At 49.7% G+C, this 69,940-nt stretch overlaps 2 protein-coding genes across 6 annotated transcripts; one reads left to right on the forward strand and one right to left on the reverse strand.

The window, feature by feature from the left end:
- Positions 1-1,612: 1,612 nt before the first annotated feature.
- Positions 1,613-16,660, reverse strand: MMAB (metabolism of cobalamin associated B). The gene is made up of 9 exons (XM_021008053.2): positions 16,498-16,660; positions 12,107-12,168; positions 10,030-10,123; positions 9,773-9,830; positions 6,278-6,350; positions 5,926-6,023; positions 5,605-5,669; positions 3,395-3,454; positions 1,613-2,182 (listed from the first exon to the last, which is right to left on the reverse strand). The coding sequence occupies exons 1-9, from the start codon at positions 16,629-16,631 to the stop codon at positions 2,095-2,097; spliced, it is 732 nt and encodes a 243-aa protein (XP_020863712.1). The 5' UTR covers positions 16,632-16,660; the 3' UTR covers positions 1,613-2,094.
- A 137-nt stretch (positions 16,661-16,797) lies between these two features.
- Positions 16,798-43,021, forward strand: MVK (mevalonate kinase). Of its 5 annotated transcripts, none has more exons than XM_021008048.2 (11): positions 16,831-17,216; positions 18,383-18,474; positions 19,085-19,232; positions 22,724-22,868; positions 23,387-23,542; positions 28,452-28,555; positions 29,392-29,437; positions 34,878-34,968; positions 36,059-36,175; positions 40,164-40,317; positions 41,539-43,021. In XM_021008048.2, the coding sequence occupies exons 1-11, from the start codon at positions 17,186-17,188 to the stop codon at positions 41,688-41,690; spliced, it is 1,236 nt and encodes a 411-aa protein (XP_020863707.1). In that variant the 5' UTR covers positions 16,831-17,185; the 3' UTR covers positions 41,691-43,021. The 5 variants fall into 5 exon arrangements, with proteins under 5 accessions (XP_020863711.1, XP_020863707.1, XP_020863708.1 ...); XM_021008049.2 differs by having other exon boundaries at positions 16,832-17,151; XM_021008050.2 differs by lacking the exon at positions 16,831-17,216 and adding an exon at positions 17,230-17,496.
- Positions 43,022-69,940: the final 26,919 nt, after the last annotated feature.

The raw sequence follows: 69,940 nt of genomic DNA on the forward strand, positions 1-69,940 counted from the left end.
TCACTTAACCCCTGAGCCTCCATTTCCTGGTCTATAAAATGGGAACCACAATACTTGTGGTACTTAATTCATCAAGCTTCTAAGTGTCTAATTTGATGCCTGGGACACCTTGCTGGGGACTGAAGATACAAAGGCAATGACCAAATCGTTGTTGCCTGCATGGAGCTCACATTCTACTGGAGGGGCACAACACGTACACAGATAAATAAGTCAATACAAAGTAAAACAAGATGATTTCAGGAGAGAGAAAACTGAGAGGGAAGAGGGAGTAGCATGGAATCTAGGAAGGCTTCACCACATGGGTGGTGGCACCACAGCTATGATGGAGAGAAAGCAGGGGATTCCAAGAGGAGGATGTAATGAGGGAGGGCGTTCCAGGCAGGGGGCACAGCCTGGGCAAAGGTCCCGAGGTAGGCATTGGAGTGGTATGTGTGTGGAACAGCCGGTAGGCCAATCTGACTAGCACAGATGAGGGAGTAGAGGGGAATGATGACTCGAAGACTGGAAAGGTGGAGGAGGAGGGTTTCAAAGGCCAGGGGAGAAGTTTGTGTGTTATCTGAAGGTCCACGTGGAGCCACTGTAGGTTTTGGGTTGGTCGGTAATGGACAGGACGGCCTCCTCCTGGGGCTGCTGCAGGGGTCCCACGAGACAACGTTGGCTGAGTGCCTGGCGTGTCCACTGCTGCTGTTACAACAAAGCAGAAAACTGAGACCCCCGACCTCATACAGGCGGCACATGAGCCAGGATTTGAACTCGGGCCCTCTGGAATCAGCTGCATTCCCTCCTCTGCCTCAGCACATGATGTCCCTCCCCGATGTGTAGAGAGGCGTCAAGGCTAACAAAGGGCTTGACCCATGTGACTGTGGTCCTCCCCACAACCAGTAAGGTCAGTAGTGAAGGTGCTGTCCTCACCCCCGTTTTACATGGCAGGAGACTGAGGCTGAGAAGCCAGGCTCACCTAGGGACACACAGCCAGCAGGTGTCAGAGGTGGGATCTGAACCCAGGTCTCAACTCCCTGGCCTCGTCTTCCTGGGCCTGCACCACAATGCTTGTTTTCTCCCTTATTAACAGCTGACGGCTCATTTCCTCCTAATCTCCCTTGACCAAAGCTGTGAACGGCTGTCAGTAATTCTGGAAATCCACTGATTTCTGACAGACCTGACCACTCATTTCTCTCTCACACTGGGTCAGGAAGGCAGCAAAGGATGAGAAGTGCAAGGGGGGGGGGGGGGGGGAAGACAGAGACACCGACCCAACCTCATCCAGGGCTTTTTGGGAGGTGGGGCTGACTGCAATTTAAATACATCACAACTGTGGGGGCTGACCTGAGGCATTAGCTAGCTCAGGGGCACTCCCATTTTCTGAAGGTTCTGCCTCAAAAGAAGGCCTGATGCAAGTGGGAGTATTCATTTGTGCGAGCAGTCCCGGCAGTGTCTGCCGGGGCATCCGTGGGGCCAGGGCAGAACCGTGAGCTTCCCCCTCCCTCCTCCACCCTGACGTGTGGACCGAAGGGGACCAGTATTTGTTAGCAGCCCTGGCCTGTAAATCTGCTCGGGCCTCTCCTCACGCTTGGTGGGTGACGGATGGCTCGGAGGTGACTACAATACCAAATCCTGCTGGCTTTTCCTTTATAAATGTGACATTTAAGGCCCCTCTGGCACAGGTAAATCACATTTACGTTGTGGATGTGCTCAAGCGCTCTGCTGAATCCCTGAAGTTCGAGGAAGGCTGGCCACGGGAGGGCTTCAGGAACTTTACACACGCACACACGTATGCACACACACACATACACACTGGACTCAGGCATTCCTTTTATCCTTTGGTCACCTTTGGCATCTGGCCTCCAAGTGTCCAACAGTTTTGTTTTCAGAGGCCCAGTCCTCGGGAGCACTGGCTGCTCAGAGTTGACGAGAGTCCGGGATGAAGCTGTGGGGGGATGTGATGTGAGCGGGGGTGAGGGGGTTCAGACTTTTCATCAGGACAGTCCTGGGTCCGCACGCTCCACATGCTAACTCTTGCCCCCACCTTGCTGGGATGGGGGGAGGAGGGCACTGGCCTCTCTCTTTACAGGATTTTCCCAGCACGCCTCAGCCTTAGGGGTCCTGTCTTCGGTATATTTTTTCTTCCTTCCCCTCTTTCATGGCTGTGTATCGGGCCAAAGTGAAGAGATAGTCACTGAGTCTGGAGGGGGAAAGAGAAAGAGAGAGAGAGTCAAACAACATCTCCAAAGGAGAGAGAAATGCCGATCCCCAAATTAATGTGAAAGGCAGACGTTTAAATGGCCAATTGGTCCCCAGCAGAACTTAATGGTAGTGGTGGGTCCTTGGCCAACCGCAGTTTGATGAATTGGGCATGTGGTGAACTGTCGTTGGAGCCCGAGGCTGCGGCCGGTGCCAGGGCTCCTTGCCCGACAGGCTTCCTGGCCAACAGCAGCATCCCGACTGCCCGGCAGGAAGGCCCCTGGCACATGGAGCAGGGCCAGGAGTCTAATGGACAGGCCAATTCTGGGCACTGCCACCGCCAGACCCGTGAGTCAGCGGCCCTCTTGTTCAGCCCACACCTGAACAACATCCCAGACAAGCAGCGGTCCAGCCCCTGCTAGAGGGACTTCCAGGAGAGCCTGCCCCTACAACCTGTGCCCTTACTCCTAACCTACCAGCTCCCCACAGAGATGACTCATTACCTTGGCAGGTAATGAGGAGGAGGCAGAACTGAGCACAGAAAAGAGCCTGGACTGAGGGTCAGTAGCCTGGGTCCTTGTCTGGGCTCACCCTATCACTGCTTTGACCCTGGACGAGTCAGCTCCCTCTCTGGGACTCACCCACGAACTGGGGATACCAGCCCCTGCCCTCCACTCTCATACTGCTGTGAGCACCAGGTGAGATCACGGATGGGACAGGGCTTCACGACCCTAGAGCAACCTCGACGACAGCTTGTCACAGTCCCACATCAGCGTCTCCAGTTTTCTTTTATTCATGAAACATCGAGAAAGAACCTACTGTGTGCAGGACCCGGTGTGCCTTCCCTCACAAAACCACCATGTGTTCATTTTGCACATGTTTAGTAGATGGTCTGTGTGTCCTTGTTGGAATGGAAGCTTCCTGAAGGCTGACGCCGTCTCCCATAGTAGGTGCTTTGTAACTGCTGAATAAGGCCCAGCTGCTGCCTTCAATGGCGCCAGATGGCAGAGGCAACACGACCTTGCCTGTGTATGTGCCCTCTAACTGGCCAAACTGCTGTGACACCCAGTACTTACTGATCTGTCCTCTTCAAGGCTGGAGGGTTGGAGCGAACAGGGCCCTCATTTCCAGACATCGTGAAGATAAAATGCTGAGCTTGGCTTCAAAGGGAGAGCCATTTGGGGAATGGGATTCTTTCCACTGGTTTTATTACCTGTTCAAGAATTTGGCCACGTTTGCATCCGTCTGCCCAGCCTGGACTAGCGGAACCACACTAGAAGGGGGGGAAACAAGCAGAGATTACTGGTCTCTGCGGCCTGGGAACAGTGAGTGACCTCCAGCGCCACTCCCCTCACCTCCCTGCTCAGGGCTGTCTTCTGGGCCGCCCTCAGCTCCGTCGAGGCCAGTCTTTGACCCCATCTGACTCACGATGCTATGAATGGGCACAGTGTGCACACACATGAGAGCATGAAAACTGACAGCAAGGGTGTTTAGACGACGCCCAGGAAGGGAGCTAGAAGGAGGACCCAGATGAGCTGCTACCCCCTTACCACCCTCCCCAGCCAAGCCGTGGAGCATGCTCCAGGTCTTGGCCACAGCCCCACTTTCTTGAACTCACTCACACATCCTTCTCCTCCCACCCTCCTTCATGTCTTCACACCCTGGTCCTTTGGGGAGATTGCTGGTGAACTGTGGAGAGCCAGCTGGGCTGGCCTGACCAGGGCAACTCTCGCTCAGTCACAGAATGTTACAGAGGGAGAGGAGGGGGCTAAAGGACCAGCTGGGTCAACCCTCCTACTTTACGGATGAGAAAATGGAGTGCCAAAGAGGGCTTATGACTCATCCAAGGTCACTGTGCAGCAGGCAGAGTGCTGGACTTGGGAGTCAGGAAGACAGGAAACTGAACCATGCCTCAGGCACCAACTGGCTGCATGATCCTGGGAAGGTCTCTAACTGCTGCCTGACTCAGCTTCCTCATCAGCAAAAAGGAGCGCTAATAGTACCTGCTTCCCAGGGTCGCTGTAAGGATCAGATGAGATGATATCGTAAAGTGCTTTGCAAATCTTAGAGCGCTATACAAACGTCAGCTGTTTTTTGTTACTGTGATGTTAACTACTGTTATTACTGTCTTGGTTAGTGGCAGAGCTGGAGCTAGAAACAAACAGGGTCTCCTGGCCCAGGCCAGCCTCCTCTGCACTCTGCCCATTCAGCAGGCCATCAGCTGGCCTGCACGCCCACAGGAGGCTGTGAGGCCGGCCTGGGCTGGCTTTTGTTTGCAGGGACAGGCTGAGGAGATCCCCAAGCACTTAAGGCCATAGGATATGCCTTCATATACAGGAGAGACTTTATCTCCTGGTCCCTCCTCAAATCAGGGCTTTATTTCCCTCCCCATGCAGGGGTGCACGGCCGGCGCCACTAAGCCAGAGGCGTCTTCGTGTGGATTTATTCCTCTTCAAACGTTTAATGTGATGTCCCTGGAAAAGTGACGTTTTGCTTTAGTTCTCCCCTCTCCTGTGACATGGCTCTAGACTCTGGGGGGGCCTAGGGGGTACCCCCGATAGCTTACTCACGGGCTCACAAATGTTGCCTGAATGAAGCTGTTCTATCCCATATGCACCTTCTTCCTATGGCTCTGGCCATGAGCATGGGCATAGAGGCATCCTGGGGCCCTGGCCGTGAGCCTCTGGCTCAGATTCACAGAAGGATAAATTCTCCATTGTATGGATGAGGAAACTGAGGCCCAGACAGGGTGACTGGCCTAAATGCACAGCGATTAAGTAGCAGCACACCTGGAACCACAACCTGGGTTTTCTGATTTCTTCTCCTTCTAGAAAGGATGAACCTGAGGCCCAAAGGATGTGACATGCTCAAGGTCACAGGGACTGAGTAGAAATCTCAGGACTAGAATCCAGGTCTCCTGACTCCCAATGTCCTTTTCTCTCTGCCAGGCTGCTACTCATTCACTCCTTCATTCATTCACTGCTTCATTCAGTCATTCACTCACCTAGTCATTCATTTGTTCATTCATTCATTCACCCATTCATTCCTTTAATAATTCATTTATTCATTCATCTACTCCTTCATTTGCCCACTTATTTATTCACGTATTCAATCCCTCCCTCATTCATTCATTCACTCATTCACTCTCATTCATTTAACCACTCATTTGCTCATTCACTCAATCACTCATTCATTCACTCACACATTCACCCATTTGCTCAATCACTCACTCATTTATTCATTCACTTGCACATTCACTCATTCATTCACTCTCACATTCACTCATTTGCTCATTCACTCACTCATGGATTCATGCATCCACTCATGATTAAAGCCTGGGCTGGCTGCTGGGGGCAGACACAAAGATGAGGAAGACACATCTGCACTCAGGCCGTCCCTCCCTCCCGTCCTTCAGCCTCTCACCATCTCTCAGCTCTGCGGCACACAGCCCGGCATAAGTGGAGCGCCGCACTGCTCTTGCCTCCTGACTGAAACAGAAAACAAGACATTGACTCTGATAGGCTGTGGTGCCGTATTTAGTGGAGAGAAGGCCTGGGAAGAGCCACAGCTCCTCCCCACGTCCAAAGGCCACAGAGATGAGACGACAGGAGCTCCCGCTTTTTTCAGCACAAGCGCACACACATGTGCACGTGCGCATGCTCACACACACACACACACACACACACACACACACACCCATGGGTTTGGCCAAAGCCCAAGTGATTCAGTAACTCCAATACCTACAGGCAGAATGAAAGCCGTGAGGGCAGGGAGCTGGCTCGTGTATGCGTCTATCCAGCGCTCCAGGTCTAGGATGGCATCCTCACTGAACGCCGTGCGCTCTGCAGAGGGACAGAGGAAGCCCAAGGAAACCCTCGTGAGGCCAATGCTCATCGCAGAGCCTCGGGCAGAACGCCCTCGCCCTTCCCCAGAATGGACACAGCTTCTCCCCTCCCTCTGGGGGCTTCCCCGCCATCCCACGGCTGCGTTCTTGGCCCGTCCAGAGATAACAGTGGGCCCAGGCTGAGGGAGGGCACGCCCAGGATGCTCAAAGGGAACTGCTACCTCTGTAAGGGTCAGATAAAGAGAGAATTACTCAAGTGAGCCTCCCTGGCCGAAGACAGCGGCGTCGCGATGGCCGAGCCGGCATCCTGTAGCCTGCACTGGATCTGGGGAGAGCAGCAGAAGGTGAGGAGCAGAGGTGCCTTGTAACAGTCCCGCAAAGCACTGAGGCGGCAGTTTGGTGGGGACAGTCAGAACCTTTAATCAGTGGACATTAAACCCTCCATGTGAAGGCCCTCCCGGAAACCTCGCCCTCCTTGCAGGAAGGGGTTTGCTGGGCTGTTCCTGGGGCCGCAGGAGGACAAGGGCCCCCTCAATGATGGCTACAGTCTGCACGCAGATGGTTCAAAACCCAACAGCAGAGGCGCCAATCCCACATCACACGCGCACACACGCGCGCACACACACACACACACACACACACACACACACACACACACGGAGACTACTCATCTTTTGTAAAGCTGACATCCTTGGTTTGTCTAGCACCAACAAGCCAAAAAAACCAAACTTTATCTGTGTTTTCTAAATGGCTGGGGTCTACAAAGTGTATCTGAGCCTCATCTCTCCTTCCGATTCCCTAGTAAGCTCACACTGGGCCCTCTGTGGAGGAGGAAGAGGAGGAGGAGGAGGGGGAGAGGGAGGAGGAAGAATACGACTAAGGGAGTACTAAGCGTGACTGCCCTTATTATGGTCACAAAGTAAGTGAAAGAGACACACTGGTCTTAGACCTCCAGACTGAAATCTCTACCACAATCACCGACCAGCTACCACACGAAGGAAACCTGTAAACCTGGAGCCTGATTTCAGAAGTTTCAAGACAGATGGCGGTGCAGTGGATGGAGCCCTGGGTCAGGAATCAGGAAGACCTGAGCTCAAATCTATACTTACTAGCTGTGCGACCCTGGGCAAGTCATTTCACTGCTGTCTGCCTCAGTTTCTCTAACTGTAAAATGAGGATGATAATAGCATCTACCTCCCAGGGTTGTTGTGAAGATTGAATGTGGTTATAATGATAAATTCCCCAGCACAGTGCCTGGAACATAGTAGGTACTTATTATTATTATTATTTTTTAAATAGCTTTTGGATATGAGTGGATAACAGGGAAAAAACCCTAGGTCTGAAGGCTGAAGAACTGGCTTTTTCTAACTCTCTGGCCCAGTGTGGCCACTTTTGGCTGTTGTGACTTGGGATAAATCACTCCCTTCCCATCCTGCCAACCCTCAGTTTTTTCCTCTGTAAAATGTGTGTTAGATGAGATAACGCCAGCATCCCTTCCAGCTCCGATCACCTCCATCACATGGCCTCGCAAGGTACCTTCATGCCACTAGCTTAAGCTCGTGAGCCTCAAACGAAAGTGCAAACAGATGTTCTGTCCTTCCCTTGGCCTCGTGTTTACTGGTGCTCCCGTTTCCAATCTGCTCAGGAACACTGGCCAGGCCCCCTCCCAAGGAGGGGCTGTCCTTATTAACAGTCTCAGAGATGGAAGGGAACTCGGTGGCCATGTAGGCCGACTTGTACCAGAATCTCTGCTAGGATACTTCCCCCTGGCAGGCGTCTGGCTTCTGGCTGGAGAATTCCATTGACAGGGAATCCATGTTCCACTCTGGGAGAGCTGGGGTGGGGAGTTTTTCCTTCCAGAAAGCTGGAATCCGCCTTTCTACAGCTTTCTCACCGCTCTCCTTGTCCTGCCCCCTAGGACTAAGCCAAAGAAGTCTGATCCCTCTTCCACATTACAGCTATCGAAGCACCTGGAGGCGGCAATCCCGTCCCCTCAGCAAGGGGCTCCCATCGGCAACAGCAGGATTAAACCGAAGCATCATCGGGGCAAATTTATGGCATTAAATGTCAAAATCAATAAGGAAGGGAGCAAGGAGCTTACTGAGTTGAGTCTGCACTTGTAACCAAGACAACAGTAAAGATTAATGAGTGAAAACCAAAACGGGAAATGATAAAAAAACCCAACAAACTCCAGAGCTGTTTTTTAGGAGATTAACAAAACTAATAAGCAAAGAGGGAAAAAATGAAAGAGAATAAGCTCAAATCAGAAATGACAAAGCAGGGGCGGCGAGGGGGTGCAGGGGACAGAGCGCCAGCCCTGGAGTCAGGAGGACCCGAGTTCAAATCCGGCCTCAGACCAGACACTTACTAGCTGTGTGACCCCGGGCAAGTCACTTAACCCCCAACTGCCTAAAAAAAAAAAAAGACAAAGTGAAGGCAAAATATTTCAAAAAATCAGATGACCATACCCAAATCTATGCTAATAATCTAAGAACCTCAAAGAAATGACTGCTTATTCACACAATATCAAAAGTAACATGTAGAGAATCTGATCTAAATAGACTAGAAATATCTGCATGAAAGTACCAAGTCCACATAGATTCATAAGCAAATCTGACCCAACTTTTAAAGAAAAAGTAATTTCTCTGCTCCACAGACTGATTCTACAAAGAGAGAAAGACGGTACATGGTTTTGATCCCTAAACCAGGAAAAGATAAGGCTGAGAAAGAAAAGTGTAGGCCAAGATCATTAATGCATTCTGATGCATAATTTTAAATAGGATAATAGATTCAGGGATGAAAGGGGCTTTAGAGGTCATCAAGGTCAAATCTCCCACCTTACTGAGTCCTAAAACACTGAGTCATGGAGAGCTTAAGTGACTTGCCTAGGATGATGTAGTTAATAATACTCAGGAACAGAACAGAGCAGCACTACAAAAATGATATTGATTATGACCAAGTGTGACTTATAACTGGAATGCAGGGATGGCTAAGATCAGGATAACAATCAATCTGGTAAATCTTTTCAACACAAGAAAAAAAAAGTAAAGATTACATAATTATGCCATTAGGAGAGAAAGCCTTTGATAAAATATGGCACTTAGTGATGTTCAAAACACTAAAAAATAAAGGAAAGGAAGGATTTTTTTTTCTTCATATGATAAAAGGTATATATTTGAAACCATGAGCTAACAGATGTTCTTTGCCGGGATCAGACAGCGGGCCCATCGTATTTATCAAGCAGCCACAGCTCTGATACAAAGGGATGCTCCTTGAGCTGTCCCCAAACCAAGCTTAGGGGAAGTCAGGTATAGTACTGAAGAATCACCTCTGGCCTTAGCAGGGTAACTACAACAAAAATCCCCCCCAATGGAACCCCAAATGAAGTTGGTTTCTCTATACTGGGTGTATTGCCAACCAAGGCTTCTTCCCCTGGCTGGTCTCAGCTCAGGCAGCAACAGGAACCGGGGACTACACTTCAGAGAAAGCAGGAAGTCAGACTAGGATTGACCTACATAGTGAATACAGGCCAAACCAGATGTTTTACACCAAAAAAGCCAGGTTGACTGACAGCTCACAACATAGGTCAGTTCATGGGCCTCATGGTCCCTTCCAGGAGAATGCCCCCCAGAGCGCTTCCCAATGTTTGGCAGGGAGGAAGGCAGGCCAGCTGCCCCTGCAGGCAGCTGAGATGTGTGCCCACCGCCCGGGTCATTCACCAAGGGAGAAGGGGTTGGCGTTACTCACTTTCTCAAGTTCATCTATGAACGTGTGGCCTTTTTCTGTCATGACTTCTATGGCAAACCTAAGGGAACCAGAAAAAGTCGCTCCTTAGGTGTGGGCTCAGCGGACTTCTCAGCTATTCTGGGCCGCCGAGGTGATCTAGAAAGTGGGATGAGAAGCCCCTCTCCCCCTCCCCCAGACGGGGCACGCGGTGACTACAGTTGTTGCTACAGATGTACCAAAGGCAAAGACAACCCGGGTCCCAATCACAGCTCAGTTACCCAAGAGCTGAACTTAATTCATCCGTTGTTCCCAAGGCTTCAAACACTTGGTCGTCCTTGGGTCTTCTTTCCCCAGTGAAAGTGCTGGAAAAACCTGTGGGAAAAGAGGGACAGAGGTCAGGAGTTGGCTCTGAGTTAGCCATGGTGGGGGAGAGACAGGGCCCTGGGGGCTTCTCTTTGAGGGCTTTCCCTATAAACCCTTCTGTCTGTTACTGCTGCCGACTAGACAGAGCACCTGTCAGTGTTACTCTAAATATGGGGGTACTTTTAAGGCCGATGAGACACTTTCCTTAGAACAGAGAATACCAGAGCTGGGAGGGGCCTTAGAACAGGGATGTCAGGGCTGGGAGGGGGCCTTAGAACAGGAAGTATCAGAACTGGGAGGGACCTTAGAACAGGGGATGTCAGGGCTGGGAAGGGCCTCAGAACAGGGATGTCAGGGCTGGGAAGGGCCTCAGAACAGGGATGTCAGGGCTGGGAGGGGCCTTAGAACAGGAAGTACCAGAACTGGGAGGGACCTTAGAACAGGGGATGTCAGGGCTGGGAGGGGACCTGGAAATCTAGTTTCATCTCCACATTTTCCAGAAAAGAAACTGAGACTACAGAAAGGGGGACCTTTGTGAAACTCCTAAGGTACCACACCTTTTAGTGACAGATCTAGGCCCATAATCCAAGTCGCCTGATTTTAAGGGGTAAGGACAAAACAAAACAGATACCTAGATAAACAATAATAGCTAACACCCACAGAGCACTCCACGGTTTACAAAGTGCTGTAGAAACATTCTCACTTGAGGCTTACGATCACCCTGGGAAGTAATGGCATTATTATTCCCATTTTACAGATGAGAAAACTGAAGCAGACAGATGTTTGGTGCCTTGCCCAGGGCCCCACGGCTAGGAAGTGTCTGAGGCTGGGCTCGAACTCGGGTCTTACTGCCCTGACCACTCTGCCAACCATCCCTAACTTGCCTATAACACCGATGACACTTAAAGCCAAACCGTCACAACAGCAGAGTCAGACAAACAAAACACGTCCTGCCCATTACGCAAAGAGGGGGCCCAGCGTGAAAGAGTCAACACAGACCGCCAGTGGAGCAGAGAGGGCCGGGCTCAGGGCCTTCAAGCTCCCCCGCCGTTGGGGGCCCAGAGGTCAGCCAGGCAGGGGTCATGGACCTCCCCGTGAGTGACATAGCCGGACGCCAGGCCTGGGGTGCCGGCGGTGGCGGGGATGCTACCCTGGGGCGCCCGCTCTCCCCCAGGCCGTCATCCCGACTGGCCTCTTCCTTACTCGGACGTTTTTTTCCTAGGCGGGACACAGTCCAACCTCTTTGGGGAGTACTTATTTACACCTCTTTTTTTAAATTGTCTGGGGCTCAGTGTATTTCAGCAGCCACGGCTGAGAGTCTCAACCCAGGGAGAATATCTGTGTTGGGAGACACCTTTCCTGCGTTCCTCTGACTCAATCATGGGGCTAAAGCCAACTGTAGGCTAGAGGGGCTCAGATAACCCCTCTAAAGGAGCCCGGCAGGAAGCACCAGTGGACCCCTCAGCTCCACACTGACCCCGCATCCACTCATCACCTCCTGACTTGGACGTGTCCACACCTGCGAGGCTAATACATGCCTTGTAATTAAGAAATAATTACTCAGAGACAGGGCTGTGAAAAGTCTGCGTGTGGATGGAACGCAGTCTTTTTGTGCGCTGAGAAGGATGAATGTGAGGCCCAAAGATGAATGGGAAGATGGATTTGAACGGATGCAGGGAGAACTGGGCAGGACCCAGAAAGCAATGTGAGAGGGAGGGGGGTGGCCCCAAACCGTCACGGCTGAGTGTGCCTAGACCCCTCGGTCTCCTCTTTGCAGAGGGCCGGGGGATGGGTGTGGATCCTGACTCTCTTGATGGCCAGGGTTCACTTTTCAAATGTTTTTCGTTATGAGGAAAGGCCTGGTGGGTAGAGAAGGGGAATCTGTTTGGAAATAGCAGAGATGTTACACAGCAGAGCTATCCGTGGAAGGAGAGAAAAGTCGGGTCGTGCCAGGTTCTGGTGCTTCCCCGTCCGCCAGGTCTCCCCAGCTACCTTGGTCTCCTGTTTTGGTGTAGATCTTGGGCAGCCTTCTCGTCTCTGATGCAGACTGTGGCCTAGGGAGGAACAGACCCCGAGTCAGTCACCTACTTAGCAGTATTTGTTCTGTGTGGGGCCCCTTGCAGGGAGCCGGCGACCCCCAAGGACACCAGAGACACGCTTCCTGCCCTCTACGGTCTTAAAGACTGGGAACCACGGACCGTGAAGATGAGAGGTCAGAGGACACCTGGAACCTCGATGAGCTGGGAGAGGTCTGCTTTTTTACCAGACCAGCCAATGCGCATGCAGCGCTGGGTAGACCTGGGCAAGCCACTTAACCTGAGACTCCTCTTCCTCCTCTGAAATGGGAAAGGATGATAGCGCCCACTGAACATGTAAGGCTGAGTGAGATCACGTCCTCGCGTGAGCCGCAGCCGTTGGGAAGGCGTGAACAAAGGGGTGTGTGTGTGTGTAGAAAGGAGAGGGGCTGGCCAGATGGAAGGCCGTGTGCTCCCCTGTGATGCATCACAGGAAACTGAGGAAGGCCCTCGCGGCTCTCCGTGTGCCTCCTCTTCCCCTCTGGGGTCCGGCCACGCGGGCCCCTCTGTCCCTTGCTCGCTGGCCACCGGCCAGCTCTGGGATGAGCCTCTCTAGTTCTGAGGAGAGTCCCTCCTATCCTCAGGGAGCAGCTCTTCCCAATCGTCCCGACAGCGAGGCACCCATACACTAAACTATTTTGTATTGGCTTGAGCTAATTCTCTTCATGCTCATTCTGAATAGACTTAAGTATGTCCTTGTCCTCTCCCTTGTTGGAATGTCAGCTCCCAGGGATCAGGGACTGGTCCCTTCACTGTTTTTGTATGCTCAGCGCCGGGCACACAGTAGGTGCTTAGTAAATGCTTGTGGACTGAGTGATTAAAGCCCTTCACCTCTTGCCTCCAGCCCATCGTTTCAAGCCTCACTATACACGGGACTCTGGTCTGGTCAGTCTGGCCTTGGCTACTTCCTCTTCAACCTTCCTGCCTCTGGACCTGCAGTACACGGCCCCTTCCCCTCTGCCTCCACCTTCTCAGTGGCCTTTAATAAACGCTCAGTGACTGACTGCGCTCCCCATCCCCACTCTCGGCATCCTCACCAGCTAGCAACAGCAGGGGCTTTACAAAGGCTTGCCGAGAGGAGGTAAGTCTGGGCTTGGTTTTCTTTGGCCAATAGGACTTGGGGAGAAGAGGGGAGGGGTGGCTGTCACGAAGGCTGGGAGCCTGGGGGAATTCTGGGCATCTGGTCCTGGCAGGGCTGGCCCAGGGGACTGAGAGCTGAAAGGGGCTTTAGGGAGGATCTACTTTACAGGTCAAGAAACTGAGGTTAGTAAAATCCAGGTTCCCTGACTCCAAATCCCTGAAGGATTCTTTTAACTTTTTGGAATATTTTTAGGGGTATTAAGTGGGTTTTTTTTTCTCCCCATTAAAAGTAGATCTGACTTTTGGAAACAGCCCCAAGTCATCTGAGTGTGATGCCAGAGCTGGAAAATCCTATTGTGGGTCCCAAAGAAGGTGTGGCCCTAGAGTTAACAGACGCATTAGGTGTCCTCGTGGCTTGTAATCTGGCTCTGACAGCAAGTCCAAAAGGGTGGGCATGGGCATGTTCTGACTGGCGGCTTGCCCAGAGGAATGAATGTCTGGAGTCAGACTGGTTTAGAAGGTTCAGGAGAGTCTATAGATTTTAATGTTTATTAAAAACACCCACAGAGAAAGAACATGACTTCATAAATGCATCACACTTCACAGAATCCCCGAATACTAGGCTACAGGCAGGGTCAGCACCACAAGACTGGGGGTCTGGTCTGGCAACACTATTACTTGTGGTTCTAAGGTCAGCCTGTGTATTGTCCTACTAGGCAAGGGACCAGCCTGCCCTAGGAATGGATTCAGTGGATTTAGAGCGGGAGGGACCTTCGAGGCCATCTAGTCCAACCCCCCCATTTTACAGATGAAGAAACTGAGGCCCAGACAGGGGAGAGGCAGAGAGCTAGGGTTATCACCCGGGTCCTCAGATTCCAAATCCAGCCTCCAGATGGGCACTGCTGGCCTCAGGCGGAAGTGAAGGCCCCAAAGGCCGAATCTGAGGAGGGCAGCAATGAGTGAAGGTCACAGAGGCGACCTGGGCCTGACAGGAGGAAAAACCTGGCTTCTGAGAAGCCCTGCTGGAGAGAGAAGTGGGCTGCCTCACAGGTGCTACAATCTCCAAACAAAGACGGGGCTTGTCTGAGGCAGGATCAGGGGTCAGGGAGGCCGCTCCTACTAAGCTATGGGCGGGGACCAGGGCAGGTCTCTGAGCTCTGCGCCTTCCAACTCCGGAATCTGCAGTCCAAACAACCAAAGTCTGGGTTCCAACTCAGCTCTGCTACTGACTCGGTGTGACCTGGTTTTCTGGGACTCAGTTTCCCATTTGCAAACCGAGGTAACTGCACTAGATGCAAGCTCCCCGACCTATCATCACTGGTGGGCGCGCCGCGACACCCGCATCTTCAGTCTCCGGGCTTCGAGGTCCTCCCTCTCCAAACCATCCTCCACACGGCTGCCAGCGGCATCCATCATTCCCAAAGCCTTCTGCTCAAAAGAAGGTCTGGCACCTCTCTATCACTGCCAGGACGAAGTACGAAACCCCTCTGGCACGTAAAGACAGCCAAGCTCCGGCCTCCTGGCTCAGTACATGACACTCCTTTTCCTTCGCCATTCTAGCCAAACTGGCCAGTCTGCTCATACACAGTGTTCTATTTCCCACCGCCAGGCCTTTGTCCGAGCTGCGCACCATATTTCTCCAGCTTCCCTTTTACCTGAAGCCTTTGCTGATTCCTCAGCTGCTAATGCCCTACCAATTACCTTGTATTTACGCACACACACTATATACGTGTATATGATACTTTATATGCATATCTTTTATTCTCTAGAAGAACAGCTAACATTTATATAGCACTTTAAGGTTTATGAAAGACCGGACATATGCCCTCTTCTCTTCTCTTCTCCCTCTATTCTACTTCACTCGTCGATCTCAACAACTCCCATGGATTTAATTACCATCTCTACGCTGACGATTCTCAAATCTACCCATTCTGCCCCAACGTCTCCACTGACCTCCAGTCCCACATCTCTCCTTGTCTCTCAGACATCTCAGGTTGGATGTCCCATTGACATCCTCAACTCAACAAGCCCCAAACAGAACTCACTTGGACCTTCCCTATTTGGTGCCCTGTTGAGGGCACCACCACCCTCCTAGTCCCCCAGGCTCCCACCCTAGGAGTCATCCTGGACTCCTCACTGTCTCTCACCCCGTAGATCCAAGATGGTGCCAGGTCCATCGATTTCAACTCTTCACCTCTCCAACATGCCCCCTTGTCTCCTCGGACACTGCCCCCACCCTGGTGCAGACCCTCATCTTCTCACACCTGGACTACTGCCGTAGCTGCTGGGGGGTCTGCCTGCCTCAGGACCCTCCCCACTCTGATCCAGTCTTCCTGGAGCTGCCAAACAGATCACCCTAAAGTGAAAGTCTGACAACGTTATTCCACCCCCATTCCGTGAACTTCCTTTCTCCTCCAGGATCAAACATAAAACGCTCTGCTGGGTGTTCAAAGCCCCCCTCCCAACCCATCCCACTCCTATGTTCCAGCCTTCTCCCACCTGACTCTCTGACACATACCCTTTGACCCAAAGACACCGGCCTCCAACACGTTCCATCTCTCAGCTCTGGGCATTTTCTCTGACTGTTCCCCATGCCTAGAACACTCATCTTCCTCCCCTCACACTACTGACCTCCCTGGCTTTCTTCAAGTCTTAAATAAAATCCCATCTTCCACAGGAACCCTTCCCCAACCCCCTTAATCTCAGTACCTCCTTTCCTACTAATCCTGTATACATCTTGCTTCGTATCTATTTGTTTGTACATGTCTCCTCCCGTTAGATTATAAGCTCCTTGAGGGCAGGGACTGTCCTGCGCCTCTTTGTGTATTTAGCACATTTTGTATTTAGTGTTTGAGGCAGTGCCTGGCACACAGTAGGTGCTTAATAAATGCTTGTTGGGTGACTGGTCAAGATGGAGAGGGTTTGCAAGTGCCTTGCCCAGAGTTAAATGGTGGCAGAGCAGGATTGGAACCTGGGTCTCCGGCTCCTCACCCCGGCTCTGTCCCACTGAGGCACGTGGAGGAAAGGGGGGGGATGGAAATGCCGGCTTTCTGTCGCCATAACGACGCCATAAGCGTTGCCATGGTGACACCGGAAGGAGACGACGTCGTCGCCGCGCTGACGTCACGACGACGACGCGGCGTTACCAAGGCCATGCCCCGGCGAGGGCTGCTCACCCCCGTGGGTCGCTGCCACCCCGGCCTGCTGGCAGAAGAGCCCGGCACTCACCTTTCAGCGCTTTCCCCTTGCTGGGATTCGCGGCTCTGCCTGCGGGAACACCGCAACTCCCGCGCGCAGACCAGACGGGCCAGACCCATGTCGAGGCCCAGGCCCATTCGGCCGCCCTTGCTCCATAGAGCCATCGCGTTGAGCCTGACCCTGCTCGGTTCCCGTACAGCCCCCCCACCCCCCGCTGTCACGCCACCAACCGCACCACCAAGTGTTGTCGTTGTCCGATTGGTCAATGCTCTGCCGAGGGCTGACCTGACCCTGAGACGCATTTCCGATTGGTTTCAGACGCCCAGCGGGGGCGGTGATTGGGCCATGTGATGCACGTTCCTCCGTCCTATTGGGTTCACTGATTAGCCAATCAGCAAGGGGCTCTGCAGGTCGACGCTCTGATTGGCCGGTCTTGGGGGCGGAGCCTCCCCGGCTGTCAGGGATAGCAGTGTATGGAAGCGGTCCCCGTTTGGGCACTGAGGAGTGGCAGCGACTATCGGTGGGACTGCCGTCCGGGGACGGGGAAGGGCCTGAGGCTGCCGTCCCGCTGACCGTGAGCAACTTCGGCCTGCCGGGAGCCCGGGGCGCAGGTCCGGAGCCGGGAGGCCCTGACCCTTGAACTCTGACTTGGCCCCTGGGTGAAAGTGACCAGTACTACCAACAGTAAGGATCACGGCCGGCGCCCCGGTAGCGCTTTATGGTTTGCCAGGAGCTTCACTTACGTGGAGGTATTATGGCCGTCGCCAACTCACGGACGGAGAAACTGAAGCCGGAGAGGGGCGTCCGCGGGCAAGGGAGCTGCGGTGCAGCGGGATTCGAACCCGGCACCCCTTTCCCCTGCTTGGTGCCGCGGGGGCCCGGGGAGAGCCGCTGGCCCCGCAGCGTCTCCTAGGACCGTAGACTTAGGGCTGTCCCTCGTGGTTGTTCGCTTGTAGTGGATGTGCGAGTGTCCTGAACGTGCCCGTTTCCGTGTTACATGGTACTTGTTACCTGCCCCCAGTGCAGAGTGTAAGCCCCGGCAAGCTTCCCCTCCTCTGTCGTTTGTCTCCTCCTTCCTGCCATGGCACGAACGTTTGCTGATGGGTTATCGATTGAACTTGTGACCCTCCTGCATTTTACAGATGAGGAAACGGGCCTCAGCAGGGGCTTGCCCAGCTTTACCTAGATTGAGAGGGTGTCCTCAGGCTCCCAAATCAAGCCTGTTTTCCAGGCCTTTCAGACTTAATTTCTTCTGCAAAATGAAGGGCTCGGATAACGTCTAGGATCTGTGCTGTTTCTGAATTCTGTGACCCTTTAATCCAGGCTTGGACTGGGGACAGAAAGCCAAGGGTTCTAGGGTCAAAGATTCATAGACAGATGAAGCCTCTATTTATTAAATGCTTAGTATGCACCAGTAGTTGCTGGGGATACAGAAAGCAGGCAAACAGGACAGTCTCAGCTTTTCAAGAATCTCACATGCTAAGGTGGCGAGATAACAAATAAAGGGGAATCGTGAAGAGGCGCAGCCAGAGAAAGTGGGTATGGAGAAGCCCTCCAGAGAGACAGCTCTGGAACGAAGCGGGCGGCTGGGGCCCCTCAGCAGAGTAGGGCCTTAGCTTCCCCTTCTTTCTTTCTCTGTAGAGGCCTAGGTTTCTACAGGTCTTTTCCCCTTTTGTGAAACTCAGGTTACAGATGGTGAATGTCATTGCTTGCCTGTTGTCTCCCCATTAGAATAGGAGCTCCTTGAGAGCAGAGACTATCTTCGCCTCTTTCTGTGTCCCCTGCACACATAAGTGTGTGGTAAGAGCTTACTGATGCACTGACTCCCTGTCCTCAGGGACGCAGTCCATGATTCTTCAGTTCCCTAGAGTCTCTTGGCTCTCTCCCCTCAGGACCACTTTGTTTTTCTTTTCAGGATACAGGCTCAACATGTTGCCCGAAGCTTTGCTGGTGTCGGCGCCTGGGAAAGTCATCCTTCATGGGGAGCATGCCGTGGTCCATGGCAAGGTGAATGACTCGGCCCCAGGATGCTTCTGCCTCACCTCTCTACTGCATTTTTCTTCCGAGAGGCTAAACGTTGATTCTCTAAGTGGAGATGGGGGACGTTGAAATCTGGTCCAGCCTGCTCAGAGCCATAAACTGTTGGTTAAGGTAGAAAAGGTGGAAAGAGGGCTGCGTTTGGTCCCTCTGGGATCTTGGGGCTGAATCCCAAGTCTGCCAGTCCCTCTGCTTTGGAAAGTCACGCGATCCCTTTGAAGGCCCTTCCGTCTTGGAATCTGTGATTGGAATGTAGCATTTGGTGGCAGAGGGAAGCAGACTCTGCCAGGGGAGCAGAGGGTGCCTGTTCTTCAGCTAGGCAGGCAGAAGACAGATGCCAGCTATTTCCGCTAGCAGAGCCAAGGGGAGGCTCCGGGATGAGGCCATTTTCCTCCTCCTTTCCCTGTAGGCTCTAAAGAAACGAACAGAGTATTCTTGTCTGGAGCTGTCAGACCCCAAGAGCATCTCTTCCTGGGCCATTCTTCAGTGACTTCAGTGCCTTCTAGGTGCAGATGCGAAGGAGGGCCCGAGCGCCTCGATCCAGGCTGACTTCTGTTTTGGTTGCTCTTGGCTTTTACAGATCGCGTTGGCTGAAGCCTTGAACTTGAGAACGTTCCTGCGGATAAAGCCCCGCAAAGACGAGAAAGTGAGGCTCAGCCTGCCGAACATAGGGGCGGAGAGGGACTGGGACGTTTCCAAGCTCCAGCTGCTGCGTGAGGCCTTCGTAGGTAAGTGCTCTACTTCTTGGACCTTCAGGGGGTCTGCCAGCCCTTTGGCCCGTTGCTCTGCCAGCGTGGGTGCGGGCGTCCCATCCATCCGTCCTTGTCTCCGTCTTCATGTCCTGTGGAGGGGCCTTGTGGGTTTTAATATTCAGAGGATACCAGTGTAGCTCTTGGCCTGCGCTTTCAGGAAGATGAAGATGGGTTAGAGTTCAGGCCTGCCCAAAAGTAATTAACCAAAGGAAGTCCGGGGGTTCTCCACCTCCTGGCCTGCTCATCCTGGGGAGCTTCCCTGGGGGAGGTTGCCTGGGGTGTTTGCCATTGGCTTGGAGGTGGGATCAGAGCTGCTGAAAGCACATGGCGCCATTTTGGGAGGAGTTCTTCAAGCAAATTCCAGTCATCCACTTCCTGGGCCCTTCAGCTGGTTATGGGTTAGATCAGATCCCTTCTGAGGGCCTGGATGGCCAGGAGTTCATAGTGGTGTTACCTAGAAGTGGTCATTTGTGTTCTCTGTTTCTGGTCCGGAGGGCCTGTCCCCTTCTTGGGAGGATGTCCTCTAGAACACTGATGTGTATGGAGTGCTGAGGTTGCACTCCCACAGGGCGTGTTGTCTTAACGAGACAGTCAGTGGCACCGATCCCCTGCATGTGCTCTGTCAGATGCTCGGCCTGGCCCTTGTTACGTCAGTGACTGAGCTGGAACGAGCAGGGCCTGTTCTGTAGGTTTGGGATGTGTGAGCACGAGGCACTCTCCTCCTACCTCCCCTGCCTCCCTTCCTTCAGCGCCTTGCTGCCTTCTGTCTTCTCTCCTGGTCTTTTAAACGTCCAGCATGGTTGGAGAGTTTCCTGGGCATCACCTAGGCCAGTTTTGGAAACAAATCCCTCTTTCCTCATCGGGATTGATCTTCAGAATTTCATCCTTAAAAGCCTCCCGTTTCTCTTGAGCTGAATTCCTCTATAGAATTTGCTCTGCGGCATCCTTCCTATCCTTTCTCTGGATCCTTTGAAATCTGCTCTTCCCTAAGTCTAGGGGGTCTGTGAGACCTCCTGGATTTCTTCTTTGTCATAAATTCTAAGGTGGAGCGGTCACTTCCCCACAAAATTCCAGGTATCTGTACCTCAGGACCCCGTCTTCCCTATTGTTGAGAATCACATGGGGCAGCTAGGTGGTGCAGTGGATAGAGCACTGGCCCTGGAGTCAGGAGGACCTGAGTTAAAATCTGGCCTCAGACACATAACACTTACTTAGCTGTGTGACCCTGGGCAAGTCACTTAACCCCGTTGCCTAGTTGGAAAAAAAAAAAGAATCACAATGCCCGCACATAGTAGGTGCTTAATAAATGTTTGCTGATTGACTATTGACAGATGAAATTATCATTAACTCTTGACCTAAGTCAAGCCTGAGGAAGTAGTTGGGTAATAGAAGTCTCCCTTGCCCTCTGCAGGTTCCCAAGCTCCCTATCCCTGTCCTGTTGGTGATGCCCTGTAGCAGTTCACTTTCCCCTCGTCCCTGACTCTTCTGCTCTGTTCCTCACTTGAGTTTAAGGCTGGGGGCTGGACTGAGGGTTCACTGAATTCTGGGCTGATGGCGCACCCTTGCCAATGCAGATCTTGGGGCTGAAGAGCGCCACCTGGGGCCGGGGGAGGTCAGCTGGGGCCACGAGAGGTCAGCTGGGGCCACGAGAGGTCAGCTGGGGCCGGGAGAGGTCAGCTGGGGCCACGAGAGGTCAGCTGGAGCCAGGAGAGGTCAGCTGGGGCCACGAGAGGTCAACGGGGGCAGGGTCACACAACCAGGTTACATCCAGGTGGGATTAGAAGCCAGGGCTTCCTGGCTTCAGTGTCAGTCTTTTGGCCGCTGGGCCAGACAATCTGTCGTGAAGACAGCTCTTCAGCATATTCCTGTAGATTGCAGTTCCTTTATTCAGAAAAGACCCTCCCGGAGGAAAGAGACTGCGCCTTGACATCTTTGTTTCGCCTTCAGCACGGATATATTGGCCATTGTCAATAAACATTTTGAGTACCTACTACATGAAAAAAACATTTATTCTCTTGATATTTCTGCAATATGTGTTTTTATATGTACTTGCCTCTCCTATTAGAATGTAAGCCCCTTGTGAGTAAGGGTGGTTTCATTTTCTGTAATTGTCTCTAGCCCTAGCACAGTGCCTGGCACATAGTAGGTGCTTACTCAATGCGTGTCGAATGATTGGTTGGTGAAAGTGTGTTGCTTACTACAGATGTAATGACGAAAGTGACACAGTCCTTGGTCTCAAAGAAATCATGATTAGAATGTGTATGAGCAAGGAGCAGTCGGGGGCTGAGTTGGGTCAAGGGAAGGCCTGGTGCTTGACCTGGCCCTTAAGGGAAGAGAAAAATGGCATAGGCAGAGATAAGGGGGGACATTGAGCTCCTTTTGTGCCCTTTTTCCCCTTCCTACCTCCCCCAGAGCAAGTGGAGGCTCTGGGCAGGGCGGGCCCTCAGTTGACTGACTGACCTGAGCCTTCAGTCAGATGGTGCCTGAATGTGAGATTGTCGGGTCACTGGGTGCGCTGCAGTGGCAGCCGGGACAGGCGCACAGCAACACAGTCTTGTACACCTGCCCTGCAGATGCAGGCCTGCCTGTGCCCAGACCTGTCACAGTCACGTCACTCAAGAGCCAATTAAATCGCCCCCAATGATCTGGCTCGTATGAATGAACTCACCTGATCTGGGCATGCTTCTTAGCCGCCAGTGAGTGGCTCCCTGAGTGTGTGAGATGGACAACCAGATGTGGCCTCCATGGTAAGCTGAGCACTGCCAGGACAGATTCGTTGTTTAATTTTTGCATCGCTCTTGTACATTGTGTGAGAAATGTTTCCGGAGTGGGAAGTTACACGTGTGGAGAACCTTTTTTTTTCTTTTAGTCTGACCTGTGATTTCATTGGCCTTAGTAGGCTCCCAGGGAGAAAACTGCCTCTGCCAACACAGGTCAGCGTCTGTTCTGCAGCTTGTGGACTCACAAGCCTTGCCTGGGCCCTGAGAGGCAAGGGGTTTGCCCAGAGTCACACAGCTAAGATCCTAGAACAAGGGTTGAACTGTGGCCCATTGAACCAGTTCTGGCCTGCTGCCTGAGGGCTAGAGCTCACGAACTAGGAATCGTTAGCTTGTAGGCCATCCAGAAACAGGAGGTGGATTTGGTTGAATTTGGCCTGCTGACCCCTATTCTAGAGCAACGGATAGAGCAGTGGGCCTGGAGTCAGGAAGATCTGAGTTCAAATCCTGCCTCAGACACTCAGTAGCTGTGGGACCCTGGACGAGTCACTTAACCTTGTTTGCCTCAGTTTCCTCATCAGTAGAATGGCACCTCCCGCACTCAAAGGAGATGGTGTCTGTAAAGCACTTTGCAGGCCCTCAGCTTGGATATGCATTCTGTCTGTTAGTCGATCTGTGTGTGTTTTGGCTTAGGGGTTGGTGGCCCGGAAGGCCCCCTCATTCGTCTTGGCTCTTTTGTTCTGTTGACAGACTCCGGGGAACCCACAGCTCCGACGCCAGAGCAAGTGGAAAAGCTGAAGGTGTTTGTGGGCTTCATGACGGGCTCCGCCGACAGTGAATGCCTGGCCCTGCTGGCCTTCCTCTATTTGTACTTATTTATTTGCAGGAAGCAGAGGTAGGTCTGTCTTCTGCTGCGCGGCCTTTCCGCCGTCATTGCTTCTCAGCTTCCCTGCCTCCTTCCAGATCCAGTTCAAACCCCACCTTCTGTGGGAAGCGTCTTCCCCTCTGCCCCAGGGCCGTCCCTACTGAGATCGCCTTCTATGCGGAGCTTGGATGGACAGAGTGGTAGCATCTTGGCTTCCCTGGCGTTAGACCCTAAGCTCCTGGAGGGCAGGGACTGTGGTCCCTTTGCCTTTCTTTGTATCCCTAGAGCTTAGCCCAGGGCCTGGCACACAGTGAGCGAGCCCTTAATGAATGTTTGTTGACTGACTTGCTGATTGCTAGGATCTGTGGTGGTGCAGATCAGGGCCAGGGAAGGGCGGTGGTGCACAGTGGTCTGCCAGCCCAGCGCTGGTGGTTGCCGTGGCCAGATCTCGGCGGTCAGCTCCAGGTGCTGGGGTTGGCTTCCTGGCTGCCCAGATGGAAGGATGATCTGGAGAGCTCCCCTGAGTGGGTCACGTCTTTCTGTTTCAGACCTCTGCCCAGCATGGACATCGTGGTGTGGTCTGAGCTGCCCACCGGGGCGGGCCTTGGCTCCAGCGCTGCCTACTCGGTCTGCTTGGCAGCTGCCCTGCTGGCCTCCTGTGAAGAGATCACGGGTCACCTGAGGGAAGGTGCCGCCAGTGGCCGGTAACTCGGCTCAGGGGTCCTGGGGAGGCCCAGAGTGTTAGAAGTAGAAAGAGGCTGGGAGTGGCCTCTGAAAACCAGCCCTCTCGGCTCTGCTGGGCTCCTGGCTCCCCCATCCCCTTCCCCTTCCTGTTGGGCTCCAAGGCCCGCAGGCTCCATGGGGCCCAGAGGGGATGTTCCACTGCAGCCTTGGGCTCCCCCTGCACCCCTTCTGTCTCCAGGTCTTGGCCATTCGGCCTCCACAGGCTCTCTGGTGTCCACTGCCCTCTCTGCACCCATGTGACTCTCCCCTGAGTTGAGACTTTTTGCAGGCCTTCTTCCCCACAGCTGCTGGAGGGTGATCTTCCTAAAGCACAGGTCTAGCCACATTGCTCCCCTGCTCAGCAGTCTCTAGCAGGACCCTGTCACCTCTAGATCCAGGACAGACTCCTCCGTGGGGCATTTAAAGCCGTTTACAGCGTGGCTGCAGACCGCCTCTTCTGTAACGTGGGCATCATAAGGACGTGAGCTGCCCGCCTCCCAGGGTGTTTGTGGAGCTGAAATGAGCTTACACACACGGCCTTTGACATAGAAAACATTTCACACGTGTAGTCTGCCCTCATCTGGCTCCCTCCCCTTCCCTCCGCTCACTCTCTGCACCTCGAGGCTGGTGCTGTTTGTGAGTCCGGGGTGTGGGGGGTCCCTGGGAGGGAGCCTGGCCTGGTTCAGGTCCCTCCTCAGGTGCAGACAACCCTGGACAGGGCACCCCTCTGACCCTTTGTTTGCTCACCTGCCTCGGGGCTGTGAGGCCCACAGGACGCAGCGTGCATCACATGCTTTTCCATCAGGTTCCTTAGGATGCTGTGCCAAGCCCGGCCAGTGTGGAATGGTCATCACTGAACCAAACCATAGAACGTGCAATGTGGAAGGGACCGAGGGAGCAGCTAGGCTAGCCGCCTGATTTTACACCAGTGAGAGGAGGGGACGTGGAACCTGGCTCTGCTGCCTCCCCCATAGGAGTCCTTGGGCTATACCAAGCACTCTGCCTTACACGAGTCCTGGGCCAAGGGCCCCAGGGCTGAGCGTGCTTGGTGTCAGCTGTGGCATCGACTGCCCCCGGCAGGGTGGCAGCTCCTGGTTCTGTTTTGTGTGATTTGGATGGGCCTGGGGCATCACCAGGGATGGTCCTCCCTGGGGGCCACTCACAGCCCATTTATGCCTTCCCATCTCTCGTAAGGTCAGCCACAGGGCTGGCTGGTGCCTGAGGGCCTCCACGTTGCCAGATGCGACGGGAGCGCCCATGCGGGCTTGGCCATTGACCTTTCGCCACTTGTACGTTGATCAGATGATGATCTCCTTCCAGCTGCTCTCCGGTTCTTTGGCTCTTGGGTCGGTAGCCTGCCCGCGCCCTCTGTGTACATCTCCACTGTCCTCTGGGTGCCTTCTCCCTTTCATTCTTTGGTACTCTTTGGCTCACAGATGCCCTGTGGCATCATGGGGAGGATTGTTTCTGGAAGAAGTCAAAGCGCCACATGGTTTTTGAAGGCAGGTCAGCCTGCTCTTGCCTTGTTCATCTTTGGTCCCCGTCTCTCATCTCTGCAGTGCCTGTCCAGGAGAGTGTCCGTGCATCTGCACGTCCTGATCTGGACAAAAGACAGTCTTCATCCACTTGCTTTGTCTTGTGTGAATTGTCAGGCCAAACTTTTGTGTGATTATAAATCTCATTGAGGAGTCCCTGGACGTGCTGCATTTAGCATGATGTTATCTGCAAAGACGATACTCTGGAGAACCTCTCCATCTGGAGGGAATTCTTCTGGAATTTGGTTATTTTATACGATAGAAAAAACTGGCTATTTGCTACACCCTGCTCCAAGAATAGTGTGATGTTAAGAATGCCCTCCTGCCAGGCGCCCAGAGCACAGGCGATTGCATTCAGAGGGGCTTGTGTTCCTGGCTGATTTCATTTTACATCTGTTGCTGTTCCGCTTGTTCTGGGAGTCTTACACTCTTCTGTTTCCTGGCTTCCTTTCGTGTGTGATGCTGTGACACCCATAAAAATGGGCCATTTAGTGTTTGTTGTATCCTGGAATTCCTGTTCTGAGATGAAAATGCTGTCAAACCCCGACGCCTTTTGCCAAAGGGAGCTTTGATCTATGTAGCCTGCCGCTGATGCCAGAGCTGTTGGTATTAATATTTCTGTCGACATTGCCCAGAATTGCTTTGACTGGATCTTTTGTGTGAGCTCTCGTGTGGAAGAGAGGAATGTGGAGGGGAAGACAGCAGATGGTGCAGAGCTGCACCTGGGGTTGAGCAATCCCGTTTTCTGGAGTTTTTCTCTGGTTCCCTATAGTATTAACAAGCTCCATAATTTTAGGTGAGGTTCTGGACCTCTGGCCCTTAGTTTCTTCACCCTTAAAATGAAGGTACTGGGTGAGATAACCTCCGAGTCCCCACCCGGAGCTACTGTCCTAGTCTAACATTCCTGCTTGTAAAGTCTCTTCCAGCCCTGACATTGCGCTCTTCACGATTAAAGACCTTCAGTGTTAAGGGGCCGTCGGTTGAACACTCTGTGTTCTCCTATTCTTTGGTTTTGATCACAAGGCCTCTTCCCCTGGAATAGTTGATGGTTCTGTGGATATCCACAGCCAGAAGTGGTGTAGGCTTTGTCTCCCAGTGCAGAGCCCGGTCCATTCCATTGGAGCCAAAGCAAATTGTGAGGATTTTTAGTAAGTAAATGGTATCTGTGGAATAGAAGGTTACATGTATGGCCCGAGGAGATGTTCCAGGAGGGTCCTGACTCTTTTTTAGCTAGGCTCTGCTGCCTGCCTGCCAGGGGACCAGCTAAAAGAAAAGAGAAAGTGTACAAAGGGATGCATTGCATCTCCTTGGAATCACTGTTAGTCATTTGGGGTGAGAGCAAGCACCCAAGCTTTGGCCACTTGGAATGTGAGGCAGATTCTGTCTTTGACTCACTGTGGGGCCTTTGGGAAAGTCCTTCCAGCTGTTGTCAGTATTCAGCAGGGTGTCAGCAGTCAGAGACCCTGGCTCCCAGTGTTGGCCGAACTGCCTGTTACGGGTGGGTGCTGCCTGGCCCATGGTGATCCCCCTTCCTTCCCAAGGCTTTGGTCTCAGCTCCTAAAGAGGGGATTGATCTGGTTGGCCCCAAAGATCCTCTCTGGCTTGGAGGCCAGGAAATACTCCTGGGAGGTGGTCTCCAGAGGGCAGGCTGAGGAGCCTCTGTTTAGTGGAGGAGTATACAGCAGAAGGTTTTCCAGCTCTCAGATTTTTTGGCTCTAAGTGCATCAGTAACATCCATTTGCCTCCTGCGTGTAACTCTTCATTCTGTATTCCTCAGTCTTACTGCTTTTAATGATTCTCTCTTTTTTTTCCTGGAGGTTATATAGCAGCAGAGATGGAAGGCTCTTCAGAGGTGTCTAAGGCCAACCCATTTCTTTGACAGAGGTCAAAAGCAACTCCCTCAAAGGGGAAATGACTTGCCCACAATCCCACAGCACGTCATGCCAGACTTAAGGCTGGGCCCCAGATCTTCAGACTCTGTATCTAGTGGTCTTTCTACTCTACCATATTGTCTGGTCTCCTGGAAAGAGTCTGAGGGCCTCCAGCCTCCTGCTTTTGTGATATTGGTCAACTCTCTTAACTTCTCTGGGTTTCCTTTATAAAATGAGAGGATTGGGGTTTATCTAGATCAGGGGTTTATCACCTGGGGTCTGTGAACTTGGATGGGAAAAAAAAATCATATCTTTATTTTTACTGGTTTCTAACTGAAATTTAGCATTTCCCTCAGTTATTTAAAACTGTGATTCTGAGCAGGATGATGCCAAAGGGGTCCATACCAAAGGGGTCTAGAAAGGTTGGTTCTGGTTGGTTTCTCTGATCCCTTCCAACTTTCAAGACAAATTCCCCCATCTTATTGTCATACCACTTGACTGACCCACTGGTAGCTTGAGTCTTTGAATATTTGAAAGCCTGCCACTCATGCAAAAGGGGTCTGACTTACTTGGTTGACTTGAACCAAGAGGGCAGACTGTAAGTGGGAGTTACTGAGAGGCAAATTGTCCAGAAACAGAATGGGTTGCCTTGGTAGGCAGAATTGTAGCTCTAGATCTGAAAGGGACCATAGAGGTTGTCCATCATCTTTTTTTATAGATGAGGAAACTTAGACTACAGAGAAGGTATGAAGCTTGCCCCCATGGTCAGTACCCTCTCTCCTGTACTGTGCTGGCTCCCTTGGTTTCCTCTCTCTAGAGAACTTTGGGGAGGGCTGCCTGGCCACATGTTAGGGAATGTGATGGAAAGGATTCTTGGATGGGTATGGGTTGGACAGGACGGCTTCTGAGGTCACTCAACTCCTGAGATTCTATGGCTCTGCTTTTGGGTCACCTAGCTATACCTCCGCCCTTTTGTGTTTGTGAGGTTGACTATTTGAACCCTTGTTGAAGGACTTAACATTTATCCCTGCTCTGTTTCATCTTATCAGATGTAGCCCATTGTTCTAACCTGTCAAGGTCTCTTTGGCTTATACCGTCATCTAACATGTTGGCCACCTCTCCTCGCTTCCTGTCTTCTGTGGATTGGACAGGCGGTTTTGGTGTCTTCATCCTAGTTATTGGTGATAAATGTTAAGCTGCCCAGAGCCAAGTATCCCCACACTTCCAGTCCTCTACTAGAGACTTCCTTCTGAGGAGACCCATTGATGACTTTTCCCCGAGTCCTGTCTTTCAGCCGATACCAAACCCTCTTTCCCAGCCCTTTGTGGCCTCAGCCATCGGGTCCACAGGGATATCAAGAAGTGCTTGGTGTTTCCACATCCACCTGATTCCCCTGATGTTGTCAGAAGAGGGAATGAGGGCCGTCCAGCCCTCTTGTGAGTCACTGGCAGTGGTGATGGCAGTTTGCCCCTTTGTTTTGTCAGGTGGACCGAGGAGGAGCTGAAGTTGATTAACAGGTGGGCCTTTCTGGGAGAGAAGGTCATTCATGGGAACCCGTCTGGTGTGGATAACTCTATCAGCACTTGGGGTATGTTCTTTTTCTTCCTCCTTGCTATGGAGTTCAGTTTCAGGTTAGATTGTTCAGAACGAGGGCCAGTGAAACCTCCCTGTTTAGGGAGAAAATCTCTAATGCATCCCATGCAGCACTTGGGAAGTGCATCCGGTGTTAATGCTTGCTGGTGAGAGGTGGGTGGGGTATGGGGGGGGGGCTGGGAAGGGAGGGTAGAGTGGATCCGGGTCTGAGTGCCCCAGAGTCTGCAGAGAGCCCTGCCTGCAGAGGGTGCAAGACTTGCTTTCCCCTCCTCTGCTGCATGGAAGTAATAGTCTCCTCAGGCCAACCCTGTCAAGTCTTCCCAGCATGGAAGGGCTTCGAGGATGGCCCTGAGGGATGGTTTGTGATCTGGGGACCAGCCCAGCCGCATGCAGAGAAGTCTCTCCCCCTTGTTGGCTCTGGGTGATGACAGTCTTGGCTACAGCAGCTCTGTTTACAGAGAGAATACTGTGTGTCGGAGCGGAACAGGCAGCCTGGCCACGCGGCGGGTCCTTGGAATACTGAGTCAGCTGGGAGGCTGGGGCCCCCAGCCGAATGAATCCAGGCCTGATGTGAGAATGGGGACTTGTAGGTACTTAGCCTGACTCCTGGATAGAAGTTCCTTCTGTAACTCACTCAGGTCCTTTCTTGGCCTGGCCCTGGGGGATTTTGGAGCCAAGATGAAGACAAACCAGGTTTCTTTGCTGGGACCTTTCCTGTGTCAGAGAAGAGCCAATCCCCATGGCCTTTGTCCCAACATTAAACTTGCCTCCTGAGATCTAGATTGTAGACTGTATAGATAGTGGTGTCTATTTTCTTGTTCCCCTCCCTAGGCGGAGCCCTTCGATTCCAAGCAGGGAACATTTTGTCTTTACAGAGGTAAAGTCAGGGTGATTGTGGAGAGGTGGGAGGCAGGGGATGGGGTAGGGGTGGGGGGGACCAGCGCTGATATTATATCGGGCTGAGGAGGGGTCCCAGCACGTGCGGCGGGGCTGGTCGTCCCAGAGCTCGTCACCTCCCCGTCCACCCTTGAGGTAGCCGCTGAACCATCTTTCTAACGTGCTGGGCTGGCCGTGCCCCTCACCTGCCCAGAGCCTTCCATGGGTCGTGTTTGGCCTGGGGTTCAAGGCTCTGCCTCTGGCCCCCACCTCCCTGCCTTCACAGTCACACCAGACCTCAGCCTGTTCCTGTCTCCTCTCAGCAGCCTCACAGGTCACCCCCATCCCTGGGAAGAACCCAGTAGGCCCCAGGACTGGGCTAAATTTCATGAGATTTACTTTACAATTCCCAAGTACTGGATTGGAGAGGAGAAGCTGGGTAGCAGTCTTCTGAAAAAGATCTGGGGGTTTTAGTGGACTGCAAGCTCAGTAGGAGTTGGTGGTGGGATGCAGCAGCTGACAAAGCAAATGCAGCCTCAGTTCACATTGAGCAGTATAAGGGGCGGCTGGGTGGAGCAGCGGATAGAGCTCCGGCCCTGGAGTCAGGAGGACCTGAGTTCAAATGCGGCCTCAGACGCTTGACACTTACTAGCTGTGTGACCCTGGGCAAGTCACTTAACCCCATTGCCTAGCCCCCCCCCCAAAAGCAAAACCACATCAAGCAGTATACTATCCAATAATAGGAAAGGGTGAAGGCTTCTGTCCTAATTGGGCCGCGCCTAGTCTGGAGGGAAGCTGGGGGCACGTCCCTAGGAAGGACCGTGTGGTTATAGTTCGTAGCCCTGGGAGGACCTGGGTTCAAGTCCTGCCTCCTACCCGTCTTGGCTATATGATCTAGGGCAGCTCTCTAAGATTATAAATTACAGATGAATCGACCAGCACTGGGTGATTTGGGGGCGTTGGGACACCCGTTACTGCCACTGCTGCCCCCAGCACCTCTTTTCCTGGAAGGTTCGCTCACTCCCTGTCCGCACACCTGTGGGATGCTCCTCCACCAAATTCCTGGCTTGCGGTCTTTTTTCTCCTCCTCATCTGCCCTCATACTAGGGGACACCCCCAAAACACCCCAACTCCCCATGACCTGCTCCTCTGCCCCACCTTTGATCTTGGCGTCATCCGTAGGTGCCCAGAGTTCACAGCCTCTGGGATTTCTTTATCTGATCTCCACCCTGTGACCTCCAGGCCCTGCACGGCCACACTCTCCCCTGTTCCCCCTCTTGACCCCTTGGTGAATCAGTTCAGCTCTGTGTGGCCATTTCTGTCCCGCTGGGTCTTAGCCATGGCTGATTCTCACCAACTGCTGCTTTGGCTCCTTTTGGGGCTGTGCTGTGGGGGTCCACCCCCGATTTATCTGACCCAACCGTAACTGCTCTCATAGTGGCAAGACCATCCTTGTGCACTTCTCCCTCTGTCCTCGGCGGCTCTTCCAAACGTTGCCATCCCTCCCCGGACCTCCGCCTCCCGTGACCTCTCAGCCCAGACCCTCGCCTCCTGTTTCACTGAGGTCGAAGGCCTTCTCAGAGAGCTCCCTTCTCCTCACCTCCATATCTCTCCCATTGCCCAGATGCCTCCTCCTGCTGCCATCTCTTCCTTCAGCCCTACCCACTTGAGGCGATCCCATTCCACCCCTTCTTCTTGAGCGGACTGCCTCTCCATCGCCCCAACCTCTCACTTCCCTGTCCTGGCTGCTTCCCTGTTGCCGGCCAACATGCCCGTGTCTCCTTATCCTCCAAAACCCTTCACTGGATCGGTCCATCCCTGCCAGTCCCATTACTTTTCTCCCCTTTGTTGCAAACTTGTGAAGACTGTCCACTGTGAGTACCTCGACTCCCTCTCCCCTCTCTCCTCTCTCTTTTATTATCTACGGCAGAAGTCCCAGACTCAAATAGGCATGGATCCCTATGGGCCACACATTAGCTTCAAAAACTGCAAATTAACATTATATTGGATTGTATATTTATTTTGTTAGATATTTCCCAACTACACGTTAACCTGGTTGGCTACACTTGGGGTTCTGCTGGGTGCTAGGTACCAGATGCTGGGTGACACCTGTGAATTTGACGCCTCCGCTCTAAGCTGTGGCCGCCAACGTCCTCATTCAACAGAGACCACTCTCTTCAGTTACCAGTGATCTCTTAATGGCCAAATCTAGCGGCCTCTTTTCGGTCCTCATCCTCTTTGGCATCTGTAGCCTTTAACACTCAGTCACCCGCTTCTCCTTGATGCGCTCTGCTCTCTAGGCTTTTATGACACCGCTTTCCCCTGGTTTTCCTGTCTGTGGGACTGCTTCTTCCCAGTTCATCCATTGAGGGTGTCCCTTAGGGCTCTGTCCTGGGCCCTCTTCTTCCTCTATACCTTTTCACTGGGTGATTTCATCAGCTCCCCTGGATTCAGTTCTCATCTCTGTGCTGCTTTTCCAGCCCTGACCTCTCTCCTGACCTCCAGCTGCCCATTGGACGTCTCAGACTGGATGTCCCACAGATGTCCCAAACTCGGCGTGTTCAGAACTGATTTCCTCTTTCCTCCAAACTTCCTCCCATTCTGACCTTCTCTGTTATTGTGAAGGATAATACCAATGCTCACAACCTAGATGTCATCCTCAACTCTTTACTCTTCCCCACCCATATCCAATCTGTTTCAAGGCCTGTCAATTTTGCCTTCTTAACATCTCTCAAATACACCTCCTTTTCTCAACTCTGACACCGCCCTCGCCTTGGTGCAGACCCTTATCTCACCCCTGGACTATCACAGTAGCTGCTGGAGGGTCTTCCTGCCTTAGGTGTCTCCCCACTCCAATCCACCCTCCAATTAGCTGTCAAATTAATCTTCTTAAAGTACAGGGTTGAATAATCCCATTATTCGATAAACTTCAGTGGCTCCCTGTTGCCTGCAGAATCAAATATGAAATGCTCTGTTTGGCATTCAGAGACCTTCAGGACCTAGCCTGAGGGTGAGGAGCCTGCAGCCTCGAGGCCACGTGTGGCCCTCTAGGTCCTCAAGTGTGACCCTGTGACTGAATCCAGGTTTGGATTCCCTACCCTTATCCCCTCCTACCTTTCCACTGGTTATCACTGTGCCTGGAATGTGCTCCCTTTCATCTGCCTGGCTTCCCTGGCTTCTTTCAAGGCCCAGCAGCAGCCTGCCTTCTAGAGCAGTGCTGTCCGAGGCCCCTAGATACAGGAGACACCAGTCCACACCTGAAGGTCCCTGCAGGCTGTATGTTGGCTTAGTTTAAAAATGTAATATTGTCTGTTTTTTCATCTAGTTTGTTAAGTATTTATTTCCCAATTCTGTGCTGATCTGTTTAGGGCTTCAGGTCGTGTTTGGAGCCTCTGCTGTACCAGAAGCCTTTTCCAATTCCCCCGTAATCCTAGGGTCTTTGATCTGTTGATCATCTTGAAGTTTTCCTGCATAGATCTTGTTTGTACGCGACTGTTTTGCACGTTATCTTTCCCATTAGACTGAGCTCCTTGAGGGCACAGATGGGTTTTTTGCCTTTCTTTATATCCCCAACCCTTAGCACAATGTAAGGCACCTAGTAGGCGTTTAATAAATGCTTCTTGACTGTCTGCCTTGGTGGCGGAACTTTCCACAAGTTCAGGGCTGCCATTTCTCCCCCTCCCCCCTTCCCCCTCCTGCCTTCTCTGTGACTGTCTAGGGCACCGCCATCCTCTCAGGTTGTCAGGCTCACAGCCTAGGAGTCAGCCTGGACTCCTTGCTCTCTCTCGCCCCCCACATCCAGGGTGGCGCCAAGGCCCGTCAGTTTCACCTCTACAGCATCTCATCAGTTTCACCTCTGAAGCATCTCTCACCTACGCTCCCTTTTGTCCTTGGACATAGCCCCCACCTTGGCGCAGGCCTTCATCACCTCCCACCTGGACATCTGCAGTAGCTGCCAGGGAAGTGAGGCAGGATCTGCCACCAAAGGGATCTTCCTGAAGCACAGATCTGACTTACTCAGTAAACTCCAAGGGCTCCCTGTGGCCTCCACAAAGCCCTTTGTCACCCAGCCCCCTTCTACCTTTCCAGTCTTCTTAGACTTTACTTCCCAACACGACCCCTTCTATCCAGTGACACTGGTCTCCTGGCTGTTCTGCCAGCAAGATCTACCATCTCGGTGCTCTGGGCACTCCCTCTGGCTGCCCCCCAGGCCTGGAACACTCTCCCTCCTGACCTCACTGGCTTCCTTTTTTAGGCAATTGGGATTAAGTGACTTGCCCAGGGTCACACAGCTAGTAAGTGTCATGTTTGGTCTGAGGCCGGATTTGAACTCGGGTCCTCCTGACTTCAGGGCCCGTGCTCTATCCACTGCGCTACCTAGCTGCTCCTTCGCTGGCTTCCTTTAAGGCCTAACTCAAATCCCACCTCTACAGGGAGCCTTCCCCATTCCTCTTCATAATGCCCCCCCAATTCCTTTTTTATCTGGTATATAGCTCATCTTGTATGTATTTGTATACTTATTTTCTCCCCTGTTAGATTGTAAGCTCCTTGTAGGCAGGGAGAGTTGTTTGCCTTTTTTGTATGCCCGGATCTTAGCATAGTGCCTGGCACGTAGCGGGCACTTAGTAAATATTGATTGATTGATTGATTGATTGTGCTCAGGGTCCAATGGGACAGTCCCAAGTGGATCAAATCTGAAATGAATAAGTAAGCCCCCTCCCAGCATGGGGAGGGCCCAAGGACAAAGGGAGAGGAGTTTCTGCCCTCAGAGCCCTCACGTTCTAGTGAGGGCCTACAGTGCACACACAGGCAGGGTAATACAGTGAGAAAAGCATTGCCTTCAGAAGCAGAGAGCTCAGGCCCAAATCCAGTCTCCGTGACCTGGGCCGAGGCGCCTCCCTCCTTCCTTGCACCTCAGTTTCTTCACCTGTCACTTGAGGGGGACGGGCTGGACGGTGTCCGAGGCTAGGTTAGGTCCACAAGCCCCTGGAGGAGAAGGCAGAAGCAGCTTGTCAGCAGCGGGGGAGGTCTGGGTCAGGTGGGGTGGTGGCCGGTGCCGATGGAGGGGACGGAGTGTGCCTGAGGCGGGCAGTGACTTTGATTTGGGAACCGCGAATTGGCCAGTTCGGTTCCCGCCACTTCATTAAGGATAATAATAGGAAATGAAGCTGCAAAAGTAGGTTGAAGCCAGAGAGTGAAGGGCTCTAAATTCTAGGCCAAGGAGGGTGTAGTTTGTCCTAGAGGCAATTCAGCATTTATCCAATTAAACTGCATTCTCTACTGCTTGGCTATACTTTTCGGTTGTACATCAGGGTCAATTAATTTGGCTGCACAGGAAGACAAGCCAGAAAACCTAGTTGAGAGTCCCAGTTTGAACTGGTCTTGGACAAAAGGAGTGTTGGGGAGAAGGCCTAAGAGGTTTTGTCTCTCCCCCACCCCAGGATACCGGTCTTGAGAATTCTCCTGACCAACACCAAGGTGCCCCGCAGCACCAAGGCCCTGGTGGCTGGTGTCAAAGACAAGCTGGTAAAGGTGTGTTCTCTTGGGTTTTGGGTGGGGGGGTGGGGGGCAAACCTGGGCCCCAGAGAAATGGTGAGAATGAAGCCAAGGACTGACCGCCTCCCCACCTCATTGTGATCGTTGTCCACTTCTCTCCTTCCAGTCTCCCCATGTAGCCATGTGTGAGTCCCATCGAGTCCACCAGATTCTGGGTGCCAGGCCCAGGGCTGGGTGCTGGGGATATATGTACAAAACCAAAAACACTCCACGCCCTCCTGGTGCTTCCAGTTAGGCTGATGAGGATGTACATGGTACATTGAGAAGGGAGGGGATCGAGAAAGACTTGGTGGGAGGAGGCCCTGAAGATGAGCCTCGAAGGGTTAAGGATTCCACGTGATGGGAGGGAGGGCGGGGCCTGTGCAAAAGCAGGAGGCCCACGTTTGAGGAGCTGCTGGCCAGCTGGCCACTTGAGCAGGGAAACTGAGGCACAGGAGGATTAAGTTGCATGGCTAAGACTTCTCAGCAGTCCCAGTGAGCCCGGGGCTTGGCTTCCCAGCCACTCGTTTGCTTGGTCTGTGTTCTTCACATGTGGCCTTGGCTGGCCCACCTGCCGTGCACCCTCTCTCCTCTGCTTCTCACCCTCCAGACCGCTAGTGCTTTCCCTCCCAAACTACTCTGTATTTATATTTGTTCACTTTATATCTTATACTTTGTGGTCTTTGTTTTTCTTGGCACTGGAAAGGAAACGGCTCCTTTTGAGCTGAGATGCCTCCTTCTCTGTCCTCCCTCCAGCAGTGCTGGGGGGTGTGGAGGAGGCACTATACAGTCTACTCTTGGGGTCGGGGTGAGGAGGTGAACAGAAGAGGTGTTCGGTCCATTGTCCACGACTTCTAGAAAGCAGAGACCCGTGTCCTGAGTCGTGTGAGTGCCATCTGAGCAGAGGAGGTCCCTAGACCTCTGAAGAGTTGGGATGGGGACAGGTGGGGGCAGGTCTAGGCAGCGTCTAACCTGACGTTGTCAAACCGACCTGTGCGGGATGGAGAGGGTGACCAGGCATTGGCCCGCGTGGCTCCTCCTACCCCATAGTTGTCTGCGACCTCCTGGCTCCTTCTTTCCCTTCCAGTTCCCAGAGATAATGAACCCATTGCTGGCTTCAATCAATGCTATTTCCCAGGAGTGTGAGCGCGTGCTGGGTGTGATGGCGGTGGCCCCGGCCCCCGAGCATTACGTGGTGTTGGAAGTAAGCTCTTTTCTCCTGTCTTGGGGGTCCATCAGCCACCAGAGCTTCATTGAAAAGCTATTAGGCAGCTGGTGTATGTCAGGGGCTAGGACAGACGGGCCCTTCAGAGGGAGCTGTGCCACCCAGCTGGCATCATTAGAGGGGAAGTGGGCACCCAGTGGGGGGCAGGGTCCTTTTTGGCTTACTATTTCTTGCTATTCTCATTTGTCCTCCAGAAAAATGAATTGGGATGCGGATTAGTATTTTAAACTTCCAGATTATCTTCCTAGGGGAGGAGGAGAATTCAGGAAGGAAAGTGCTCCTTGATTCTGAAGAGGAACTGCTTGAGAATGAACAGTTTTTGTTGAACTCATTGGAGTAAGGGCTGCTGGGAACCTGGTTCTTCAGCTAGGAGCTGGTTTTGGGGCTTGAGTAGAAGGGTGCCCAGCTTAGGTGATGGACTGTTTCAGTGTCTTAGAAGGATAGACTGTCACAGCTGGGAGAGGCCTTGGAACAGGGGATGGCAGGGCTGGGAGGGGCCTCGGAACAGGGGATGGCAGGGCTGGGAGGGGCCTTGGAGATCATTTAGTTCACTCTTTCCAGATAGGAAAACTGAGGTAATAGAAGATTGGTTAACTTGCCTAAGTTTAGCCAAGGGGCAGAGCCAGAGTTAGACAGCCCCAGTCTGTCAGACTAGTCCTCTTTACACTACATCACGCTGTCTCGTGCTGGGGAGAGAAGACCCACTTTCCTTTGGCTGCAGGTAGTATTCCAGCAGCCTTTCCTAGCGCCTCTTCCCCAAAGCCCTGCCTTTAGCAACACTGCCAGTCCCTTATGTCCTGGGGCGTGCTGTATAGACTCTTCCCCCTTCACCTCATTGGATTTTCCAAGCAGGCCTGGGGTTTTTAGCCCCATTTGAGAGGTAAGGAGCCAAGCCAAAGTGACTGAAACAAGTGACTGGCCTAGGATGGGGCCCCAGGCCAGTGCTCGGCAGGGCCACTGTTCTCAGGGAGACCTCAGGGCTCGGCACCTGTCTGCACAAGCTCAGTAGGGACTGAATCAAATGGCAGAGCGTGGGATTGGGGAGAGGCTGTGCCCAGGTGAGGCTGAGAGGACCTGTGCCCGGAGGGCCCGAGGACAGGTGGGAGACAGCACAGAAATCCCCCTGGCCAAGCTCCCTCAGGCACCTGTATTCTAGCCAGCTGGGGGGCAATTGAGAGGCAGCAGAATCTTCCACAGCCTTAGCTGCTCCATCCAGAGGGAATCAGTGATGGGGAAAATAGTGGCCATGCCTGAGCTTGTGTGCTCCTGGCAAGCTCTCTCTCTGTCTCTCTCTCATTCTCCCTTTTCTTTCTCTCTCTCTTGTTCTCTGTTTTGTTCTCTTTCTCCTCTTCCGCTCCTCAATCTCTCTCTTGTTCTTTCATTCTCTCTTTTCCCTACTCCCCTCCTCATTCTCTCTTCCCTTTCCCCTCTCCTCCTTCTCATTCTCTCTCTCTCTCTCTCTCCCCCCCTTTCCTTTCTCCCCTCTCCATGCCCTCCACCCCCACCCCCCATGCTTCAGCCTCATTTGGGGAGCTCAATGAAGAGTCCGTCGATTAGCCACTGGGTGTGTTTTTGGTCGCTGTGGCCGGCTCAACTTTTGGGCAGCTTTGTACTTAAACCAGCAGGCTGTTCTACTGTGTCATAGCCTGTCGTCTGATTACTGATGGATTGGGGATCGGGATATGACGGGTGTCTGGGATCAGCTGAGACAAGGCCATGCCCACCGCTCGGGCGGAACGGCCGGGGAAGGCCGCACTTTGGGAATCTGGGAGCCCTGCTGCCGGTGGCCTTGGGTCCCATCCCTTCTCTCCCCTCACGCCACGGTGGCGGGGCCTCAGGCTGGTGGTGTAGGGGGGCGGCGGATGAGCCGCTGCTTTGTTGGCAGGTGTAGGGCTGAGTGAACCAGGTGGACGTCAACGGAGGCGTCACCGTGACTGACGTCCCCCATGGTGCGTGGAAGCTTGAAGCTCCATCAGGCTGAGCATGTCGGGCCCGACACCTTCAGACACAGCTTGCTCTTGTCAAAAGTCAGCAAGAGGCTTCTCGTCTCGGCATTCTCAGAAGCAAACAGCTCTGCGTACTGGGGAAGCAGAGGAGGTCTCCCTGATCACGGGGCTGGGTCTCCAGAGTGGTGTCGCTTCTCAGAGGAGAGGAGGACTGTGGCAGGCGAGGCAGGAGGGGCCTGGACCAGAGACCACTCCATTTCACCCCATTTTTACAAGTAGGGAAACTGAGGCAAGAATGCTCAGTAACGTGACAGAGGCTGGCAAAGGCAAAGCCCCAGCCCTCCGTAGCAACCTCCCACAGCCCACTGGCAAGGCCCGGTACATTTCCCGTGTCATTAATAGTGGTTTGGGGTCTGAAGGCCTCACGCTTGCCCTGGCGTCTGGCACCAGAGTCAGTCAGCAGCTTCCTCTGTCCGTGTGGTCACTGGCCTCCCTCGATCCTCTGGCCCCAGCTGAAACCCCGCCCTCCATCGCCCCTCACACGCTCGCCCTCCCCTAGCCAGGCTGACTGGAGCTGACTGTGGCAGCTAGAAGCAAACCCTCCTGGGCTCGTCTGGCCCAGCCCCTCTCACTTTGGCGGTTTATTTTTTCGAGTTTTATCTTTTTTCCCCTTGGTTTTGTCACTGATTCCCATGCACGTAACCATGCCTTGTAACACTGGTCTCCTTTCACTGGCTGATCCATCTGGGGGAGAGGGCCTCCTTTACAGAGGGAGAAGCAGGCCCCCCCCCCAAGAGTCTGGGAACTCATTCATCCCTATTCCGTACTGCTTTCCAGCATGTCTCCCCACGTGTCCCGAGAAGCTTTGGCCTCCCCATCCCTCTCTGTTCTCCAAGGCTGTTCCCTCCTGCCCTCCCTGCCAGCCCCTTTCTTTCCCATTAGAGCATCTGGCCTCTCAGCCAGAACCTCTGGCAGTGGACAATGCTGTCGGCACGTGCTGCTCAGCTTCGCTCTGGCCTTCCCCTGACCGGCCTGTGTCCTTTGTGAGCTCCTCCCTCAAGGAGCAGGAGTCAGGGAGCCCTCCTCGGATCCCCATCCGTGGCCCAGGCCATTGCTGTGGAGCTCCTGGGTCTCCTGTGTGCCTCATTCCTGGGGTCTCTGCCTTGCCTGGCAGACTGGGGCCCTGTCAGCCCGTCTCCAAGTATCGCACGCTCCATTGAACTTGGTGAGCCTGGTGTCTGCTGCCCACCGCCCCTCCGTCCTGCAGCACGGGGCAGGAAATAGTGCACGTTCATGTGTGTGCCCACAGAGTGTGTGTGGGGGGTGTCCTCTGGGGCCTCATGGAGGCCAGGCTGGGGAAGGGGAGGCTCTTGGGATCCATCTGCTTTACCTGCCGCTCTCTTTTCCCTCCTCTTCTCTTTCTCCCCTTTCTCTGGCTGTCTCTCCTCCTTGTCTCTCTGTCTGTCTGTCTCAGTCTTCTCTCTCACTCTGCCTCTTGTTGACACCAGATTACACGTACACATGTGCACGCACACACGCATACAAGCATGCACACAGCCTCTGCCAGGGTAGTCCAGTGCTTTCCCAGGAAAGCAGTCCTGATGTGTGGGATTAAGACAGCCAGGGCAGCCTGGATCTTCGAGTCCTTGTGCGCCATTAGCAGGCCTGGGGCCAGGGGCCCTCAGGGGCCCACAGAGGTGTGGAGCAGGGGAGCTTGGTTCCTCTTGGGCTACTGACCAGTCACTTGGTCATAGGTGCACGTGTTGAGTGTATGCCTGGCACTGTGCCAGGTGGCAGACAGGGCAAAACTGGAAAAAGTCCTGACCTCCAGGAGGTTCTCTGGGCACGCACAGGCACGTTTGTGCACAGTAACCGGAACTTTAGCTTCCCTTTCTGCCTGTGTCATGGAACTTTTCTCGGTTTCTGTTTCCTGTGCTGTAAAACGAGGAGGCCGGCCTGTGGCCCTGGGGGCCCACCCAGGAGACACGTGTAGTGTATCCTGACCTCTCTCTGTTTCCTAGGAGCTCATTGACATGAACCAGCATCACCTCAATGCCATTGGAGTGGGCCACGCCTCCCTGGACAGGCTGTGCCAGGTCACAGCGTCCCATGGGCTGCACAGCAAGCTGACGGGGGCTGGCGGCGGGGGCTGCGGCTTCACCCTTCTCAGACCAGGTAGGCCGGCTGCCCCCAAGGTCCAGCTTTGAGGCTTCCTGGGGGGAGGGCTCCTGGGAGAGGGGAGCCAAGGGTGGGGCCCCTGTGGTTCCTCTAGAAAGGAGAGCATGAATGTTTCCCTGGCTCTTCCACTGTGAGGTGGCTCCGTCGCTAGGAAAGGGGCTGGGTCATTTTTAAATGAAAACTAGGTAGCTTGGGGGCTGGGCTGCAGAGAGGGCACCTGCCCTGGTGTCTGCCCCACCTGCTCCTGCCCAGTGACCTGGCACCCCACAGAGAGGTCGCAGGGCCTGGCCCTCTCCCTACCATAGGCCTCTCTTGTTTTTCTCTTTCCCCTTTGGGCCCCTTTTCTCCTTTCTCTTTTTATACTTTAGCTTCCCTTTCTGCCTGTGTTATTCTCATTCTCTTCCTCTTCCTCCTCCTCCTCTTCCTTTTTATTCTCCCTTTCTCTTTCTTCCCTCTCCCTTTGTTAGGGTCTGGTGCTGGAAGAAGAGGAACCAGTCCAAGCCCCTCTTTGCCCATGAGGAGCCAGGTCCACAGAGGGCAGGGCTGGGGTGGGCATGATTTTCCCAAGAATACAGAGTAGTGAGGACCTAAGCTGGGATTCGCACCCAAGACCTTGGCATCCTCCTGCCCAAATCCTGGATTTTTTGCCCGGCACATCTCTCCCTTTCTCCCTTTCCTGCTTCCCCGTGGCTTCCCTCTTCTCTCGAGGCATCTCAGTTTCCTTCTCTCTGGAGTGAGGCAGCTGGTCTGAATGGCCTCCCAAGCCCCGTCCAGCCCTGAGTCAGTGGTCTTCTTCCTTTCACCCTCAATGTCTTTGCCAAGGGGCATTGCTGAGCCCCCATTGCTGACCCTCAGGGCCTCTGAGCCCTGATTTAAGCGTCTGCTGATAACAACATTTCCTCCCAGCAGCCCTGGGTGGCAGGTGCTGCTTTCGCCCTATTTTGTAGATGAAGAGACTGGGGCTCACATGATTTGCACATTGAGGGTGTGTCCCCGGTGCTCAGTGCCAAGGAGAGTGATGGGGGCATGTGGCTCCAGACAGGGCCATAGAGGAGGGTGGAAGGCCCGGAGCATGCTGGGCAGGATGGCTGAGCAGAGGGGAGGTCTGGGAAGGCACAGCCTGGGCTCGTTACCTTGACACTCCCTGGTGCCCAGAGAATTGGGTCTAGTCACACCGAGGTCCTGGGCCGGTAACAGCTGCCTTTCCTCCTCCCCCAGGTCTGGAGCAGTCTGTGGTGGAAGCCACCAAACAGGCCCTCATCGGCTGTGGGTTCGAGTGCTGGGAGACCACCATCGGGGCTCCCGGAGTCTCCCTCCATTCCGAGTCCTCCTTAAAGGCTGACGTGCTGCAGGCCTTGAACAGCTCCTAGGGTGATGCTCTGCAGTCACTGTCACAGACAGCGGCTTCCTGGGCCCCTGGCAGCCACGAGCTCCTGACAGACAGCTGGCTGGCCGGCCCCAGCGCCGGTCATGGCTGCATGCATCCAGAGCCGCGGGCTGGCACATCAGACTGGCATCCCTCTTCTGTGTAGGTGAATGCCACTCGCACGGTCACCGGCCCCTCCTCCTCCACTTCCTGATGCCTACAGCTGCCCTAGAGGCGAAGGCTCTCACATTTCCAGACTTCCCTTAAGGCCACATCCCTAAGACCTACCATAAACGGGCCTTGTTCCCTTCTTCCTCAGATTTGGTGCCTGAACCCACTTGGGCTGGAGGGGTGCCCTCAGCTCTGGCTGTGGAGACTCCCTCATAGTAGAGACAAGGTGAGGGCGAGGCGCCTCCTTTGCCCTTTCTGCTCCTCCAGATCCCGCTTCTCAGCAGCGGCCCTGCGATGAACTCTTCGCTGACCGCTCGAGCCCTGGTGGACTCTCTGGAAATCTCAGTCATCACTTAGCCAGTGCTGCTCGGGCCATCTGTTAAATTGTCATGGATAAGCATCTTGTCTTCAGCAGCTAAACGGGAATTGTCCATGCAGACCACTCCTCCCATTTTTAAATTCCTTTGGACAACCTAGCACCGAGCAGGCCTCTCTAAATGTCTGAATGAATGAACCAGTGAAGACTTTGTATGCTTTGTGGTATGTTTAACGTGGTCCATGTATAGAGCGTTCTTACCCCCAACATTCAGCTGGTGTGGAATGTGAGAACTTCCTGTGATAATTCTGTATCCATGAGTATCCATGAAACAGACTCGCTGCCTGGAGTCCCAGGGAGTCTTTCTGCCCAGCAGCTTCTGCAGAATCTAAACGAAGGACCCGGATCCTCTGATCCAGCCATGGAGCGCTTAGGAGTTCTTCCCATCCTGAACTCTTGAAAGGTGCAGGGAGGATGGAGGTAGAGGCCAGCGGGTCCCCATAATCTACACACGGAGTGGATAGGTGGAGGGAAGATTTGAAAACTGTTCGGGGAGGGAGGAAAGGAACTTGACCTTGTAATGATGTTCTTAAATACAGAAATATATGCTGAATAAATGAAGGCCACTGTAGACTGAGTGCATTGAGCTTGAAACCAGGGGTAGAGAACTTGAAACCTAAGGACTTTGTGACATCCCCACCCCCAGGGAGCCTCACCTGTTCTCACATCAACAACAGCAATGATGAAAAGAGCACTGGAGATTAAAAAATGAACAAAACCTTGGTAGGAATGGAAAGAAAACTAAAAAATCTTTGGTAGTAAATATATATATTTTTTTAATATGGCAATTTTGTGTTATTTTACAGGATTTATTGTATTTTTCTTGGGAAGCCCTTCCAGAGAGATCTCACTTCTAGGGCTCTGAACTCTCTTTGGACCCTCACAATACACAGCAGTCCCTTAATTGAGCAGGGAGAGGCCCAAGCCCCAGCTCTGCGGTCCACCAAGCCTGGAATCTCTCTCTCTCTGTTCACTTTAGATAAACATTCACTTTAGACAAGCTGGTCACTTTAGATTTAAAGAAAAGAAAAAGGACTTAAGATATGAAGGCACTGCCCTTGAACAGGAAGTTTGTCTCCTGTGCTTCCCCACTTCTCCACAGCTCGGGGGGCCGACCTCGTCCTGAGGGAACATTTGTGACCCATCAGGTACTGTGTGTCCCCGGCATCCCCCAGGGAGCCATTTTCTCTGGTCTTTGTCCACAACTACAGTGGTTCCCTTTCTCAGTGGGCACTCTCAGTACGTGAAAGGAAAAATGACTTTATATTATGTCCTGGTGGGGCAGGTATTTGGGGGGAGGAGAAGCGGTGGGGACCCACACTGTCTTGGTTGGGATTGGATGGGAATCCCCCCCGCATGGCTTTTGTATAGGTGAGGTGCTGCTGTCATTAGGTCACTGGATGAGCACCCCGTGTCCATCACCTGACTCTCATCTATGCCCCTGCTCCTCATAACTGCCTTACACATAGCTCCCTCCTCCCCAGAGGTGAGGGGATGAGACCCCCTCAAGCCTCCCCTGACTCCTAAAAGACACAATACACACTGCATGAACCTTGGGTCATCAAGGAAACCAAAAACAGAGACTGGGGGACAGGAATGTTTATCTTTTCCTAAGCTGGCACAATGTGAGACCTGTCTGATCCCCTAGCCAGTTAGCAAAGGGCAACGGATGAGTTAATAGATGAGTAGAAGCAGGTCATCTGTTTCTGAAGACTGGAGAAGTCGAGCAGAGCAGCCTTGATGTGGAGGATTTGTTACCGATGCAGCACGGGCAGCTCCGGCCCTCTGTGTCATCAGCAGGCCAGGCTGGGTCTGGGGACGGGGGTGAGTAACTGGATTATCCGTACCTCACAGACATCTGTGTGTTCCTGCCCTTGGTCACCAGGGGGCGACTGGCACCTTCTGGAAGAGGGTGTTGACCAGGGTCCCTTTGGGGGATGCTGGGGAGCCACGCTCTGCCTTCAGCCCTTCTGACCCGGTGGGGTTTGCATACATTTTGCAAATGATTTCCATTTGGACTGTGCCCTCCTAGGCCCCACTCTATTCCCAGGAGGTATCCAGGTTAACAAATGTTCTTGCTTCCCAGGAGCAGAACCAGGCTGTCCCTGAGTTTTCCCTGTATTTCTTATGCCTGGTTTTGGGTTCTGGTCCTTGTAATCCAGAGGTGATGAACTCAAATTTCACTGGCTTCAAACTCAGTGACATTCAAGCCCTATTATTTCCCATGTGACTTTGCTCAGTTTCCATATTGGTAATGGGAAGCTGTGAAACCAGATGGCTGCTGAAGACCCTTTTGGTTCTAGGTCTATAATCCTAGGCCTGGATCGTGTTCCTTTTCTCAGTGGGCCCTCCTGGTAGGTGAAGGAAATAAATAATTGGCTTTGTATCATATTTGGGGGTGGGGAAAGGAGAAGTAATGATACCCCCATTTTCTTGGTCCTGAATGGATGGAAATCCTATGATTTCCACTGCTACCTTCAGGGGGGTGGTTAGGAGATTGGAGCTTTTGTCCCTGCTATGGCTTAGAGTGGCTTTATCCAAGTCAATTTTGGGCCATGCTTCCTCTCTCTCTAAAATGAAAATTGACCTAAATCTAAAGTTCTTACCCTGGGGTCTTGTGAACGTGATTTTTAAAGTATTTTGATAACAGTATTTCAATGTAATTGGTTCCCTTTATAATCCTCTGTATCTTATTTTACGCGTTTAAAAGCATTCTTCGGATAAGGGGTCTGTCGACTTCACCAGGCTAACCGCCAGCAGAGACCTTGACACAGGAAAGGTTAAGAACCCCTGGTGTCCCACGTGACATTCTAGCCTTTTTTGATCTGGGCTCCCTTCCATCCACGGCATTGCATGGATGAAGCCCCTTCTATCACCAGCTGAGTCCGTCTCGCTGGATCCCCTATCAACCCGTGCCCAAAGTATATGTTGCAATAGAGTCCCACGTCACTCAGAACCCTGTAGTTGGGATGGGGACGTGGGGCACGTCAGCAAAAACCTTGCCTGGACCAGACGCACCTTCTGGAAGAGCCCCCAGCCTGGAGTCTTCAGCAGCCCTTGAGGTTAGGACCTCCTAGTAGCTGTTTAGAAACGAGTCTAATTTGGATGGGCATTTTCCTCCCCATACTGCCTCTCTGATGAGGCAGTCAGATATCACTGAGCTTGGCGTTAGCCGTGCCAACAGCCAGACAGTAATTGCTCGGGTCAGCACTTGGCCCTGGGAGCTGCTGGGAATTTAGCCTCTACCTACAAAACACGACGTTCCCCCAGTTTTTTTCCCCAGTTTGTCAGAGGTCCTCTCCTGGGATAGAGGTGGCAAAACGCTGTTGCAGATGGTCGAAACTCTTTTTAGCTTGATTTTTGCAGACTTGCCTTTTAAATGTGATCGGCAGCTCACTTTGTCTTCATGTGATGGAATCGTCACCCCTGGGCTCTGCTCTCCTGCAAGTGTTTCCTATAGTTTTTAAAGATTGCCAAGAGGGTTTTGTTTTGTTTTTACCACGGCCCTAGGGGAGAGACGGGGAGGAAGACTTGCCCCATTTCATAGATGAGCAAAGAGTCTCAGAGAGCTGAAGTGACCATGGGAGGTGGCGTGTCTAAGGAGTGTCAGCTTCAAATCCCACCTTTCCCTCTCCCTACCAATGTCTCTTGCACAAACGAAGTTAACATGTGTGGGCCTCAGTTTCCTCTTCTGTAAAATGAGGAGATTGGACAAGAGAACCCAAAAGCCTCCCAATGTAAAATGGGATTCATATTTTCCATGTCAGAGTGGAAAGGGTAGAGGACTCAGAGTCAGGGGACCTGAGTTTGAATCCTGACTATGAGTCACCACCCATGTGATGTTGGGCAAGTCACTTCTTTGCTTCAGTTTCCTCATCAGCAAAATGGGGACTAGAGATGACCTTTGATGCATCTCCTAGCTCTAAATCTACAGTCCGGTGATTTTCCAAAGACTCTCAGCCTCTGCAGATTCCTGAATCATGTCGGTCTGGGAGCCAATAACCTAGTGCCAGCAAATCCTCCTGCATTCCCCAGCCTTCCTCCTATATCGGTGCAATTGCAACTCCCGTGAGCTCCAAGCTGGAGACCAGCGGCTCGAGATAGAGCTGACCACGAGCCACAAGACAAAACAAAACAAAACAAAAAGACGGCATGAATTTGCTGAATGGACAAATCGAACCCAAGCATCCAATTATTTACCGAACTGTGAAATGACCCCATGCTCCTCCTCCCTCTCCAAACACCAAACCCCAGTAGCTTGAGCCAGAGCCAAAGTGATAGATGTTTCTAAGATTAGAATGGTCTCTAATCTGAGGGCAGAATGCTGTTTCATTTGGTTCAAGCCATAGTCAGAGAGGCTTTCTCCCCTCCAAGTCTTAGCTTCCTCACGACCTCTTTCTCACCTTTTTCTTTTAACCTCTAACTGATGTCCCACTTTTTGTTGTTTGTTTGACTTTTTTTCCTAGTTAGGTATCTCACCTCCCCCACCCTTTTTATTAAAGCCCAGACACTTTTTGATTCCCCCTTTTTTCAGTTCCAAATTCTCTCCCTCCCCTCCTCCTCCCTCACCCATTGAGAAGGCAAGAAATACAAAACCCATCATGAATAGGTATAGTCATTCAAAATGAATTTCAAACTAGGCATGTTCCTTCTTCTCCCCTCTCCCCCTCTCCCCCTCTTCCCCTGAAAGACAAGAAAAAGAAAAACAGAGAAAAAAATTTTCTTCTACTCTCCGAGTCCATCAGTTCTCTTTTTTGGGTGGCATGTTTCATCATGAAACATCATGTGATTGGTCATTATGTCAATCAGAGTTCCCAAGTCTTTCAGAGTTGATCATTTTTATAACATTGCTTCTGGTTCTGTTCACTTTGCTTTGTATCAGTTCATATAAGTCTTCCCAGGTGTTTCTGAAACCATTCCCTTCATCATTTCATTCATTTGACATTGTGCTATAGCACAGTAGCTTTCCATTAGGATAGATCATTGAATCTGGAGTCAGGAAGACCCGAGTTCAAATCTGGTGGTTTGATTGGTATGGCACTGAATAAGTAAATTAATTTACTATTGTCATTTTTATCATATTGGCTCAGCTTACCCATGAGCAATTAATATTTCCCCAGTTGTTTAGATCTGTATTTGTATGAAGATTATTTTGTAATTGTGTTCATATAGTTGTTGTGTCTTGGCAATTAGACTCCCAAGTGTTTTATACTGTCCGGAACTCTCTATCTTTCTATCTCTTCTTGCTGAATTTTATTGGTAAGATACAGAAATGTTGATGATTTGTGTGGGTTTGTTTTATAACCTGCAACTTTTCTGAAGTTGTTAATTATTTTTTAAATTAACTCTTTAGGGTTCTCTAGGTAAATCATCATATCCACAAAAAGTAATAGTTTTGTTTCCTCATTGCCTGTGCTTATTCCTTCAACTTTTTTTTTTCTTATTGCTATAGCTAGCATTTCTAGCACAATGTTGAATAGGAATGGTGATAATGGGCATCCTTGCTTCACCCCGGATCTTATCGAAAGGCTTCTAGCTTATCTTCCTTACAAATAATGCTTGCACTTGGTTTTAGAGAGATACTACTTATTTTAAGGACAGCTCCATTTGTTCTTATGCTTTCTAGTGTTTTTAACAGGAATGAATGTTATATTTTGTCAAAAGCTTTTTCTAAATCTATGGAAATAATCGTGATTTTTTGTTGTTTTTTTGTTATTGATATGGTCAGTTATGCTGATAGTTTTCCTAATATTGAACCAGCCTTGTATTCCTGGTATAATCCAACCTGGTCATAGTGTAGGATCTTTGTGATAGATTTGCTATAGTCTCCTTGCTAATATTTTATTTGGAATTTTTGCATCAGTATTCATTAGAGAAATTGGTCTATAATTTTTCTTTTTTTCTGTTTTGATTCTCCCTGGTTTAATTATCAAGAGACTATTTGTTTCATAGAAGAAATTGGGTAGGACTCCCTCTTTACCTATTTTTTCAGACAGTTTATATCGTATTCTAATTAATTATTCTTTAAGTGTTTGGCATGATTCACTTATAAATACATCTGGCCCTGGTATTTTTTCCTTAGGGAGCTCATATATGGCATGTTCAATTTCTTTTTCTAAGATATAGTTACTTAATTTTGGGATGTATCCAAAGCAGTACTTAGGGAAAAACTTATGTCTCTAAATGTTTACATCAATAAAATACATTTTCTATTTTATTTCCTATTCTATTATTCTGGGCAATTTATATTTTTGTATATATTCACCCATTTCATTTGGAACTGACATATAGTTGGTCAAAATAGCTTCTAACAATTGATTTAATTTTATATTCATTGCTTGTGTATTTCCCTTTTTCATTTTTTATGCCAGCAATTTGACTTTTCTCTCTTTTTTTTTAAAATCAAATTAGCCAATGGTTTGCCTGGTTTATTGGATTAAAAAAAACAGCTCCTAATTTTACTTGTTAATTCAATTAGAAAAAACTTAATTTTGTTAATCTCTCCTTTGATTTTTAGCATTTTTATTTTAGTGTTTAATTGGGTGGGAATTTTTAATTTGTTTTTTTCTGTTTTTTTTTTAGTTGCATACCCTATTCATTGGTCTGCTCTTTTTCTCTTTTATTGATGTAAGCATTTAGAGATATACATTTTTCTCTAAGTACTGCTTTGGCTGCATCCTCAAAATTTTGATACATTGTCTTATTGTTGTCATTATCTTTATTTTTTGTAAGGCAGTCGAGGTTAAGTGACTTGCCCAAGGTCACACAGCTAGTAAATGTAAGTGTCGAGTGTCTGAGGCTGAATTTGAACTCAGGTCCTCCTGACTCCAAGGCCAGAGTGCTATCCACTGCACCACCTAGTTGCTTCCTGTTGTTGTTGTTATCTTTAATAAATTATCAATTGTCTCTATGATTTGTTCTTTGATCCACTCATTCTTTAGGATTAGGCTATTAATTTTTAATCTGTTTTTTGAAGGCGTTTTATTAAATGTAATTTTTATTGCATCATGTCAGAAAAAGATGCATTTACTATTTCTACTGTTTTTTCATTTGTTTGTGAGGCTTATATGCCCCAATGCACAGTCAAGAACTGGGTATGCTCCTTTCTCTTCCCATTTAATATTTCCCAGAGATTTATTATAACTTTTCTAAAATTTTATTTAGGTCCTTAACTTCTTTCTTGTTTATTTTATGGTTAGAATTATCTAGATCTGAGAGGGAGTAATTTGAGGTTTCCCCACTTATGCAGTTATATCCTCTATTTCCTTCTGTAACTCATTCAGCTTTCCCTTTAAGAATTTGAGTGTTTTGACTAATGCATTGTTGGTGGAGTTGTGAAATGATCCAGCCATTTTGGAGAGCAATTTGGAACTATGCTCAAAGGGCTATAAAAATGTGCATACCTTTGACCCGGCAATAGCACTTCTAGGACTATATCCCAAAGAGATCATACATATTGGAAAAGGGCCCACATGTACAAAAATATTCATAGCAGCTCTTTTGGTGGTGGCAAAGAATTGGAAATTGAGAGGATGTCCATCAATTGGAGAATGGCTGAGCAAGTTGTGGTATACGAATGTAATGGAATACTATTGTGCTATAACAAATGATGAACAGGCTGACTTCAGAAAAACCTGGAAAGACTTATATGCTCTGATGCTGAGTGAAGTGAGCAGAACCAAGAGAACGTTGTACACAATAACAGCCAAGTTATGCGATGACTAATATTGATAAACTTGACCCTTCCCAGAAATACAAGGACCTAAGATATCTCCAGAGGCCTCGTGATGGAAAATGCTGTCCACATCCAAAGAAAGAGCTATGGAGTTTGAATGCAGATTGAAGCATACTATTTGCTATTTTTTTCTTTTCTGTTGAGTTTTGTTTCCTCTTTCTGGTGGTTCCTTCTGTTCATTCTAATTTTTACTTACAACATCATTAATGTGAAAATATGTTTAATAGGAATGTATATGTATAGCCTATATCAGATTGTGTGCCATCTTGGGGAGGATGGTGGGGAGGAAGGGAGAGAAAAATTTTGAACTCAAAAAGCATATGAGAGTGATTGTTGATAAATCAAAATAAATTAATTAAAAAAAGAATTTGAGTGTTTTGCCATTTGGTGCATATTCATTTAGCAATGATTGTCTATGATACCTTTTAGTAAAATGAAATTTCCCGGATTATCTCTTTTATTAAGTCTATTTTTACTTTTGCTTTATATGAAGCCATTATTGCCACCCTGCTTTTCTTTTTCTTTTTTAACTTCAGCTGAAGCATAATAGATTAATCTAGTCCAGCCCCTTATTTTTCTGTTGCAAGTGTGTTTCTTGTAAATAATGTATTGTTGAATTCTAGCTTCTAATCCATTTTATTATCCTCTTCCATTTTATAGGTGAGTTCATCCCATTCACATTCATAGTTGTAATTGCTACCTAAGTATTTCTCTCCATTCTATTTTCTTGTACTTAGCCTTCTCTTTTTCCCCCCCATCTCCTTCTCAGGAATCTATTTTACTTCTGACCACTATCTTCCTTAATCTACTCTCCGTCTTATTTCCCCTCCTACCTTAACTCCTTTCCCTTCTACTTCCCTTTTGAGTAAGATGAATTTCTGTACTCAACTTTGTGTGTGTTTATTCTAATCTCCTTGAACCAGTTCAGATAAGAGTGAGGTTCAAGTGTTGCTTGGTTCCCTGTTCCAATTCCTTTTATGCCTCATTTACATGACTTAATTCTCCTTATTCTTCCTCTCCCTTCTCCCCTCTCTCAGTGCTTCTCTTTTCCTCACCCTTTCATTCTTGTTCTGAGATCATCCCATCATAGTAGTGTCACACGCAGGCCCTCTGTCTAATTAGGTTTGTTCTAAGAGCCCTAGTGATGATAAAGTTCTGAGGGGCTACATGTATCCTCTTCCCAAGTAAGAATGTAAACAGTTTAACCTTGTTTAGTCTCTTATTCTTTCTCCTTCATGCTTACTGTTTTATACTACTCTTGAGTCCTGCGTTTGAATGTCAAGTTTTCTATTCAGCTCTGGTCTTTTTATCAGGAATGCTTGAAAATCTTTCATTTCATTAAACATTCATTTTTCTCCTGTGGGATTGTACTTACTTTTTCTAGCTAGGTTATTTTTGGCTATAATCCTAGATCCTTTGCCTTCTGGAATGTCGTATTCCAAGCATTCTGTTCCTTTATAATGATGACTGCTAAATCTTGTGCGATCCTGACTCTGGCTTCATGGTATTTGAATGATTTCTTTCTGGCTACTTCCAATACTTTCTCCTGGACCTGGAAATTCTGTATTTTGGCTCTAATATTCCTGGGAGTTTTTATTTTGGGGTTTCTTTTAGGAGGCAACCAGTGGAGTCTTTCGATGTCTATTCTGCCATCTTGTTCTAAGATATCTTGGCAATTTTACTTAATAATTTCTTGAAAGATGATGTCTAGGCTCTTTTTTGTATGTGGCTCTCAGGTAGACCAACAATTCTTAAATTATCTTTCCTCAATCTATTTTCTAGTTCAATCATTTTTCCTATGAGATAGTTCACATTTTCTTTGATATTTTTGGTCTTTTGACTTTATTTTAGTATGTCTCAATGTCTCATGGAGTCATTAGCTTCCATTTCACCAATCTTAATTTGTAATGGGAAGCTAAGTGGCTCAGTGGATAGAATGCAGGGCCTGGAGTCAGGAATACTCATCTTCCTGATTTCAAATCTGGCCTCTGAAACTTACTGCCTGTGTGACCCTAGGCAAGTCACTTCACCCTGTTTGCCTCAGTTTCCTCATCTAGAAAATGAACTGGAGAAGGGAAAGACAAACCACTCTAGTATCTTTGCCAAGAAATCCCAAACAGGATCAGGAGGAATTGAACGTGATTGAAACAACTGAATGAGAAGAATTTTTAATGAGTTGTTTCCTTAAGTGAGGTACCTTTTGTGTGTGTGTGTGTGTGTGTGTGTGTGTGTGTGTGTGTGTGTGCGCAAGGCCGTGAGGTTAAGTGACTTGTTCAGGATCACATGGCTAGTAAGTGTCAAGTGTCTGAGGCCAGATTTGAACCCAGGTCTTTCTGAATCTGGGACTGGTGCTCTATCCACTGCCCCATCTAGCTGCCCCACTTTTGTACCTTTTTTTTTAAACAAAGCTGTTAATATTTTATTTATAACATTCTTGCATAGGTCTCATTTCTTTTCCCCATTTTTCCTTCTATCACTCTTATTTGATTTTTAAAATATTGGTTTTTTGCTCTTTATTCCTTTCTTTAATTCTTCTATGAATTTTTATTAGGCTGCGTTTTTGTCCAAATTTTAGTCCAATCTACATTTTTCTTTGAGATTTTTGCTTATAGAGGTTTTCTTTTATTTTTAAATAATATTTTAGACTCAGCCTAAATTTCCCATCAATTACCATGTAAAGACAATTTTTAACAATTTTTTTAAAAATTGAGTTCAAATTCCTCTCTTCCCTCCCTCCTCCCTGAGATGGTAAGCAATCTGATATAGATATTACATGTTACAATCGTATAAAACATATTTCCATATTAGTCATTTTATCAAGAAAACTCAAAAAAGAAAGGAAGGGAGGGAGGGGAAAATAGTATGCTTTGGTCTGCTTTTAGACTTTATCAGTTCTTTCTCTGGAGTAGATAACATTTTTCATCATGAGTCTTTTGGAATTGTCTTGGAACATTGTATTGCTGAGAATAGCTAAGTGATTCATAGTTTTTCATCATACAGTATTGTTGCTGTGTACAATGTTTTTCTGGTTGTGCTCACTTCACTTTGCATCATATCATGTTAAGTCTTCCAAAGTTTTCCTGAAATCATCCTGCTCATCATTTCTTATTGCATAATAGTATTCCATTACAATCACATACCACAACTTGATGGACATCTCAACTTCTACTTCTTTGCTACCCCCCAAAAAGCTGCTATAAATACCCTTGTACAAGTAGGTCCTTTTACTTTTGTAAAAAAATCTCTTTGGCATACAGACCTAGCAGTGGTGGTGTTGGATTAAAATATGTGCACAATTTTATACCTTTTGAACATAGTTCCAAATTGCTCTCCAAAATGGTTGGATCAGTTCACAACTCTACCAACAGTGCCTTAGTATCCCAATTTTCCCACACCCCCTCCAACATTTATAATTTTCCTTTTCTGTCGTATTAGTCAATCTGATAGGTGTGAGGTAACAACTCGGAGTTATTTTAATATGCATTTCTCTAATCAATAACGATTTAGACTGTTTTTTCATATGACTATTGATAACTTTGATTTCTTCTGAAAATTGCCTGTTCATATCTTTTGTCAATTGGGGAATGACTCGGTTCTCTATATATTTGAGAAATGAGGCCTTTATCAGAGATACTTGCTATAAAAACATTTTCCCCCAGTTTTCTGCTTTTCTTCTAATCTTGGTTGCCTTGGTTTTGTTTATGTAAAACTTTAAACTTAATATAATCAGAATTATCCATTTTCTATTTTGTAATGCTGTCGCTCTCTCTTGTTTGGCCTGAAATTCTTCCCTCATCCATAGATCTACCTGACAGGTAAACTACCCCATGCTCCCCTAAGCTTGTAGAAGTTTTAGGTCCTTGTCTTCTTCTGTGTTTGTGTCTTGGGCTGTCCTGTCACCATAGTAGCTCTTGATGATCAGATTCGTTTTTGGTTTGCTCATTCTTTTAGGAGCATCTTGACTTCAGACTTTATGTTAGTGCTGGGTTCTGCTCACTTTGGGGGGCAGGGGATGTTTGGCCTGAGCATCTGTCTTTTTATGTCCTGCTGCTGCTTTCACAGCTCAGTCTGGAGTCCTGTAAATTTTTGGTGCTTCCAAAATGTTGTGACGGGTGGAAAAGTTTGTTCACTGCCCTCTGGGTATGTGCTCTGGAAGTTCCTGACCCAGTCTGCATCTGTTGGTCTATGTGGCTGAGTTTCCATAGACCGCTGCTAGGCTCAGTCACTATTAGCCCATGGGAGGTTCTTGCTGGTTCAGGGTCACTAACCTGCTGCCTCCCCTTTGGGCTTGGTATCCTGCCTTGGCTATTCCATTGCAAGTCTTATGTACAGGGCTAAAGGTTGAAACTGAGTCCCCTCTCAGCTCTTGGGTTCAGAGTCACATGGCTATGGCTCAGGAACGCCATCTTTGCTCTGCATACAGCCAGGGCCTCTCTCACTCACGAGCCTTCCTCTCCTCCCTGGACCTGTGACCTGGACCTGAGTAATGGGTCCCAGAGCTGCCAGATGGCACCAGGACCTGTTCCCAGCCCTGGTTTGGAGGTGCCTTGGGATTTCTTTGTAACCTGATGCTTCAGTCTCAGCCCCATTATTGTCCCCCCAGAGAAAGAATTCTTCCCCCAGCCGCTGCATTCCCAGGCCTCTCTCCCCGGTGTCCACAGACCTCTCTTGTCTATCTTCCCAAGCTGCTTGGGCTGTAAAAATGACCCACTGTGACTTTCTTGGCCTTCCTGCTCTGAATTCCATTAGCACATTTTCTAACTCATCATCAAGGAGGTGTGTTGGGCAAAGATGCTGACTGTTACTCTGCCGTTTCGATTCCAGCTCCCCCCCACTCATGCTCACTTGCCCAACACCCTTTTGGGGAGGACAAGACCTTGAGACAGAGTTGGAAGAGATCCCTCCCCCCGTCGTACAGAAAAGGAAACTGAGGCCCAGAGAGGTTAATCCAATGAGAAAAAAGTATATAAAGCACTTGAATGAATGTGAGCAATTTGAGGCAATGGATACCCCATTGGATTGGAACCCCAAGAACCTGGGTTTAATCCTGGCTCTACCACTTATTGCTTGACATGGGATGAGTCACTTAGCTAACTGGGCCCACTTTCCTAATCTGTAAAATGGGAGAGTTGCACTCAAAGATCTGTAAATTTCCTTCCATCTTACCATCATTATTACCAAGGGCATACAGGTAGTCAATGACAAAGCTAGGTTTTCTGCCTTGATGTCTTTACTGGCAATATTCCAGAGGCGGGGTTTGGCCTGGCATAAGCAGAGACAGCTTCAGCAAAGAGAAAGTATTCTGTAGTTCTCTGTCATCTGGAGACCGGGCAGGAGTAGAGAGAAAGGAAGATGGTGACCGTAGCTCTGGCAGACTTATGTCCCATTTCTCTCTCCAAGGCGGAGGCAGCCATGGTCTTCCCTTCTTTGAGTGGGGTTGGAGGGATCAGGAAGGAGGTGGGTATCAGGTGCCAGGTCTGAGCTGGGAAGCCGCCCAAAGAAGCCAGCAGAAGCCTGGCTGGGTCCGGGCCCGGCTGGGCCAGGAAGGGACCAGGGAAGCCCTCAATCCTGGCTTCCTCAGCCAGCACTCAGGTAGGAGCCCTGGCTAGAGCCAAGATGGTTTGTGTCTAAAGGGATGGTTTCCTGAGCAGGTTTGAAACCTATTACCTGAGAAGAGACCTGATTAATTTCCTGAGTTTGGGTCCCACTGTGAAACCAGTCTAAATAGACTTGCATTCCTAGAGCAGACCTGCTTGTTCAGTCATTTCAGTTGTGTCTGACTCTTTGCCATTTCCTTTTCCAGCTCATTTTACAGATGAGGAAACTGAAGCAAACAAGGTTAAGTGACTTGCCCAGGGTCACACAGCTAGTAGGAGTCTGAGGCTGGATTTGAACTCAGGAAGATGAATCTTCCTGACTGCAGGCCTGGTGCTCTATGGGCTGCATTTGTGTATAAGTGGGCATTTCTCCCCATGGTTAAGACTCAGATACCAGGAAAGACCCCCATCTTTCCACAGATAATCATCTTGGTGTTTGCAGGCAAGTGAGAGGACGTTGTGAGGCGCCTGTGAGAACGCGTTCGCTTTTCCCTTCTTCCCCCATCGTCCATTTTCTCATTACTATACCTTGTTTTACAGATGTGACTTCAGCTGAAGGATTATGCCCGTAATTTGGCTGATTTTTCTCCTGCATCATTTTTCACAAAGTAGGAGATTTGCCAAAAAAAGAAAAAAAAAAAGACTGACAATGCTAGCTTGCCTTCTCACAGTCCTGATCAGCCCCCAGGAACCCCTTCTTCCTGGGGAAAGAACTCTGATCCCCTGCTGTGTGTGAGAGGTCGTGTGGGGTTGGGGAAGGGGGCCCTCACCCATCTAGCCTCCCTCAGAGCATTTGAAATGGCATCCACTGGTTAATCGGACCCGTGTGTCATGACACCTGGGATATGGGAAAGAAGCTTGGGATCTGGAGTCGAAGGCTTGGGTTCAAATCCTGACCCTGTGGACCTGCAACAAGTCACTTCATCTTTCCAGACCTCAGTTTCTTCCTCTGTAAAGTAGGGGCATTGTATATGGTTCTAGATTGAGAGCTGGAAGGGGCCTTAGACAACTGAGGCTTACTGACCTTAAGTGACTTGCCCAGGGTCACACAGCTAGTCAGCATCTGAGGCAGGATTTGAACCTAGGTCTTCCCGACTCCAAATCCAGTGCTCTATCCATCTCCCCATGGACTGACCGGCCTGTTTTTACTGAGAAGGAAACTGAGGCCCAGGGAATAGCAGCTGCTGATGTTTTATAAACGGTTGTAGGTTTGAGGTGAAGCCGTGTTATTGGAATAGACAGAAGATCTTTGAGATCCTTTCCACCTCTAAATCACAGAAGTGAAGACCCCGCCGGCATGGGAAGGAATTGGATTCCAGCCACTTCAGGCTGAGAGCTTCTGCCAGGCTGGGCCCAAGAGGGCCCGTGATTGGCAGGAACGGGCGGGAGGCTCCTTTAGGCCAGGGCCCCGGGTCTCATCTCTCAGGCTCCTGCTGCCCTTCCCCTCCCTCCCCTTCCTTCCCTGGCGGCCTCTTGGGTATGTCCTGCTGCTCCACGTAGCCCAGCCTGAGAGCAGAGGGCGAGGTCTGCACCTCCCCTGCACACACACATGCACACACACGCACAATGCAGTGCACACGCATGCACATATGCACATGCACACACAGCCTACTGAATAGGCAAGGCTGCAGAGATCTTTTCAGGAATTCCCTTTTGTTAGCAGGCATCAAACCACAGATCTATAGATGGAAGGGATCTCAGGGGACGCATAGTGGGCAAGTGACCAGCCCAAGGTCACATAAGAAGAAAGGGCATTGAAAGGGCATTGGATCAATTTAAGAGCCAGAAAGAGCCTCGTTCCAGTCTAACCTCCTGGTTCCACAGTTGAAGAAACTGAGGCCCGAAGCAGCCTGCTCAGGCTCACACAGGTAATAAGTGGTGGAGATACTGTCATAGAGCTGGACCTAGGAGGGACCTTGGAGGCAAACCAGGCCAGCCTCCTCCTTTTACAGAAGAGAAACTAAGGCCCAGACTGGCGTCCACACTTGCCAAGGGCACTTAAGTGAGGCAGAGCAAGGACTCAAGCCCAGGTGTCTCCTGAGCCCACATCTGTTTTCATCTATACCTGTCTATCTCCTGGAAAGGAGAGAAGAAAGGAGTTCTGGGGTGGGGGCCAGAAGGGCTCTGGTTATATAATCCTACACCTGGGATACCAGAGAGGCCTAGGTCAGCCAGGCAGGGGCTTTCTGGGGTCTCTTCCAGCTCTTACCCTCTTCCTTTGTGACCTTGGGTAAGTCAACTCCTCTGGACCTGCCTTAGTTTCCTTGTCTTTAAAGGAAGGTGTTGGGCTCCAGGGTCCTCCTAGGGCAGCTAGATGGCACATTGGATAGAGCACTGGCCCTAGAGTCAGGAGGATCTGAGTTCAAATCCAGCCTCACACACTTACTAGCTGGGTGACCCTGGGCGAGTCACTTAACCCTCTTTGCCTCAGTTTCCTCATCTGTAAAATGAGCTGGAGAAGGCAATGGCAAACCGCTCCAGTATCTTTTCCAAGAAATGGGGTCATGAAGAGTCGGACATGACTGAACAACAACAGGATCCTTCTAAAGCTCGGCTCTAACCAGTCCTGACCTTTGGGATTCTGTATTTCATCAGCCCTCCGCATCTGACAGGGCCCTGTCACGTCGATCCACCCACTTTGGGCTCACAGGAACCAGGACAAGATTCTTCCTCCTGCCGGCAACTCCAGAGGCTGGGGACAGAGTTTTCAGAGCATCTTAGAGCTGGCATATGTTAGAGATGGAAGCGAGTTGGGAAATCATGTTATCTTGTCATTCTATTATATCAAGCTGGAAGGGAGCTTGGAGATCCTCTAACCTATCTGCCCACCTTATAGATAAAGAAACTGAGGCCTGGAAAGGCTAAGTAGCTTGCCCAAGGCTATGAAGCTAAAAAAAAAAGTAGCCAAGATGAGATTCAAAACCCAAGTCTTCGAATCCTATTTCTAGAACTAGAAGGTGCCTCTAAGACATCTCAGCCAACTCTCTCATTTTTCAGATGAGGAAACTGAGGCACAGTGGAGGAAAGTGATTAGCCCAGGGGCATACAAGTAGGAAGCTTCTGAGGCAGGGATTTGAACCTATGCCTCAGTGCTTAGCATGTGCTTAATTTTCCTGCCCACATCCCAAATCAGGCTAGGCATATATATGTGTGTGTGTATATACACATATACATATGTGTGTATGTATATGCATGTGCATGCATGTATATATGTGTGTATGTATGTGTGTGTGTATATATATATACATATATATATATACATATATATGTGTCTCAGACAGCGATAGTTAGTGGATTGGATTGAAGTAGGAATCTATTCCTGTTTTTTTAAAAACCATCATTAACTGTCTTGATCAATAAGACAGCATTGTAGTTAATTTTCTCAGATGAAGGTTTAGTTCACCATACAGAATCCCCACAGGGCAGTCAGGGATTTTGAAAATGGAAATAAAACTGCTCTTGGGGGAAAAAATCAAGGACTTCTTTTCTTTTAAAAGAAAAAATATTTATACCCAGTCTTGCATAGACTATCCTTCCCTCATACATGTGCTTGTAGGTTGGGTTCCCAGGAGGCTGACTGCTACCTTGGGTTCTAGAGGTAAACTCCTGAGCAACTACCAGCATTGTGACTCAGGAGACCCCACCGCTGTGTTTCCCATTAAGTATCAGCCAATATATGGAAGTAGCTCTTAGGAAAGGTATTTATAGCAACAAGTCAACAAGCCTTTATTAAGCACTTACTATGTGTCAGGCACTGTGCTAAGTGTGATACAAAGAAAGACCAAACAGTCCCTGCCATCAAGAAGCTCATATTCTAATGGTGAAGACAACATGGGAATAACTTGATATGTTCATGATATATTGTTGTTGTCTGTCCTTCGTTCGCAAAGATGACTAACACAACATACACAGAACAGATGGAAGTTAATCTCAGAGGGGAGACACCAATAGCTGAGGAAGCCAGGAAAGTCCAGTCGAGAAAACCGAGAGGTAGAGGTAAGGAGGGAGGGCATTCCAAATATGGGTGTCAGCCAGTGCAAAGACATGGAGGTGGGAGATGGTACATGTGCAAAGAACTGCCGGTCGGCCAGTGCAGCTGTATCGCAGAGTGCAAGGAGGGGAGTCAATATTAGAAGATGGGAAAAGTAGGAAGAGCTATATATATATCAAAGAGAGGATCTTCTATTTGGTCCTAGACGTAATAGGAAGTGAATGGAGCTCACTGAGAAAGAGTGGGGATGGGGGAGAGATGTGGTCAGACTTAAGTATTAGAAAAATAACCTTGGTAGCGAGTAGAGGCTGGATTGGAGTGGAGAGACAGGGCAGAAGATGACTGCAGGAGAACACACCAGCAGTGATGAGGTCCTAAACTGTGGCCATGGAAGAGGAGAGAAGGGAACCTATAGGAGGGATATTGTATAGGTATAAACTGCCGGGTTTGACAACAGATTGAATATGTGGGCTGAATGAGCATATGGAGTCAATGATGAGCCTTGGGTACTGGGAGGATAGTCATGCCATTGACAATAATAGGGAAGTTAAATAGGATTCCCAAACCTGGAGCATATTGTCCCACAAATAGATTTAGTGGGAGAGTGAATACAAACCTGGATTGTGAGACACACATGTAGGGAACACATATGGCCAAGGCAAGTCCCGGTTTTGGAACTGCAGGGCTTCTGTATTCTTTTCCCAGTCTTTGTACAATTCACTACGGATATGGTGTTGGTCATGAATGGGTCTAATAGTGTGCTGGTAAATATTTAACAACTGGCTCTCCAGAAAAGAAATGTACTCATCATCCAGTTTAGTCTCCATTTTTAACATTTTCCATATCATTTCCTTAACTCTATTCAATCAACAAAACAATAAATCAAACTCTGGCTTGCAGTATAGTCAATTTCCTGGGTATAAATATTCACAATGAAAATTTAACAATTGGCTGATGAGGTCAAAATTTGAGCACACTCCTAAACGGGTCAGTCCATTGCTGGGCTGAGCCAGATTCCCCAAAGGGTATGATTTCTCCCCAGATAAGTCAATCCACTGGACTTATATAAGAGTTTCCTGTCTCCTCTAGGTGTCAGAAGCAAGAATTGTGGATCTCCTTTGGGGGTCTGGCTCAGTCTATGAGCAGGGCAAGGGGGAAAGAGCATGAGAATTAGCCATTTGAGTCTAACAAAATCCTCTGCTCCACCAGCAGATGACATGGAGGCAGCCTAACTTGGTGTCAAGAGCATTGGATTTGGAGTCAGGAGATACAACTGCACAACCTGGCAATGGAATACTATAGTGCTATAAGAAGTGATGAACAGGCTGACTTCAGAAAAACCTGGAAAGACTTATTTGGTCTGATGCTGAGTGAAGTGAGCAGAACCAGGAGAATGTTGTACACAGTAACAGCCAAGTTGTATGATGACTAATATTGATAAACTTAACCCTTCTCAGCCATACAAGGAGATAAGACACCTCCAAAGGCTTTGTGACGGAAAATGCTATCCACAAAGAAGAAAGAACTATGGAGTTTGAATGTAGATCGAAGCATGATGTTTGCAATTTTTTTTCTTCTGTTGTGTTTTGTTTCCTCTTTCTGCTGGTTCCTCCTATTGGCTCTAATTCTTACTTACAACATCACAAATGTGAAAATATGTTTAATAGGAATGTACATTTGTAGCCTATATCAGATTGCACACCATCCTGGGAAGGGAGGTGGGGAGGAAGAGGGAGAAAAATTTGAAGCTCAGAAGCTTATGAAAGTGATTGCTGATAATTCAAAATAAATTAATTAAAAAAAAAACCTGGCTATGAAACTTAGGATCCTGCAGAGGAATTGAAAAAATATAGTTCCCCCCTCTCTGCATTGCAGAGATGTGGTGTGGAGTATTGCATATGTGGTCAGATGCCATTTATGCGTTAGCTGGTTCTGATGATCTGCATTTACCCTCTCTTTGTTACAAGGGAAAGCTTATTAAATAAGGAAGAGTAGAGAGATATATTTGGAAATGGATAGGGACTGGACCTGTGATTTCACTGATACAGGGAACTCGTAGGTGAGGAAACTCCCTCTCCCAATGTAGGTCATTACTTTCTCAGCATTTTGTAGAGAACAACACAATTGTTCTTTTATGTAACTAACCCAGAGTCATACAGTCAGTACATGCCAAAGGCAGGATTTGAAACCAGGTCTTCCTGGCTTAGAAGCCAGCTCTCTATTCACTACTTTATGCTTCCTCTTTGAAAATGGAATGTAATACAAAACAAAAAGAGAATTAATAAAAATAAAATAATTTCTTAGAATAGGAATACTAACCCTTACATTTCTCTCCTGCACCCCTGTATCCTCCCCCACTCCATAGGGTTAGTGTGAGGAGAACACTTTGTAAACTTAGAAGTGGGAGCTATTATTTTTTTGAAAAAAATAAAAATTAATTCAAATGGACTTAGGTTGGGAAATGTAGGGACAGCTAGTTCCCCTGGAGAACATGAAGACACTTAAAGCTCCAAGATAGGAACCTTCTCTTCTCTTCTTCCGATGTACTATTTCACTTGGAGATCTCATCAGTTCCCATAGATTCAATGATCATCTTTATGAAGATGATTCTCAAATGACATCTAGCCCTGACCTCTCTTCTCACCTCTGATTTCCCATTTCCAACTCCCTGTTGGGACTTCTCTAACTGGATGTCTCCATCTGAAGTCTAACAGATCACAAGCGGAACAAAGATCTTCCTGCCTGCCAGACCCTCCCCCATTCCCAGCTTTTGTCTTACTATTGAAGGGACTGCCATCCTCCCCATCTTCCAGGCTCACAGTCTACGCATCGTCCTCCATTACTCACTCTCATCCGCCACATCTAATCTGTTGCCAAGGCCTACCAATTCTGTTGTTGTTGAGTCATCTTTCAATTGTATTGGACTCTCCATGACCCCATTTGGGGTTTTCTTGGCAAAGATACTGGAGTGGTTTGCCATTTCCTTCTCCAGCTCATTTTACAGATGAGGTGACCGAGGCACACAGGATGAAGTGACTTGCCCAGGGTCACACAGCTAGTAAGTGCCTGAGGCCAGATTTGAAGCCATGAAAATGAGATTTCCTGACTCCAGGCCCAGCACTTTAGCCACTACACCTATCTAGCTCTCAATTCTGCCTTCATAAAGTCTCTTGTATACAGCCCCTGGTCTTCTCTGATGTTGCCGTCATTATCTCCATTACCTCAAGCTTGGACTTTCATAACAGCCTGTTGGTTGGTCTCATCATAACTCTCCCCACTGCAGCCCATCCTTCCCTCAGCTGCCAAATGGCTCTTCCTAAAGCACTGGTCTCATCTCATCCCCTATTCAACAATCTCCAGTGGCTCCCTATTACTTCCAGGATCAAATATAATGTTTTCTGTTGTCTTAAGGCCCTTCATAACTTGTCCCCTTTGTACCTGTGCCCCTATATGTGTATGTGTGTATGTGTGTGTGTGTGTGTGTATCCCATAACCTGTTCCTCTATATGTATATATATATATATATACACATATGTGTGTGTGTATATATATTCCATATACATATCTCCTATATATATCCCATAACCTGTTCCCCTGTGTGTATATAATATACATATGCACATATATATGTATATATCCCATATACATATCCCCTATATATATACCATAACACATTCCCCTATATGTGTATATATATCCCATATACATATCCCATAACCCATTCCCCTATGTGTGTGTGTGTGTATATATCCCATATACATATCTCCTATATATATCCCATAACCTGTTCCCCCATGTATATGTACACACATATATGTCCCCTATACATATCCCACATATATATCCCATAACCCATTCCCCTATATGTGTGTATATAGATATATCCCATATACACATCCCATAACCCATTCCCATATATGTGTGTGTGTGTGTGTGTGTGTGTGTGTGTGTGTGTATATATATATCCCATATACATATCTTCTATATATACACCATAACCTGTTCCCCTATATGTGTGTATATATATATGTGTGTGTGTGTGTGTGTGTGTGTGTGTGTGTGTGTGTGTGTGTATCCCATAACATCCCATAACCCATTCCCATATATATATATACACACACACACACACACACATATATCCCATATACATATCTTCTATATATACACCATAACCTGTTCCCCTATATGTGTATATATCCCATATACCTATCCCCTATACTTATGTCCCATAACCTGTTCCTCTTTCTAGTCTTATAACTTACTTTCCCCCAGGTAACCTATGACCCAGTGGCACTGACCTCTGGCTATTCCTCCGTCTCCAGACTCCAGGCATTTTCCCTGGCCTGGAATTTCCACATGCCTGGAATGCACTCCTTCCTTATCTCTGCCTCCTGGTCTTCCTGACTTTCTTTTCCATCTAAAATCCCACCTTCTACAAAAGGCCTTTCCCAGGCTTCCTTAATTTTCCTCTGAGATTCCGTCTGATTGGTCCTCTCTGTACCTTGTCTGTCCATAGTTATTTCAGGCTGCCCTCCATTAGATGGTGAGCCCCTTGAGAGCAGGGGCCTCTGTTTGGCCTTTATTCGCACCCCCAGCACTGGTGCGTAGTAGGAATTTAATAAATGCTTGTTGAATTGGCTTGAGTGGGTGGAGGCCCGTTCTGGTCCGAGCTGAGCAGGGGGAGCTGGATGGGGGCTTTCAGAGACAGGCCAACCCTCAGAGGTGATCCAAACGGGCTTCCGCTGGAGCTGGGCAGGAGGTGCCCCTCTCTGGCTGGGCTTTTGTGCGTGTGTGAATTATTGTGAATCTCTTGCAGGCCTATGGAGTCAGGAGCCATAGGCTGTGACCTTGCATGCAAAGACACACCAAGAAGGGGGCTCCTGCCTTCTGTTCCGGAGGATCCACATCTGCTCAGGACACCGTTTGACTTTCATGGGCTTGGGAGAAGGTCTCCGGCTCTGAGAGCAGGTGTGGGGGAGGGGAGAGTGAGGACCAGATTCCACCCTCCAAGTCCTTACAGGCTCCCTTCTAGAGTCAGTTTTCATTTCACTGGATGGAGTCATACTAACTCAACCATTACTGCTAATAACTAATGATTATACAAGCTTTAAGGTTTACAGGGCACCTCACATGTATGATCTCATTGAAGGGAAATAGAATTAGGATCCTCTAATGAAGAATTCTGAGGGAGGAGGGAGGAGTGGGGAAAAGATGGCATTAGAGAAATGTATGGCTGGAAAAAAAATGGGCTGGTCACATATTGGGAGTTCAGGATCTGAGCCTCAGTTTCCTCAACTGTAAATGAGAGGTTTCTTTCAGCCCTCTTCTTTTTTTTGCAAGGCAATTGAGGTTAAGTGGCTTGCCCAGGGTCACACAGCTAATAACTGTCAAGTATCTGAGGCTGGATTTGAACTCACGTCCTCCTGACTCCAGGGCTGGTGCTCAGCTCTCTTGCTATGATCATTTCTCTGCCTCTTACTGGTTGTGTGACTTTGGACGGGTCACTTAACCTCGGTGTGCCTCAGTTTCCTCATCTGTAAGATGAGAGGTTTGGATCAAATGACCTCTGGGGTCTCCTCCATCTCTCTGACACTGTCTGTGATCATGGGTTAATCATTTAACCCCTCTGGGTCTGGTTTCCTTTTCTGAGGTTGGAGGAGCTGACCCCTGAGGTACGCCCCATCCCTCAATCCACCATGCTGTGTGACTCTCTGATGCTCTTCAGGAGTAGAGGGGATTCTTGTGCAGGGACGGGCCTCCCAGCCAGGACATTCTGACATCTGGGGATTCTGTGATTTCAGACCTACAAAGTCCAGCAGAGCTCTGGGCCTAGGCAGGGCTGCTGAAGATAACCAATTTAGATAATTCACTGTTCCTGCCCTCCTGGAGAAGCCTGGTGAGCTCCCAGTTTTGTCCTGGACTGACCCTGCCCAGACAGCCAATCAATGGCCTTTGAAAAGCCTAGAAGCCTTAAGTCTCTCGGGACATCTAGGTTGGCCAGGGAGAGGGAGGGTATGAGGGAACTCAGAAGCATTGATTGTATTCAGGTACTGAAGGAGAAGGTTGCCCTGGCTTTCCCATGGCTGTGACTTCCACAGCTGACTCTGAAACCTCTCCTGGGGACTGGGATCATCCCCCAGGCCTCCTCGTCAGGGATTCAGTCCCACAGCACTCAGTCTGTGTTCCTCGGCTCTCCTGAAAGAGTACTAGGCTACAAGTGTGAAAAGTATGAGAGGCAGCATGACATCCTAGGATCTCCAAGCACTCAGAACACCTGCCGCCATTATCTGAGAGTCTGGTCCAAGAATTTATTAAGGACTTACTACGGTACCTACTAAGTATTTTACAAATATTATCCCATTTGATCTTTACAACAACCCTAGGAGGTAAGTGCTATTATTATTCTCATTTTACAGATGAGGAAACTGAGGCAAACCTCAGTTAAATGACTTGTCCAGGGTCAAACAGCTAATAAGTGTCTGAGGTCAGATTTGAACTTGGGTCTTCCTGACTCCAGGTCCAGAACTCTATCCACTGGGCCATGCAGCTGCCTGTTAGCTGGAGACACAAAACCACAACTCAACAATCCCTGCTCCCAAGTAGCTTACTTTCGACTGGGGGTGACAGTAAAGCATATACCACTAACCCACAGCTAGTAAACATGAGAGGTGAACCCTAGATCTCCTGTTTCTTTGTCCAGCTTGCTAACCACTACTCCACTCTGATTCTCCAGTGCAAACCTTCAAGCACTATAAACATTTCAGCTGCCACTGTGATTTAGAATAAGAAGAATAATTATTGTTGTTATTATCTGCCTGGCACCTAAGGACCTCCTAGCTATTAGAACACTCCCAGAAGAAGCCTGGTGGACTTAGTCTGGTCTGGTAAACTCCCACATCAAAGAGAATGAGTCGCTTAGCCCTGGCAGGGGACAGAGGGGACAGGGCCCTCCCACCTGGTGCAAGGAGGCCTTTCTCCAGGCCCCACTCTCCCTCCAGCCCCCACTGGATTTAATTATCACTGAATTTCCCTATTGAAATGGCAAAGGGCCTGGGAGTTTGGGGGGGGCTGTTCTGGGGGGATCGGAATGGTGCGGGAGCTGTGTGAGGTTCATTTGTGAGTTCTTTCCCCTGTGCGGCACAGATGGTATATTTTTTTTTTATCAGTGTCAGCATTGGCTTCTTTCTGCTCTGATGAATAGATTCTAAAGAGGCAATGACATTATTTGAGATAACAGAGAGAGAACAGAAAAAATGGTCAGTGATAGAAAATGTCAGAGCTCGCAGAGAAGAAGGGGTGGGGGGGAGGCAGCCTGGATCGTGTGTTGGGCTGAGTTGGGGGGCTGTGGGGGGGTGGGGGGGGTGTAAGCCTCGGCGCCCAAAGCCAGGCTGGAATCTGGTGGGTGCAGGGAAAACAGACCACAGATTACTGCCAGGTGAGTGGCCCCTAAGCTCTGCCCTCCCCCAGCAGCCTGCCAGGCTCAGCTCTAGAAGCCAATTCCTACTTTTCAATTCTATTCAATTAGGCCCCCTGCTCGGGAACTTGTCTCCTCTGATACCCAGCTTAACTGACAGGGGATTAGGGCTGTTTGTATTACACATGCACTCTCCGGCTGGGGAGAGGCCAGAGGGAGGCTTTCAGGGAAATGCCTGTGGCTCCCCGAGCGCCCCACCCCCAACCCCACGCCTTCCTTCCCCCCACCCTTCGGCTCTTTGGGCCTTTTCCATTTCATGGGGCAGGGACCAGGGGGATTGGGCCAAGGGGCTCTTGGAGCTCCCCTCGCATCTTTCCCTACATCATAAATCTAGAGCTGAACAGTACCCTAGAAATCCTTGAGTCCAACCGATTCCTTTTAAAGAGGAGGAAGCTGAGGCTGAGAGAGAAGTGACCTGCCCAAGGTCACCCAGTAGAGAAAGTCCTAGGAAGGAGTGGAAAGGGAAAGTGGGACATACGCCTCTCCCCCTTGTCAGTTTTTCATTCAACAAGCATCTGAGTGTCTGCTATGGGCCAGGCACATCACTCAAAGATGAAGTAGAGCTTAAATTTCACTGGGAGAGACAATGCATATATGGATCAATCGATCCACAACACATACAAAAGGAATTCCTGATCCCCGGGGCTTCAAGGGAGGCCTCCTCCCTCATCCCTCTTGTGCCTGGACATTACAGTGGAAGTTCCTGGAGGGCAGGGGCAGTCTCACTACTATCTTCCGTCCCCAGGGTGTGGCACTGTGCTCTTTGCTTAATAAATGTCTATTGATTGATTGATTTCGTGATTGACTTGGGGAGAGGGCACTATCAGTTGAGGGGATCAGGGTGGACTCCCTGTAGGAAGCAGTACTTTGGTTACCCTTGAAGGGAGCCATATATTTTGAGAGGTGGAGATGAGGAGGAAGGGCATTCCAGGCATGGGTCAGAAATAAGAAAAACGCTTCTCACTCTTCAGACTTGAGGACTAGAATGCTGTAATGGCTGGAGAGCTGGACGGACCACTGATGCTTATTAGCTGTGTGACCCTGAGCAAGTCACTGAACTCTCTAAGTCTGCCTCTTCATATGTAAAATTCCCTGATCCCTTTATGAAGTGTGAATACATCTCCAATTGAGTCAAGATGAGATCAGTTTGGCTGAACAGAAAAATTAAACACACCTCTGGGCATTTTTTTTTTTTGCTGGGGGTGGGGTGGGGGGGAATGCTGGGCCTGGAGTCAGGAAGACCCGAGTTCAAATGTGACCGCAGACATTTACTAGCTATGTGACCCTGAGTAAATCACTTTACCCTGTTTGCCTCAGTTTCCTCATCTGTAAAATAAGCTAGAGAAGGAAATGGCAAACCAGTCTAGTATCTTTGCCAAGAAAACCCCAAATGGGGTCATGAAGAGTGGGAGATGTTGCAAGGCAGGAGTCATCTGTGGAGGAGAAAACTGCAGAAAGAGGAGAAGGGATTTTTCTTTCCTCTCCCCTTCCTACGTTGTCCATATAACTTTGAAAGGACGCTACCCAACCAGCAGGAAACATCATATCCATTGGGAAGGAAAGCCACACTTTCCAGACAGATGCATATAGAGTGAGAAAGTGACCCCAGGGATGAAGCAGCTTGAAGGAGCATGATTCTGGCAGCTGAAAATCAGATTATGAAGAGGAGTAGACCTTGGTAACTCAGCTGAGCCGTTTGCTCAGCAAAGATGAGAACTGTGTAAGGACTCTATGAAGAGATGACCAACTTCTAGGCCCTGAAGTACTCATTAGAAGTTGCCAGTTCCATACATGCAGCCTACATGCGTCTCTCATTATCATTGTGCTCCAAGTTAAAGCCCTCTCTTCCCAGTGTGTGTATCTGTGAGAGAATATACTCCAGGTTTATGGGGAAATAACTACTGTTCTCACTATGCCAGCTGAGTAAATGCCTTTGCTAAGAACTAATTGAATCTGCTGTCTGATTGTTAATGGGAAACATGCTGGTGGGGGCTTATGAGTTTATAGCATTACCCTTAGAATACTTGAGTGGTAGCATCAATCCAGGAAGGTAGTCCATAGGGAGTTCTGTGCATGTAAAGAACTACATAAAAGTTAGTTGTTATGTGTGAGGTGGCAAAAAAAAATTTATCTAAATCATTTCCAGGCAACCCATCTATAAAAGAGGAATGGGGGTGGGGCAAGAATTTGAATTAGATAGTCTCAGAAGTCCCTTCCAGCTCTGATCTGTAAAGCCTCTGATCCCATGAACACTCCTTAGCAGAGGGACTAGCACAATGGCCCACAAAAATGCTTGTTAACCGACTGACTTTGGGGCTAGGTTTTAACGTAAAGCGTACCAATCAGTTGTGACCTATTTTGCATCTGCCCATAGATAGGGGATGGGCAGGTCTGGGGACGTGACTGAGTGAAAGTAGACTAGAATTTCGAGCTCTCCCCATAGGGTGGCTACCCTGGTCTCTTCTGCAAAGAGGACGTCAGGGGCTGAGGCCCTTTTAAGAGAAGTAAAGGGCTACTTCAGCTTTGGAATTCAAAAGACAGATTGGCAGCTCTCAGTAGGGTGGGGTGATAGCCAGTGTGAAAGGTAGATGGCAGCCAGCAGAGGCTCTCCTCTCCTAGCCATCCAACTTGAAGAAGGCCCTTTGCTAATCCTCCCCACCTGGCTGCTCCAGAGGCAGGCTAAGGGTGAAACTAATTGGATTTGGAAAGTCTTTCAAAGAGCTAGGGAATTCAAAAATAGTCTTTATTGTTAGTGAGAGCAGTGTCACCCTGCTCACCTCCCACTTCCCACTCACCCTTTGTGGTGCACATAGAGCCAGCGCTCACGGTAGCCTCTGTGGCCAGAGCTGTGGGCTAGCTGGAGTCTCGTCCATCTGGCCTGCCCAGGGCCAGTTCCCAGCCCGAGTTGGC

Source organism: Phascolarctos cinereus, unplaced genomic scaffold, assembly GCF_003287225.1.
Source record: "Phascolarctos cinereus isolate Bilbo 61053 unplaced genomic scaffold, phaCin_HiC Scaffold_4;HRSCAF=312, whole genome shotgun sequence".
NCBI classification, from domain to species: domain Eukaryota; kingdom Metazoa; phylum Chordata; class Mammalia; order Diprotodontia; family Phascolarctidae; genus Phascolarctos; species Phascolarctos cinereus.

Bases quoted from the DNA above. Each gene is read 5' to 3' on its own strand.
- MMAB (XM_021008053.2), bottom strand. From the start codon at position 16,631: ATGGCTCTATGGAGCAAGGGCGGCCGAATGGGCCTGGGCCTCGACATG. The intron at 6,024-6,277 runs GTAATTCTCTCT...GTCCCTCTGCAG, and splicing joins GGCCAGGGAGGCTCACTTGA to AGCGCACGGCGTTCAGTGAG. The intron at 5,670-5,925 runs GTAGGTATTGGA...TTTCTGTTTCAG, and splicing joins TCACGGCTTTCATTCTGCCT to TCAGGAGGCAAGAGCAGTGC.
- MVK (XM_021008048.2), top strand. From the start codon at position 17,186: ATGGTTTGCCAGGAGCTTCACTTACGTGGAG. The intron at 23,543-28,451 runs GTAACTCGGCTC...TTGTTTTGTCAG, and splicing joins GAAGGTGCCGCCAGTGGCCG to GTGGACCGAGGAGGAGCTGA. The intron at 28,556-29,391 runs GTATGTTCTTTT...TCCCCTCCCTAG, and splicing joins TAACTCTATCAGCACTTGGG to GCGGAGCCCTTCGATTCCAA.